The sequence below is a fragment of the Siphateles boraxobius genome, unplaced genomic scaffold (assembly GCF_051911475.1).
Source record: "Siphateles boraxobius isolate OS27281-9 unplaced genomic scaffold, OSU_SipBor_1 77, whole genome shotgun sequence".
NCBI lineage: Eukaryota > Metazoa > Chordata > Actinopteri > Cypriniformes > Leuciscidae > Siphateles > Siphateles boraxobius.
In genome coordinates, this window is record NW_027509205.1 from 23,047,389 (window position 1) to 23,119,036 (window position 71,648).

Genomic DNA, 71,648 nt, shown 5'->3' on the forward strand with positions numbered 1-71,648 from the left:
TTTAAATGGCCAATCAGCTTCCTTATTTCTTGTGCTCACAACCAATATGCTGCATTCATTTTGATCTCAAATCTCTTTTATCTTTCTTTATTTAACAATGATATACCCTATATCTTGAAATTGATTATATATATATATATATATATATATATAAAATCAATTTCAAGTTTAGCTTAACAGTAATTTTAGTTTATTAAGTTATAAATATGGATGTTTATCTTACAAAAAAACATTGCTTTGCTTCAGAAGGCCTGAATGTGATTAACTGTTTTTTATTAAATTTTTGGGTGAACTAACCCTTTATGCTCAGATCTGTTCTTAACATGTTCTCAACATGGTAATACCATGAAACGTTTCAGTCAGTGCTGTCTTGTGAAAGTCACAGGATTCTTGACTCAATGCGTGTAAATGTTTGACAGGTAATTGATCTGATTTGACAGTATTTGCTGAGATGCCGCAGAAGTCATTGAACTCACACCTGTGCACGCGCACACAACCCACTGCGCCCCCGAACTCTGAAAACTTCAGCATCATCATCATCATTTACACTGCAAGATTGTCATTGCATGATTTTTTTTCCCTCAGTATTTTTGTCATTTTCCAGTACAAATATTAAAAAATGTATTAAATCAAGATTATTTGCTTAAGCAAAATGATTTAAGATATTAATTATTGTTTTATGAAAGAAAAAACAACAACAATATTGAGCGAGGTTATGATTAAAATAAATCGGTCAGTCAGCTTAGAAAAATAAAATTGCTTTTAAAATTAAAATTTATTTTTCAGACTCCACTGGCAGAATTTGTCATTGTGTTCAGCATAAAGTCAATATGATGATTTTTCAGACAATGAAACTTAATATCTAAAGTCATCTTGATTCTCAACTAAATGTATCTTGATTTAAGAATGTTTAGATACTCAGGAAGAATTTTTTTTGTTTGTTTGTTTTTTGCAGTGTGATATTCATGACAAAAAACTTTGATTTGTGTACTGCTTAAAGAAAAGTGATCTGGTAAAAGTAGCAACAGTACTATCTTGACTACATTTTTTTTAATAAGTAGCTTTTCCAGTAATTAGCTAAATAATAAGTTAAATGCTGTGATCATTTTCTATGTTTGACTCTTTTGACACTTTCCCCCTTTATTTGTTTGTTCTGATGTTGTCACTTTAATTCAACTTTGTTTTATGTCTGATAAATGGTTTGGTTTAATAGAAAAAAATCTTATAATCTGATGTGCTTATAAAGATAAGGAAAGATAAATGTAGCAAATTACAATAGAGATTTTTCAACCAACCAATGAGTGCACGGGAATGTTAACGAGCAGTTTATCTGTCACTAATTTCACTCTAACAAGAAACCCAGGTGATGAAAATCTGTGTTATTTTAAAAGCTCTGGTGTGAAGACTGTTTTTAGAAAGCATAGATAGGATGATGATTGTTTAATCTGTAAACAACATGGCAATTTCAAACTTTATGCTTTTGGTCTTTTTGTGTCACCAACTGGTGCCCAATGGTAAAGCTGTTTTCACCTTAGTGTAATGTTTCAAATGTGTAAAATTAAACATTTCAAATTAGTTTAAAATTTCAAAGTTACATGTGTAGCTTTTTTCTTTTTTAACCTTACATCTTGTTTCCAGGATTTACTTCTCCAGTCGGGTGTCATTTATACCGGACTGATATTAAACAAGTACGCTTGGAGAGCAAAGGTTTGTAAGTCTTATATAGTGGTTAACATTATTTTTTACACTATGCAAAGTTATTTTAATACAAGAAGTCATCAGGCCTTGTAAAAGTTTAAAAAAAAATTGTTTTCCAGATGGTCCCTTGTCTATTCCTTGTGTGAACAAACCAAATCCAACATGGCCAGTGGTAGTGAAGTGTAAAATGGCTGTTGAGATGTCTTTGCAGAATGCATCTGGTCTAAATGTCCAAAAAGGTGACTTTTGTGCTGATGCTATGAGGTTGACACTGACCCTGATGAAGGGAAACTAATAATCTTTCCTTTTGTTGCACCAATATTCTTTAGACATTGATTGGAAGTTGGAGTCCAACCCTCTTCCAGCTGAAGTTGATGGGGATTTGATAGCATCCAACCATGACCCCGCTGAGGTTGATGGGAAGTTCACCATATCCAACAATGGGAAGTTGACAGAATCCAGCAATGTCCCAGCTGAGGTTGATGGGAAGTTGAACGTATCCAACAATGTCCCCCCTGAGGTTGATGGGAAGTTGACAGCATCCAGCAATGTCCCAGCTGAGGTTGATGGGAAGTTAACAGCATCTAGCCATGTCCCTGCTAAAGAGTCTAGCCATGTCCCCCCTGAGGTTGATGGGAAGTTGAACGTATCCAACAATGTCCCCCCTGAGGTTGATGGGAAGTTGACCGTATCCAACAATGTCCCCCCTGAGGTTGATGGGAAGTTGACAGCATCCAGCAATGTCCCAGCTGAGGTTGATGGGAAGTTAACAGCATCCAGCAATGTCCCAGCTAAAGAGACTAGCCATGACCCCGATGAGGTTGATGGGAAGCTGACCATATCCAATGTTGTCCCAGTTGAGGTTGATGGGAAGTTGACAGCATCCAGCCATGTCCCAGCTGAGGTTGATGGGAAGTTGACCGCATCCAGCAATGTCCCAGCTGAGGTTGATGGGAAGTTGACAGCATCCAGCCATCTCCCAGCTGAGGTTGATGGGAAGTTGACCGTATCCAACAGTGTCCCCACTGAGGTTGATGGGAGGTTGACAGCATCCAGCAATGTCCCAGCTGAGGTTGATGGGAAGTTGACAGCATCCAGCAATGTCCCAGCTGAGGTTGATGGGAAGTTGACAGCATCCAGCAATGTCCCAGCTGAGGTTGATGGGAAGTTGACAGCATCCAGCAATGTCCCAGCTGAGGTTGATGGGAAGTTGACAGCATCCAGCAATGTCCCAGCTGAGGTTGATGGGAAGTTGACAGCATCCAGCAATGTCCCAGCTGAGGTTGATGGGAAGTTGACAGCATCCAGCAATGTCCCAGCTGAGGTTGATGGGAAGTTGACAGCATCCAGCAATATCCCAGCTGAGGTTGATGAAGTTGACAGAATCCAGCAATGTCCCAGCTGAGGTTGATGGGAAGTTGACAGCATCCAGCAATGTCCCAGCTGAGGTTGATGGGAAGTTGACCGTATCCAACAATGTCCCCCCTGAGGTTGATGGGAAGTTAACAGCATCCAGCAATTTCCCAGCTAAAGAGACTAGCCATGACCCCGCTGAGGTTGATGGGAAGTTGACCGTATCCAATGTTGTCCCTGCTGAGGTTGATGGGGAAGTTGACCGTATCCAATGTTGTCCCTGCTGAGGTTGATGGGAAGTTGACAGAATCCAGCCATGTCCCTGCTTTAGAGTGTAGCAATGTTCCAGCTAAAGAGTCTAGCCATGTCCCTGCTGAGGTTGATGGGAAGTTGACCGTATCCAATGTTGTCCCTGCTGAGGTTGATGGGAAGTTGACATCCAGCCATGTCCCCCCTGAGGTTGATTGGAAGTTGACTGTATCCAACGTTGTCCCAGCTGAGGTTGATTGGAAGTTGACCGCATCCAGCCATGTCCCAGCTGAGGTTGACGGTATCCAACAATGTCCCAGTTGAGGTTGATGGGAAGTTGACAGCATCCAGCTATGTCCCCGCTGAGGTTGATGGGAAGCTGACAGAATCCAGCAATGTCCAAGCTGAGGTTGAGGGGAAGGTAACTGATGCTAGCCATGTCTCCGCTGAGGTTGATGGGAAGTTGACAGCATCCAGCCAAGTCCCTGCTGAGGTTGATGGCAAGTTGACAGCATCCAGCCATTTCCCAACTGAGGTTGATGGCAAGTTGACCGCATCCAGCAATGTCCCAGCTGAGGTTGATGGCACGTTGACAGAATCCAATGTTGTCCCTGCTGAGGTTGATGGGAAGTTGACATGCAGCAATGTCCCTGCTGAAGAGTCTAGCCATATCCCTGCCGAGGTTGATGGGAAGTTGACCGTATCCAAGGTCCCCCCTGAGGTTGATGGGAAGTTGACCGTATCCAATGTCCCCCCTGAGGTTGATGGGAAGTTGACTGTATCCAACAATGTCCCCCCTGAGGTTGATGGGAAGTTGACCGTATCCAATGTCCCCCCTGAGGTTGATGGGAAGTTGACCGCATCCAGCAATGTCCCAGCTAAAGAGACTAGCCATGTCCCCCCTGAGGTTGATGGGAAGTTGACCGCATCCAGCCATGTCTCTGCTGAAGAGTGTAGCCATGTCCCAGCTGAGGTTGATGGGAAGTTGACCACATCCAGCCATGTCCCTGCTGAAGAGTGTAGCCATGGCCCTGCTAAAGAGTCTAGCCATGTCCCCCCTGAGGTTGATGGGAAGTTGACAGCATCCAGCAATGACCCAGCTGAGGTTGATGGGAAGTTAACAGCATCCAGCAATGTCCCAGCTAAAGAGACTAGCCATGACCCCGATGAGGTTGATGGGAAGTTGACCATATCCAATGTTGTCCCAGTTGAGGTTGATGGGAAGTTGACAGCATCCAGCCATGTCCCACATGAGGTTGATGGGAAGTTGACAGCATCCAGCAATGTCCCAGCTGAGGTTGATGGGAGGTTGACAGCATCCAGCCATCTCCCAGCTGAGGTTGATGGGAAGTTGACAGCATCCAGCAATGTCCCCCCTGAGGTTGATGGGAAGTTGTCCGTATCCAACAATGTCCCCCCTGAGGTTGATGGGAAGTTGTCCGTATCCAACAATGTCCCCCCTGAGGTTGATGGGAAGTTGACCGTATCCAATGTTGTCCCCGCTGAGGTTGATGGGAAGTTGACAGCATCCAGCAATGTCCCTGCTGAGCTTTATGGGAAGTTGACAGCATCCAGCCATGTCCCTGCTGAAGAGTGTAGCCATGTTCCAGCTAAAGAGTCTAGCCATGTCCCTGCTGAGGTTGATGGGAAGTTGACCGTATCCAACAATGTCCCCCCTGAGGTTGATGGGAAGTTGACCGTATCCAATGTCCCCCCTGCGGTTGATGGGAAGTTGTCCTTATCCAACAATGTCCCCCCTGAGGTTGATGGGAAGTTGACTGTATCCAACAATGTCCCCCCTGAGGTTGATGGGAAGTTAACCGCATCCAGCAATGTCCCAGCTAAAGAGACTAGCCGTGTCCCCGCTGAGGTTGAGGGGAAGTTGACAGAATCCAGCCATGTCCCCCCTGAGGTTGATGGGAAGTTAACTGTAGCCAACAATGTCCCCACTGAGGATGATGGGAAGTTGACTGTATCCAACGTTGTCCCAGCTGAGGTTGATGGGAAGTTGACATCCAGCCATGTCCCTGCTGAGGTTGATGGGAAGTTGACCGTATCCAGCAATGTCCCAACTGAGGTTGATGGGAAGTTGACAGAATCCAGCAATGTCCCAGCTGAGGTTGATGGGAAGTTGACAGCATCCAGCCACGTCCCTGCTGAGGTTGATGGGAAGTTAACAGCATCAAGCAATGTCCCAGCTAAAGAGACTAGCCATGACCCCGCTGAGGCTGATGGGAAGTTGACCGTATCCAAACTTGTCCCAGCTGAGGTTGATGGGAAGTTGACCGTATCCAATGTTGTCCCTGCTGAGGTTGATGGGAAGTTGACATCCAGCCATGTCCCTGCTGAGGTTGATGGGAAGTTGACTATATCCAACGTTGTCCCAGCTGAGGTTGATGGGAAGTTGACAGCATCCAGCCATGTCCCAGCTGAGGTTGATGGGAAGTTGGAAGCATCCAGCCATGTCCCTGCTGAGGTTTATGGGAAGTTGACAGAATCCAGCTATGTCCCAGCTGAGGTTGATGGGAAGTTGACAGTATCCAACAATGTCCCCCCTGAGGTTGATGGGAAGTTGTCAGTATCCAACAATGTCCCCCCTGAGGTTGATTGGAAGTTAACAGCATCAAGCAATGTCCCAGCTAAAGAGACTAGCCATGTCCCAGCTGAGGTTGATGGGAAGTTGACAGCATCCAGTCATGTCCCTGCTGAGGTTGATGGGAAGTTGACCGTATCCAACAATGTCCCTGCTGAGGTTGATGGGAAGTTGACCGTATCCAACAATGTCCCCCCTGAGGTTGATGGGAAGTTGACAGCATCCAGCAATGTCCCAGCTGAGGTTGATGGGAAGTTGGCCGTATCCAACAATGTCCCCCCTGAGGTTGATGGGAAGTTGACAGCATCCAAACTTGTCCCAGCTGAGGTTGATGGGAAGTTGACCGTATCCAACATTGTCCCAGCTGAGGTTGACGGGAAGTTGACAGCATCAAGCCATGTCCCAGCTGAGGTTGATGGGAAGTTGACCGCATCCAGCCAAGTCCCTGTTGAGGTTGATGGGAAGTTGACATCCAGCCATGTCGCGGCTGAGGATGATGGGAGGTTGACCGCATCAAGCCAAGTCCCTGCTGAGGTTGATGGGAAGTTGACATCCAGCCATGTCCCAGCTGAAGTGTGTAGCCATGTCCCAGCTAAAGAGTCTAGCTATGTCCCCGCTGAGGTTGATGGGAAGTTGACCATATCCAACAATGTCCCAGCTGAAGTTGACAGGAAATTTGCAGCATCAAGCAATGTCCATGCTGAACAGTCCAGCCATGTCCCAGCTGAGGTTGAAGGGAAGCTCACTGAGTCCGGCTATGCCCCTGCTGAACAGTCCAGCCACATACCTGCTGAGGTTGATGGGAAGTTGGCCGTATCCAACAATGTCCCCCCTGAGGTTGATGGGAAGTTGACAGCATCCAAACTTGTCCCAGCTGAGGTTGATGGGAAGTTGACCGTATCCAACATTGTCCCAGCTGAGGTTGACGGGAAGTTGACAGCATCAAGCCATGTCCCAGCTGAGGTTGATGGGAAGTTGACCGCATCCAGCCAAGTCCCTGTTGAGGTTGATGGGAAGTTGACATCCAGCCATGTCGCGGCTGAGGATGATGGGAGGTTGACCGCATCAAGCCAAGTCCCTGCTGAGGTTGATGGGAAGTTGACATCCAGCCATGTCCCAGCTGAAGTGTGTAGCCATGTCCCAGCTAGAGAGTCTAGCTATGTCCCCGCTGAGGTTGATGGGAAGTTGACCATATCCAACAATGTCCCAGCTGAAGTTGACAGGAAATTTGCAGCATCAAGCAATGTCCATGCTGAACAGTCCAGCCATGTCCCAGCTGAGGTTGAAGGGAAGCTCACTGAGTCCGGCTATGCCCCTGCTGAACAGTCCAGCCACATACCTACTGAGGTTGATTGGAAATTGGCAGCATCCGGCAGCATCCGGCAATGTCAATGCTGAACAGTCCAGCCAAGTCCCTGCTGAGGTTGATGGGAACGTCACTGATGCTAGCCATCTCCCAGCTGAGGTTGAGGGGAAGTTGACCTTATCCAGCCATGTCCCAGCTAAGGTTGATGTGCTAAAAAGTCTGACAAATTTACTCAACTTCCCAAGCACTCAACGTAAATAGATCTTTCAGATCTCTATTTTACTCAGCAGAAATTCCAGAAAAATAACTGGTTTTATTGTTTGATTCATCTTATTTTGCATTAGATGTTCATCAGGACATGTCTTCAAATCCAACAAGGTTATTGCATTGCATTGTAAATGTAAATATCCCTTTAGAATAGAGATTAGAAGAAATACAAAAGTAGTCTTGGACATTTATAAGGAGTTTATCGAACGCAAGAGAACTTGAGTATCTTGGCTGTCTTTCTATTTTACTTGTCAACTCTGTTTTGGGGCCTGAAAATGGGTTTTAAAGTGCAAGTTTAAAAGAAATCAAAAGCGTAGATTTACTGCACTACTACGGAGATGTATTTAAATGGTGGTGGTGATGGCGCAATGGATAAGACACATGCCTTTGGTGTGAGAGACCCAGTTTTGAATCCACTGAGACACCAATGTGTCCCTGAGCAAGACACTTAACCCCTATTTGCTCTGGAGGCGTGCGACCTCTGACATATAAAGCAATTGTAAGTCGCTTTGGATAAAAGTGTCAGCTAAATGAATAAATGTGTAGAATGCTTGTGTGCAGGCATGTAAAAGGGATATAGCCAACTACTGGCCAGGCAGCAGAATACAGTGATTTTGGTTGCTTTTGAGGATCCATGTGAATGGGGATGTCTTTGACCATAATGTCATCTGTATGTGAAACCTCCCATTTTTAGTACACTGTTGTTGATAAAATGCACCCTAAAACTGCATTTAAGAATTGGCACAATGTGCTTTTGTGGTGTATTGCGTGTCCCTGTGCAGAATGTGAAGTCTTTATGAAGCACTTCACACTGCGTCAAAAGGGGTGTATACGGGAGAATTCAGACAATGAATACGCCCGTTAAATGTGCTGTTTGGCAGGGATCTTTGGAACTTTGTTATGCGTACCTGCAAAGGCCCGAAAACAGGAACTTGTCTGACCACATGCTGTTAGTTGATGGCTTGCTTTGTAAATGCTAATTTATTTTGGGACTTGCAGCTCAAGATTGCCCCTATTCCCCTGCCCCCCTCATTAGTATTCAAGAAAGGTGGGCTGATAAGTGCTTTACATTGTATCAATCTACACCAAAGACTGTAGACCCTGAAAAGCAGTTTGTATCTAGGTGTCCTCTGCTCTTCAAGATGTCTTGCAAAAGATCGCTGGAGTGTTACGGAGAGCAGAGTAGAGATATAACTCCTTTACGTCGGGACAATGTGGCTATTCAAACTCCGAGTCCGAACGAAAACAGACTGGTGTATATGGTAAATGCAAGTTTGAAGAGGATATTTGAAAAGCTGGAGACGATGGACAAGAGGTTGGATAAGATGGAGGCTGACATCAATGAGCTCAAAGAGGCAAAAGAGGAGCCTGCTTCAAAGAAATTAAAGAGAGCTGGGAATAATTCTGTTGCGGTAAGTTATTTTCTGACCGTCACAAACATTTGACGGTGTCCGCTTAACTTTGTGTGCTTTATTTATTAATGTATTTGAATTGAGCCCTCATACTATGTTGGATGTTTACAGAAAGCTGTACGGGGATTGCACAATGGGGAAAACAACATACACAAATATGACCCACAGACAAGGTATATCTTTAAAACTATTGTTTCATAACAGTCCTTTCTTATAAATTATATTTTTAATCAACCTCCTTTAATTACTGCTCCACAGTCTATCCTCCCCCCACAACCTCGAGGTCACAACCTATCTTTATAATGGCGTCTCCATGGCTGTACTGGACGTAGATCCTGCTGTTTTTAAAGGTAAGTCACAAGAGAATGTCCCAAGGCTACAACTATTTATCTGTATAGATTAGTTAGTGTGGGGGGAGAATGTGTTTATTTATAACTATCTTCCTCTCTCTCGCATCCTGCAAGACGTATTTTGAAACTGTTAGAAGGGGTTACAGGATGGCCCAGAATGAGAACAAAGACAAGATGGAGGACAGCAGGATCATTGTGCGCATGAGACAAAGAAAAAGAAGAGTAAGTGTAAATAAATATAAATCTCAGTAAAAGACTCAGCCTGGGAGAGGCTCCCATCCCAACCAATTTGATTATTTTCAGTGGTTTAATTACTTTTTTCCCTCCTATTTTGCAGCTGCTGAGCAGCAGGACTGGCGTTCTCCAGACAAGAGGAAGAGGCAGCTATCTGGAAGACTACAACAGTTGACCACATGTCTGAAGAGGAGGATGCTATCTTGGATGGAAACTCAGTGTGGGTTGTTCGGCCTCCAACCCGCAGTACAGTTTTGTCTGCGCTGTGTGGGGTGCTTCAAAAAAGACTGGAAGCAGACCAGAAGTACTTGGGAACTCATCATGCACGACTTGGTGCAGATCGAGTCGCGGTGGAGACCACAGAAGCTGGCCTGTGAATTATTTTAGTATTACGCATCTAAATATTATTCTATAGTATAATTTGAATATTCTGTTGTTTTTTTATATATAGTATTATTTATATTATAAATTATTATTTATAGATTGTATTATATATATAATTATATATAGTTTTCTATATATATATACTGCATTTATATATTCTATACAATTCCATATTGTTATCTATTTATAAATTGTATTTATATATTGTACTATTTATATATTCTAAAGTATTTGTATATGATATTGTTTTCTATATATTATACACAGACCTTATATATTATATGGGGTTATATATTGAATGACTAATAGTAAAGTGTATTCTGTGCTAATGTATTTTTATTTATAGAATTTTGAATGTGTGTATATATGTCATGTGCCCAGTGTCATTTACAAATAATAAAAATAACAAACTCAACTTTGTCTCTGACTGTCTTGACATTATAACCATGAACACCAATGATAATAAATATTAATAATAAACCCAAATGAGGCCATAAACTGGACCAATAGTGTGGGGGTTTAGAGGAGGGACAAAGCATTGAGCAGCCAATCCTATGTAAGACCTCTGACCAATTGAAGGAGGCCACTGCCTTGTGTCCCAAAGGTGTGAAATGCTAATATTCCCTTGCATTGACCGCGACCGGGGGATTATTCACCATGGTAACTGATGGCCCTTAGTGGCTCCCTGCTGTGCCCCAAACTTGGTACATATCCAGGAGTATTCGGGATTGTGTGACGGGACAGCAAACTCCCGTACACACACGTTTATTTGTGGAGTACACAGGAGTACTCAGGAGTTTTACATGCCCGATTACAGCTCTTTTCACGCAGTGTCATACAATACAAATTGTTTCAAAGCAGCTTTACAGTGATAACAGGAAAATTATGCATTTCAGCTGAAGTCAGTTCAATGTTCAGTTTCAATGTAGATATCAATTATTGAATTAGTTAATTTCATATGTAAAGCTGTTCTACAAAAAGTCATCCAGCTCAGTTTTCATTCAGCATGGTGCGTACAGTCAGAATAATATTGTTGAATATTAAGTGTCCCCAACTAGGCAAGCCAGATGCGACCGTGGCAAGCAGCATGGTGGATTATGATTCAGGCTGCATCACAAGTCAGAGTTCAGATCGGAGCAGAACATTCAAATATTTATCTAGTTCCTTTTACTTGAAGATCGATTCATCACGCCTGTATGGAGCCCAAAGCTGCCCATAGAGTCTGTTTTGAGGACTTGTCTGGTTCTTGAGGTCTCTGCTGATGATCAGTGCCAATGGCTATCATGTCGACAAGGCCTTCACAGGAATTGTCTAGTAGACACGGTCTCTTGACTGAATGTCAGCAGTCACCTTTTATATAGCGCTTTTAACAATATAGATTTTTTTAAAAACAGCTTTACAGAGATAATAGGAAATTAAAGTAACAGAGATTATTTTGGCTTTACAGCAGCTCTAGAATAAAGTTATTGTCCAGCTAAAGTTAGTTTTGATTGATTCACTTCCTTTGCAAAGATCATTAGTTATTAACATAGGGACCGCTTACACGACACCGTTCTAAAAGATACCCTTAAAGGTAGGGTAGGCAATGTGTTTCTAAAACACTTTTTGTCAAATTTGTTTAAACTGTCTTTATATACCAATGCATATCTAAAATGTAAGTACTCTGAAAAGGAGTTTATAAAAATAGTGTACGGAGTGTATAATAATAGTGTATAAAAAAAATAGTGTATAAAAATTCATACGGAGTTTGGAAATATTTCGGAGATGAAAGAATGCAGTCTTACAGATTATTTGGAAGGGGTGTTAAATGATAGGTGGGGGTCGAATCGAACCCCCAGGTTTTTTATAGAGGATGTCAGAGAAATGTCATGGCCAGCAAATGAGTAAACGGTCAAGGGGAGGGATCGAAGTTGGTGTGGGGTCCCAATGAGGAGACCTTCGGTTTTGGAGCTGTTTAGCTGAAGGAAGTTATCAGTCATCCATGCCCTCGTCTCCTCCAGGCAGACATTTAAAGTGGAGAGTGATGATGAATATGATGTGGGGTCCAACCTGACATAGAGCTGAGTATCGTCAGCATAGCAGTGGAAAGCAACTCCATGCCCGCTGATGATGTAGCCCAAGGGGAGCATATAAATGGAGAAAAGAGTAGGGCCGAGAACCGAACCCTGAGGCACTCCACATGTAACTGTATGTGGCCTCGACCTGGCTCCCCCCAGGGCCACATACTCAACTCTATCAGTCAGGTAGGACCGGAACAACTCGAGTGCTGTGTGTGAGATACCGGTGAAGTGTTGCAGACGATGAAGTAGGATGGCGTGATCAACTGTGTCGAAAGCGGCTGAGAGGTCCAATAGCATGAGGAGAGATGGAGAGCCCTGGTCAGCAGCCACAAGCAGATCGTTTGTGACCCTGACCAGGGCTGTCTCTGCACTATGGCCGGAGCGAAAGCCAGACTGAAATTTTTCATAAAGACTGTGTGAATGAAGGTGATTGTGAATTTGGGTGACAATGACTTTTTCAATGACTTTAGAGAGAAATGGGAGGTTAGAAATGGGCCGGTAATTTGATAAAATATCGGGATCGAGGGAGGGTTTCTTAAGCCGAGGGTTGATAAGTGCAGTTTTCAGAGAGATTGGAAAATGGCCAGATTGCAGGGAAGAGTTTATGATGGTGGAAATGAGAGGGCTTAAGAAGATCGTATTTGATTTGATCAGGGTAGTGGGAAAAGGGTCCAGAAAGCACATTGAGAGTCTCATACTGTGTATGAGAGTCTCAACCTGTCCAAGTGTAGGGAGAATGAAATGAGAGAAAATTGGTGCTGAGGTTTGGGGGATGGATGGAATGACATTGCAGGGTGTAAGATTAGAACGGATGGTAGTTATTTTTGTGGTGAATGAATCAAGAAATTTATTGCACTGGTCATCAGTATTGTTTTTTGCCTCAGGGCAGGTGGACTGAGAAGATAATTTATTGTTTTAAAGAGCTGTTTTGAGTTTCCCGGATTATTATTAATGATATTGGAATAGTATTGTGACCGTGCCTGACTGAGTAATTTTGAATATGATCTTTGGTGCTCTCTGTAAGCAATTTTATGGACAGTCAATCCAGAGGCAACATAGCGCCTCTCAAGGACCCTCCCAGCCGCCTTCTGTCTACGCAGAAGTGTACCCATCAGTGTACCACGGGGCAGAGCGTGTAAATGTTACGGTCCGAGTCCTGAGGGGCGCATGGGCATCCAGTATTTCTTGCAATCCAGTATTGTAATGATCAACGAGCATATCAGTATCAGTGTGGTGGCGGATGTGACCAGTTTTTGTAGGTCATAAGCCAGATGTTCAGGGTTAATTTCTTTTGTTTTCCGAAAACAGATTTTGTGTTTAGGCTTATTAAGTGAAGTCAAGAGTGAAAAATCTAGTGATATGGCATTGTGATCAGATATGCCTAAATCGTGTACATGAACATTGTTGACTGGAAAGTTTGTTATGATAAGGTCCAATATATGCCCTTTTGTATGGGTGGGGACTGTCACGAGTTGTCTGAGGTTAAGTGTATCAAAAAGTTGGAATAGTTCTGCTGTGTATAGACTTGTAGGAGAATCAACATGAATGTTAAAATCTCCAAGAATTTCCACATTGTTAGATGTGGTGCAAACTGACAATAGTAACTCAGTTAGTTCTGAAATAAAACATGGATGTGGTTTAGGTGGCCTGTATATGAGAATGGTTGTAAGAGGATTGGGTAACTCACACGTGAGAGCCAGACATTCAAAAGATGACAGCTTTGGTAAGGTCACAGAAGATAGATGGAAGTCAGAGCGATGAATGACCGCCAACCTGCCCCCACGTCCATTCCCCTAGCTTTTTCCAGATATGTATAGCCAGGGGGGCACGCTTCATTAAGTACAGAATACACTTCTGGTTTGTCCCAGGTCTCAGTGAGGCACATAAAATCAACCTTCTGATCAAATATAAATTGTGGATAAAAGATGCCTTATTGGTAAGTGATTGACAGTTAAACAGTTCCATTTTAATTATTGAAGCTGGAGTCCACTTTACCAGAGAGCGCAGCACGGTAGGATCCACTTTGAGTTTCTCAGGGCATGCAGAAGTTAGTTCCTCCAGCAGGGGGCCTGGGTGTGATCGATTGTAGTTTTTGAAGCCTGACCAAAGGGCGCTCTGATGACGCATCCGATGATGTCGTTTATGCGCGCCGGTGCTAGCAACTGTCCACATGCTTGGAATAGAGCTCTCGGTGATGCTCTCAGAGTAAGCAAGACGCCGCCGTGACCCTCTATGGGTCAATGTGTTCGATGCAATGAAGCCAGTCAGATCGACAAGATCCCCATATCCCCGGGCAACGAGACAGCTCCAGACCACTGACCACTCCAACAGCAAGGGCGGCTCCAGGTAGGAAATATCCGAGCCTAGATATTTTAATATCCAACGAAACTGGACAGAGTGCTCAATACCTGTCATCAGTTGAACAGATCAATAAAACAGATACAATAAGTAATTATAACAGTTTTAGCAGGTGGAGAAGCGGCGAACACACAGCGCCAGCGTCCTCTCCCAAGCCCACCATATATAATATCATCAAATGGTGAAGGACCTGCATCTGGACACGCATCATACACTCTATATAGCACAAACAGGGCTACCATAATATGTGAGCAACATGTATGTACATGTTTGTATTTTATCTGATTTGACAGCATTTGCTGAGATGCCGCAGAAGTCATTGAACTCACACCTGTGCACGCGCACACAACCCACGGCGCCCCCGAACTCTGAAAACTTCAGCATCATCATCATCATTTACACTGCAAGATTGTCATTGCATGAGTTTTTTTCCCTCGGTATTTTTGTCATTTTCCAGTACAAATATAAAAAAATGTATTAAATCAACATTATTTGCTTAAGCAAAATGATTTAAGATATTAATTATTGTTTTATGAAAGAAAAAACAACAACAATATTAAGCGAGGTTATGATTAAAATAAATCTGTCAGTCAGCTTAGAAAAATAAAATTACTTTTAAAATTAAAATTTATTTTTCAGACTCCACTGGCAGAATTTGTCATTGTGTTCACCATAAACTCATTATGATGATTTTTCAGACAATGAAACTTAATATCTAAAGTCATCTTGATTCTCAACTAAATGTATCTTGATTTAAGAATGTTTAGATACTCAGGAAGAATTTTTTTTGTTTGTTTGTTTTTTGCAGTGTGATATTCATGACAAAAAACTTTGTGCAATGCTTAAAGAATAGTCATCTGGTAAAAGTAGCAACAGTGCTATCTTGACTACATTTTTTTAAACAAGTAGCTTTTCCAGTAATTAGCTAAATAATAAGTTAAATGCTGTGATCATTTACTATGTTTGACTCTTTTGACACTTTCCCCCTGTATTTATCTGTTCAGATGTCAATTTAATTCAACTTTGTTTTATGTCTGATAAATGGTTTGGTTTAATAGAAAAAAATCTTATAATCTGATGTGCTTATAAAGATAAGGAAAGATAAATGTAGCAAATTACAATAGAGATTTTTCAACCAACCAATGAGTGCACGGGAATGTTAACGAGCAGATCATCTGTCACTAGTTTCACTCTTACAAGAAACCCAGGTGATGAAAATCTGTGTTATTTTAAAAGCTCTGGTGTGAAGACTGTTTTTAGAAAGCATAGATAGGATGATGATTGTTTAATCTGTAAACAACATGGCAATTTCAAACTTTATGCTTTTGGTCTTTTTGTGTCACCAACTGGTGCCCAATGGTAAAGCTGTTTTCACCTTAGTGTAATGTTTCAAATTTGTAAAATTAAACATTTCAAATTAGTGTAAAATTTCAAAGCTACATGTGTAGCTTTTTTCTTTTTTAACCTTACATCTTGTTTCCAGGATTTACTTCTCCAGTCGGGCGTCATTTATACCGGACTGATATTGAACAAGTACGCTTGGAGAGCAAAGGTTTGTAAGTCTTATATAGTGGTTAACATTATTTTTTTACACAATGCAAAGTTTATTTTAATACAAGAAGTCATCAGGCATTGTAAAAGTTAAAAAATAGTTTTTGTTTTCCAGATGGTCCCTTGTCTATTCCTTGTGTGAACAAACCAAATCCAACATGGCCAGTGGTAGTGAAGTGTAAAATGGCTGTTGAGATGTCTTTGCAGAATGCATCTGGACTAACTGTCCAAAAAGGTGACTTTTGTGCTGATGCTATGAGGTTGACACTGACCCTGAGGAAGGAAAACTAATAATCTTTCCTTTTGTTGCACCAATATTCTTTAGACATTGATTGGAGGTTGGAGTCCAACTCTCTTCCAGCTGAAGTTGATGGGGATTTGATAGCATCCAACCATGACCCCGCTGAGGTTGATGGGAAGTTGACCGTATCCAACAATGCCCCCCCTGAGGTTGATGGGAAGTTGACAGAATCCAGCAATGCCCCAGCTGAGGTTGATGGGAAGTTGACAGCATCCAGCCATGTCCCCCCTGAGGTTGATGGGAAGTTGACTGCATCCAGCCATGTCTCTGCTGAAGAGTGTAGCCATGTCCCAGCTAAAGAGTCTAGCCATGTCCCAGCTGAGGTTGATGGGAAGTTGATCGCATCCAGCCATGTCCCTGCTGAAGAGTGTAGCCATGTCCCTGCTAAAGAGTCTAGCCATGTCCCCCCTGAGGTTGATGGGAAGTTGACCGTATCCAACAGTGTCCCCACTGAGGTTGATGGGAAGTTGACTGTATCCAACAATGTCCCCCCTGAGGTTGATGGGAAGTTGACAGCATCCAGCAATGTCCCAGCTGAGGTTGATGGGAAGTTGACAGCATCCAGCAATGTCCCAGCTGAGGTTGATGGGAAGTTGACAGCATCCAGCAATGTCCCAGCTGAGGTTGATGGGAAGTTGACAGCATCCAGCCATGTCCCAGCTGAGGTTGATGGGAAGTTGACAGCATCCAGCCATGTCCCAGCTGAGGTTGATGGGAAGTTGACAGCATCCAGCCATGTCCCAGCTGAGGTTGATGGGAAGTTGACAGCATCCAGCCATGTCCCAGCTGAGGTTGATGGGAAGTTGACAGCATCCAGCCATCTCCCAGCTGAGGTTGATGGGAAGTTGACCGTATCCAACAATATCCCCCCTGAGGTTGATGGGAAGTTAACAGCATCCAGCAATGTCCCAGCTAAAGAGACTAGCCATGACCCCTCTGAGGTTGATGGGAAGTTGACCGTATCCAATGTTGTCCCTGCTGAGGTTGATGGGAAGTTGACCGCATCCAGCCATGTCCCTGCTGAAGAGTGTAGCCATGTTTCAGCTAAAGAGTCTAGCCATGTCCCAGCTGAGGTTGATGGGAAGTTGACAGCATCCAGCAATGTCCCAGCTGAGGTTGATGGGAAGTTGACAGAATCCAGCAATGTCCCAGCTGAGGTTGATGGGAAGTTGACAGCATCCAGCCATGTCCCAGCTGAGGTTGATGGGAAGTTGACCGTATCCAATGTTGTCCCTGCTGAGGTTGATGGGAAGTTGACCGTATCCAATGTTGTCCCTGCTGAGGTTGATGGGAAGTTGACCGTATCCAATGTTGTCCCTGCTGAGGTTGATGGGAAGTTGACGGTATCCAATGTTGTCCCTGCTGAGGTTGATGGGAAGTTGACCGTATCCAATGTTGTCCCTGCTGAGGTTGATGGGAAGTTGACCGCATCCAGCAATGTCCCTGCTGAAGAGTGTAGCCATGTTTCAGCTAAAGAGTCTAGCCATGTCCCAGCTGAGGTTGATGGGAAGTTGACAGCATCCAGCAATGTCCCAGCTGAGGTTGATGGGAAGTTAACCGTATCCAACAATGTCCCCCCTGAGGTTGATGGGAAGTTGACCGTATCCAACAGTGTCCCCACTGAGGTAGATGGGAAGTTGACCGTATCCAACAATGTCCCCCCTGAGGTTGATGGGAAGTTAACAGCATCCAGCAATGTCCCCCCTGAGGTTAATGGGAAGTTGACCGTATCCAACAGTGTCCCCACTGAGGTTGATGGGAAGTTGACAGCATCCAACAATGTTCCCCCTGAGGTTGATGGGAAGTTAACAGCATCCAGCAATGACCTAGCTAAAGAGACTAGCCATGACCCCGCTCAGGTTGATGGGAAGTTAACAGCATCCAGCAATGACCCAGCTAAAGAGACTAGCCATGACCCCGATGAGGTTGATGGGAAGTTGACCATATCCAATGTTGTCCCAGTTGAGGTTGATGGGAAGTTGACCGTATCCAATGTTGTCCCTGCTGAGGTTGATGGGAAGTTGACAGAATCCAGCAATGTCCCAGCTGAGGTTGATGGGAAGTTGACAGAATCCAGCAATGTCCCTGCTGAGGTTGATGGGAAGTTGACCGTATCCAACAATGTCCCCCCTGAAGTTGATGGGAAGTTGACTGTATCCAACAGTGTCCCCACTGAGTTTGATGGGAAGTTGACTGTATCCAGCAATGTCCCAGCTGAGGTTGATGGGAAGTTGACAGAATCCAGCAATGTCCCAGCTGAGGTTGATGGGAAGTTGACAGCATCCAGCCATGTCCCCCCTGAGGTTGATGGGAAGTTGACCGTATCCAACAATGTCCCCCCTGAGGTTGATGGGAAGTTGACCGTATCCAATGTTGTCCCTGCTGAGGTTGATGGGAAGTTGACAGAATCCAGCAATGTCCCTGCTGAGGTTGATGGGAAGTTGACCGTATCCAACAATGTCCCCCCTGAGGTAGATGGGAAGTTGACCGTATCCAACAATGTCCCCCCTGAGGTTGATGGGAAGTTAACAGCATCCAGCAATGTCCCAGCTAAAGAGACTAGCCATGACCCCGCTGAGGTTGATGGGAAGTTGACCGTATCCAATGTTGTCCCAGCTGAGGTTGATGGGAAGTTAACAGCATCCAGCAATGTCCCTGCTGAAGAGTGTAGCCATGTTCCAGCTAAAGAGTCTAGCCATGTCCCTGCTGAGGTTGATGGGAAGTTGACAGCATCCAGCAATGTCCCTGCTGAAGAGTGTAGCAATGTTCCAGCTAAAGAGTCTAGCCATGTCCCTGCTGAGGTTGATGGGAAGTTGACCGTATCCAACAATTTCCCCCCTGAGGTTGATGGGAAGTTGACCGTATCCAACAGTGCCCCCACTGAGGTTGATGGGAAGTTGACAGCATCCAGCAATGTCCCAGCTGAGGTTGATGGGAAGTTGACAGCATCCAGCAATGTCCCAGCTGAGGTTGATGGGAAGTTGACAGAATCCAGCAATGTCCCAAATGAGGTTGATGGGAAGTTGACAGCATCCAGCAATGTCCCAGCTGAGGTTGATGGGAAGTTGACAGAATCCAGCAATGTCCCAGCTGAGGTTGATGGGAAGTTGACAGCATCCAGCCATGTCCCAGCTGAGGTTGATGGGAAGTTGACAGCATCCAGCCATGTCCCAGCTGAGGTTGATGGGAAGTTGACCGTATCCAACAATGTCCCCCCTGAGGTTGATGGGAAGTTGACCGTATCCAACAATGTCCCCCCTGAGGTTGATGGGAAGTTAACAGCATCCAGCAATGTCCCAGCTAAAGAGACTAGCCATGACCCCGCTGAGGTTGATGGGAAGTTGACGGTATCCAATGTTGTCCCTGCTAAGGTTGATGGGAAGTTGACCATATCCAATGTTGTCCCTGCTGAGGTTGATGGGAAGTTGACCGCATCCAGCAATGTCCCTGATGAAGAGTGTAGCCATGTTCCGGCTAAAGAGTCTAGCCATGTCCCTGCTGAGGTTGATGGGAAGTTGACCGTATCCAACAATGTCCCCCCTGAGGTTGATGGGAAGTTGACAGCATCCAGCAATGTCCCAGCTGAGGTTGATGGGAAGTTGAACGTATCCAACAATGTCCCCCCTGAGGTTGATGGGAAGTTGACCGTATCCAACAATGTCCCCCCTGAGGTTGATGGGAAGTTGACCGTATCCAACAATGTCCCCCCTGAGGTTGATGGGAAGTTGACAGCATCCAACAATGTCCCCCCTGAGGTTGATGGGAAGTTGACAGCATCCAGCAATGTCCCAGCTGAGGTTGATGGGAAGTTGAACGTATCCAACAATGTCCCCCCTGAGGTTGATGGGAAGTTAACCGTATCCAACAATGTCCCCCCTGAGGTTGATGGGAAGTTGACTGTATCGAACAGTGTCCCCACTGAGGTTGATGGGAAGTTGACTGTATCCAACAATGTCCCCCCTGAGGTTGATGGGAAGTTGACAGCATCCAGCAATGTCCCAGCTGAGGTTGATGGGAAGTTGACCGTATCCAGCAGTGTCCCCACTGAGGTTGATGGGAAGTTGACAGCATCCAACAATGTTCCCCCTGAGGTTGATGGGAAGTTAACAGCATCCAGCAATGACCTAGCTAAAGAGACTAGCCATGACCCCGCTCAGGTTGATGGGAAGTTAACAGCATCCAGCAATGACCCAGCTAAAGAGACTAGCCATGACCCCGATGAGGTTGATGGGAAGTTGACCGTATCCAATGTTGTCCCTGCTGAAGTTGATGGGAAGTTGACTGTATCCAGCAATGTCCCAGCTGAGGTTGATGGGAAGTTGACAGAATCCAGCAATGTCCCAGCTGAGGTTGATGTGAAGTTGACCGTATCCAACAATGTCCCCCCTGAGGTTGATGGGAAGTTGACCGTATCCAACAATGTCCCCCCTGAGGTTGATGGGAAGTTGACAGCATCCAACAATGTCCCCCCTGAGGTTGATGGGAAGTTGACAGAATCCAGCAATGTCCCAGCTGAGGTTGATGGGAAGTTGACAGCATCCAGCCATGTCCCAGCTGAGGTTGATGGGAAGTTGACAGCATCCAGCCATGACCCAGCTGAGGTTGATGGGAAGTTGACCGTATCCAACAATGTCCCCCCTGAGGTTGATGGGAAGTTGACCGTATCCAACAATGTCCCCCCTGAGGTTGATGGGAAGTTAACAGCATCCAGCAATGTCCCAGCTAAAGAGACTAGCCATGACCCCGCTGAGGTTGATGGAAAGTTGACGGTATCCAATGTTGTCCCTGCTGAGGTTGATGGGAAGTTGACCGTATCCAATGTTGTCCCTGCTGAGGTTGATGGGAAGTTGACCGCATCCAGCAATGTCCCTGATGAAGAGTGTAGCCATGTTCCGGCTAAAGAGTCTAGCCATGTCCCTGCTGAGGTTGATGGGAAGTTAACAGCATCCAGCAATGTCCCAGCTAAAGAGACCAGCCATGACCCCGCTGAGGTTGATGGGAAGTTGACCGTATCCAATGTTGTCCCAGCTGAGGTTGATGGGAAGTTGACCGTATCCAATGTTGTCCCTGCTGAGGTTGATGGGAAGTTGACCGTATCCAGTAATGTCCCTTCTGAAGTTGATGGGAAGTTGACGGCATCCAGCAATGTCCCTGCTGAAGAGTGTAGCCATGTTCCAGCTAAAGAATCTAGCCATGTCCCTGCTGAGGTTGATGGGAAGTTAACAGCATCCAGCAATGTCCCAGCTAAAGAGTGTAGCCATGTTCCAGCTAAAGAGTCTAGCCATGTCCCTGCTGAGGTTGATGGGAAGTTGACAGCATCCAGCAATGTCCCTGCTGAAGAGTGTAGCCATGTTCCAGCTAAAGAGTCTAGCCATGTCCCTGCTGAGGTTGATGGGAAGTTGACCGTATCCAACAATTTCCCCCCTGAGGTTGATGGGAAGTTGACCGTATCCAACAGTGCCCCCACTGAGGTTGATGGGGAGTTGACTGTATCCAACAATGTCCCCCCTGAGGTTGATGGGAAGTTGACAGCATCCAGCAATGTCCCAGCTGAGGTTGATGGGAAGTTGACAGCATCCAGCAATGTCCCAGCTGAGGTTGATGGGAAGTTGACAGCATCCAGCAATGTCCCAGCTGAGGTTGATGGGAAGTTGACAGCATCCAGCAATGTCCCAGCTGAGGTTGATGGGAAGTTGACAGCATCCAGCCATGTCCCTGCTGAAGAGTCTAGCCATGTCCCTGCTGAGGTTGATGGGAAGTTGACCGTATCCAACAGTGCCCCCACTGAGGTTGATGGGGAGTTGACTGTATCCAAAAATGTCCCCCCTGAGGTTGATGGGAAGTTGACAGCATCCAGCAATGTCCCAGCTGAGGTTGATGGGAAGTTGACAGCATCCAGCAATGTCCCAGCTGAGGTTGATGGGAAGTTGACAGCATCCAGCCATGTCCCAGCTGAGGTTGATGGGAAGTTGACAGCATCCAGCCATGTCCCTGCTGAGGTTGATGGGAAGTTGACAGCATCCAGCCATGTCCCTCCTGAGGTTGATGGGAAGTTGACCGTATCCAACAATGTCCCCCCTGAGGTTGATGGGAAGTTAACAGCATCCAGCAATGTCCCCCCTGAGGTTAATGGGAAGTTGACCGTATCCAACAGTGTCCCCCCTGAGGTTGATGGGAAGTTAACAGCATCCAGCAATGACCCAGCTAAAGAGACTAGCCATGACCCCGCTCAGGTTGATGGGAAGTTAACAGCATCCAGCAATGACCCAGCTAAAGAGACTAGCCATGACCCCGATGAGGTTGATGGGAAGTTGACCATATCCAATGTTGTCCCAGTTGAGGTTGATGGGAAGTTGACAGCATCCAGCCATGTCCCTGCTGAGGTTGATGGGAAGTTGACCATATCCAATGTTGTCCCAGTTGAGGTTGATGGGAAGTTGACAGCATCCAGCAATGTCCCAGCTGAGGTTGATGGGAAGTTGACAGAATCCAGCAATGTCCCAGCTGAGGTTGATGGGAAGTTGACCGTATCCAACAGTGTCCCCACTGAGTTTGATGGGAAGTTGACTGTATCCAGCAATGTCCCCCCTGAAGTTGATGGGAAGTTGACCGTATCCAACAGTGTCCCCCCTGAGGTTGATGGGAAGTTGACAGCATCCAGCAATGTCCCAGCTGAGGTTGATGGGAAGTTGACAGCATCCAGCAATGTCCCAGCTGAGGTTGATGGGAAGTTGACAGAATCCAGCAATGTCCCAGCTGAGGTTGATGGGAAGTTGACAGCATCCAGCCATGTCCCCCCTGAGGTTGATGGGAAGTTGACCGTATCCAACAATGTCCCCCCTGAGGTTGATGGGAAGTTGACCGTATCCAACAATGTCCCCCCTGAGGTTGATGGGAAGGTAACAGCATCCAGCAATGTCCCAGCTAAAGAGACTAGCCATGACCCAGCTGAGCTTGATGGGAAGTTGACCGTATCCAATGTTGTCCCTGCTGAGGTTGATGGGAAGTTGACCGTATCCAATGCTGTCCCCCCTGAGGTTGATGGGAAGTTGACTGTATCCAACAGTGTCCCCACTGAGGTTGATGGGAAGTTGACTGTATCCAACAATGTCCCCCCTGAGGTTGATGGGAAGTTAACAGCATCCAGCAATGACCCAGCTAAAGAGACTAGCCATGACCCCGCTCAGGTTGATGGGAAGTTAACAGCATCCAGCAATGACCCAGCTAAAGAGACTAGCCATGACCCCGCTGAGGTTGATGGGAAGTTGACCGTATCCTATGTTGTCCCAGCTGAGGTTGATGGGAAGTTGACAGAATCCAGCAATGTCCCAGCTGAGGTTGATGGGAAGTTGACAGCATTCAGCCATGTCCCCCCTGAGGTTGATGGGAAGTTAAACGTATCCAACAATGTCCCCCCTGAGGTTGATGGAAAATTGACAGCATCCAGCCATGTCCCAGCTGAGGTTGATGGGAAGTTGACAGCATCCAGCCATGTCCCTGCTGAAGAGTGTAGCCATGTTCCAGCTAAAGAGTCTAGCCATGTCCCTGCTGAGGTTGATGGGAAGTTGACCGTATCCAACAATGTCCCCCCTGAGGTTGATGGGAAGTTGACCGTATCCAACAATGTCCCCCCTGAGGTTGATGGGAAGTTGACCGTATCCAACAATGTACCCCCTGAGGTTGATGGGAAGTTGACAGCATCCAGCCATTTTCCAGCTGAGGTTGATGGGAAGTTGACAGCATCCAGCCATGTCCCAGCTGAGGTTGATGGGGAGTTGACAGAATCCAGCAATGTCCCAGCTAAAGAGTCTAGCCATGTCCCAGCTGAGGTTGAGGGGAAGGTAACTGATGCTAGCCATGTCTCCGCTGAAGTTGATGGGAAGTTGACTGTATCCAATGTTGTCCCAGCTGAGGTTAATGGGCAATTAACAGCATCCAGCCAAGTCCCTGCTGAGGTTGATGGGAAGTTGACATCCAGCCATGTCCCAGCTGAAGTGTGTAGCCATGTCCCCGCTGAGGTTGATGGGAAGTTGACATCCAGCCATGTCCCAGCTGAAGTGTGTAGCCATGTCCCCCCTGAGGTTGATGGGAAGTTGACCATATCCAACAATGTCCCAGCTGAGGTTGAGAGGAAATTTGCAGCATCCAGCAATGTCCATGCTGAACAGTCCAGCCATGTCCCAGCTGAGGTTGAAGGGAAGCTCACTGAGTCCAGCTATGCCCCTGCTGAACAGTCCAGCCACATACCTACTGAGGTTGATTGGAAATTGGCAGCATCCGGCAATGTCAATGCTGAACAGTCCAGCCAAGTCCCTGCTGAGGTTGATGGGAACGTCACTGATGCTAGCCATGTCCCAGCTGAGGTTGAGGGGAAGTTGACCGCATCCAGCCATGTCCAAGCTGAACAGTCCAGCCATGTCCCAGCTAAGGTTGATGTGCTAAAAAGTCTGACAAATTTACTCAACTTCCCAAGCACTCAACGTAAATAGATCTTTCAGATCTCTATTTTACTCAATAAAACCAGTTATTATTCTGGAATTTCAGCTGTTTGATTCATCTTATTTTGCATTAGATGTTCATCAGGACATGTCTTCAAATCCAACAAGGTTATTTTATTGCATTGTAAATGTAAATATCCCTTTAGAAAGAGATTAGAAGAAATACAAAAGTAGTCTTGGACATTTATAAGGAGTTTATCGAACGCAAGCGAACTTGAGAATCTTGGCTGTATGTTCATTTTACTTGTCAACTCTGTTTTGGGGCCTGAAAATGGGTTTTAAATGGTGGTGGTGATGGCGCAATGGATAAGGCACATGCCTTTGGTGTGAGAGACCCAGGTTTGAATCCACTGAGACACCAATGTGTCCCTGAGCAAGACACTTAACCCCTAGTTGCTCTGGAGGCGTGCGACCTCTGACATATAGCAATTGTAAGTCGCTTTGGATAAAAGTGTCAGCTAAATGAATAAATGTGTAGAATGCTTGTGTGCAGGCATGTAAAAGGGATATAGCCAACTACTGGCCAGGCAGCAGAATACAGTGATTTTTAGTTGCTTTTGAGGATCCATGTGAATGGGGATGTCTTTGACCATAATGTCATCTGTATGTGAAACCTCCCATTTTTAGTACACTGTTGTTGATAAAATGCACCCTAAAACTGCATTTAAGAATTGGCACAATGTAATTTTGTGGTGTATTGCGTGTCCCTGTGCAGAATGTAAGTCTTTATGAAGCACTTCATACAATACAAATTGTTTCAAAGCAGCTTTACAGTGATAACAGGAAAATTATGCATTTCAGCTGAAGTCAGTTCAATGTTCAGTTTCAATGAAGATATCAATTATTGAATTAGTTAATTTCATATGTAAAGCTGTTCTACAAAGTCATCCAGCTCAGTTTTCATTCAGCATGGTGCGTACAGTCAGAATAATATTGTTGAATATTAAGTGTCCCCAACTAGGCAAGCCAGATGCGACCGTGGCAAGCAGCATGGTGGATTATGATTCAGGCTGCATCACAAGTCAGAGTTCAGATCGGAGCAGAACATTCAAATAGTTATCTAGTTCCTTTTACTTGAAGATCGATTCATCACGCCTGTATGGAGCCCGAAGCTGCCCATAGAGTCTGTTTTGAGGACTTGTCTGGTTCTTGAGGTCTCTGCTGATGATCAGTGCCAATGGCTGTCATGTCGACAAGGCCTTCACAGGAATTGTCTAGTAGACACGGTCTCTTGACTGAATGTCAGCAGTCACCTTTTATATAGCGCTTTTAACAATATAGATTTTTTTTAAAACAGCTTTACAGAGATAATAGGAAATTAAAGTAACAGAGATTATTTTGGCTTTACAGTAGCTCTAGAATAAAGTTATTGTCCAGCTAAAGTTAGTTTTGATTGATTCACTTCCTTTGCAAAGATCATTAGTTATTAACGTAGAGACCGCTTACACGACACCGTTCTAAAAGAAACCCTTAAAGGTAGGGTAGGCAATGTGTTTCTAAAACACTTTTTGTCAAATTTGTTTAAACTGTCTTTATATACCAATGCATATCTATAATGTAAGTACTCTGAAAAGGAGTTTATAAAAATAGTGTCTGTAGTCCTCTCAGGGCTGCAATAAACAGCTCATTATTACATTCGGACGAGTGCTCTGATTGACTGGGTGATTGTCACTCTCCCTCGCTGCTATGGCTACCAACAGGAGCTGCCAACATGCGCGCACTCGGTTGACTCACTCATTTCGGAAGAGGAGTGGCGCGTACCGACTGCAATCCACAAAGTCTCACAATTATGGCAGAGAAAGAGCAGTCAAAAAGGTATTTTATTACCTGTGATTCTGACATGATGTCACTCAATCGCACTTCGCTCCTCTCCGCTCCGCTATGGTAAACGCGTCCTCCAGCTGAGCGGTTGGCATTGCGTGTTCAAGTGTTTTGGGGGCGTGGCTTTGGAATGAGCTCAGAAGGAAGGGGGTGGGAGTTTCTCTGTTGGATACTTTCAAAATCCAGCAGTTTTCTGCTAGTTTCTCAGACTTACCTACCCCGCCATTAACCCTCTGGGGTCTAAGGTGTTTTTGGGGTCCTTGAGATGTTCTGACATGCCCTGACATTTATGCTTTTTTCAGTTTCTTATAAACATATTAATGGCAAAGGTGTAACTACACTAATAATAATAATAATAATAATTTTTATTTGTAATGCACTTTACACGTGAAGAACACATCTCAAAGTGCTACAGGTGCACAGGTAAGAACACATAAAAACAATCAAAGACATAGGAAGATAAAAATTATGTTAAGAAAATGCAGTAACAAATAAATAGGTCTTTAATTTATTTTAAAAACCTCTATAGGCTGTGGCGCCCTCAGGTGGTTAGGGAGGGAATTCCACAATCGAGGTGCAACCACCTGGAAGGCCCTATCTCCCATGGTGCAAAGTTTTGACTTGGGGACCTGGAGTTTATGGCTATCAGAGGAACGGAGGTGACGGGTTGGGGTATGCCTATTAATAAGCTCTTTGAGGTACAATGGTGCGCTACCGTAAACACACTCATAGGTCAGGAGACAGATCTTATAGTCAATCCTGAAATCTAACAGGAAGCCAGTGAAGTTTACGAAGGATGGGTGTGATGTGCTCAGATTTGCGCACCCTCATCAGGACCCTGGCAGCGCAGTTCTGAATGTACTGCAGTCTCTGCAGGCTCCTGCCCGGGATCCCGATGAGGAGTGAATTGAAGTAATCGAGCCTGGAGGAGACGAAGGCATGAACCAGCTTCTCTGCATCAGGAAAAGAGAGGGAAGTACTGAGTTTGGAAATATTTCGGAGATGAAAGAATGCAGTCTTACAGATAATTTGGATATGGGTGTTAAATGATAGGTGGGGGTCGAATCGAACCCCCAGGTTTTTTATAGAGGATGTCAGAGAAATGTCATGGCCAGCAAATGAGTAAACGGTCAAGGGAAGGGATCGAAGTTGGTGTGGGGTCCCAATTAGGAGATGTTCGGTTTTGGAGCTGTTTAGCTGAAGGAAGTTATCAGTCATCCATGCCCTCGTCTCCAAAGGCAGACATTTAAAGTGGAGAGTGATCATGAATATGATGTGGGGTCCAACCTGACATAGAGCTGAGTATCGTCAGCATAGCAGTGGAAAGCAACTCCATGCCCACTGATGATGTAGCCCAAGGGGAGCATATAAATGGAGAAAAGAGTAGGGCCGAGAACCGAACCCTGAGGCACTCCACATGTAACTGTATGTGGCCTCGACCTGGCTCCCCCCAGGGCCACATACTCAACTCTATCAGTCAGGTAGGACCGGAACCACTCGAGTGCTGTGTGTGAGATACCGGTGAAGTGTTGCAGACGATGAAGTAGGATGGCGTGATCAAAAGTGTCGAAAGCGGCTGAGAGGTCCAATAGCATGAGGAGAGATGGAGAGCCCTGGTCAGCAGCCACAAGCAGATCGTTTGTGACCCTGACCAGGACTGTCTCTGCACTATGGCCGGAGCGAAAGCCAGACTGAAATTTTTCATAAAGACTGTGTGAATGAAGGTGATTGTGAATTTGGGTGACAATGACTTTTTCAATGACTTTAGAGAGAAATGGGAGGTTAGAAATGGGCCGGTAATTTGATAAAATATCGGGATCGAGGGAGGGTTTCTTAAGCCGAGGGTTGATAAGTGCAGTTTTCAGAGAGATTGGAAAATGGCCAGATTGCAAGGAAGAGTTTATGATGGTGGAAATGAGAGGGCTTAAGAAGATCGTATTTGATTTGATCAGGGTAGTGGGAAAAGGGTCCAGAAAGCACATTGAGAGTCTCATACTGTGTATGAGAGTCTCAACCTGTCCAAGTGTAGGGAGAATGAAATGAGAGAAAATTGGTGCTGAGGTTTGGGGGATGGATGGAATGACATTGCAGGGTGTAAGATTAGAACGCATGGTAGTTATTTTTGTGGTGAATGAATCAAGAAATCTATTGCACTGGTCATCAGTATTGTTTTTTTGCCTCAGGGCAGGTGGACTGAGAAGATAATTTATTGTTTTAAAGAGCTGTTTTGAGTTTCCCGGATTATTATTAATGATATAGGAATAGTATTGTGACCGTGCCTGACTTAGTAATTTTGAATATGATCTTTGGTGCTCTCTGTAAGCAATTTTATGGACAGTCAATCCAGAGGCAACATAGCGCCTCTCAAGGACCCTCCCAGCCGCCTTCTGTCTACGCAGCGCATCAGTGTACCACGGGGCAGAGCGTGTAAATGTTACGGTCCGAGTCCTGAGGGGCGCATGGGCATCCAGTATTTCTTGCAATCCAGTATTGTAATAATCAACGAGCATATCAGTATCAGTGTGGTGGGCGGATGTGACCAGTTTTTGTAGGTCATAAGCCAGATGTTCAGGGTTAATTTCTTTTGTTTTGTGAAAACAGATTTTGTGTTTAGGCTTATTAAGTGAAGTCAAGAGTGAAAAATCTAATGATATGGCATTGTGATCAGATATGCCTAAATCGTTTCCATGAACATTGTTGACTGGAAAGTTTATTATGATAAGGTCCAATATATGCCCTTTTGTATGGGTGGGGACTGTCACGAGTTGTCTGAGGTTAGGTGTATCAAAAAGTTGGAATAGTTCTGCTGTGTATAGACTTGTAGGAGAATCAACATGAATGTTAAAATCTTCAAGAATTTCCACATTGTTAGATGTGGTGCAAACTGACAAAAGTAACTCAGTTAGTTCTGAAATAAAACATGGATGTGGTTTAGGTGGCCTGTATATGAGAATGGTTGTAAGAGGATTGGGTAATTCACAAGTGAAAGCCAGACATTCAAAAGATGACAGCTTTGGTAAGGTCACAGGAGATAAATGGAAGTCAGAGCGATGAATGACCGACAACCCCCCGCCACGTCCATTTCCCCTAGCTTTTTCCAGATATGTATAGCCAGGGGGGCACGCTTCATTAAGTACAGAATACACTTCTGGTTTGTGCCAGGTCTCAGTGAGGCACATAAAATCAACCTTCTGATCAAATATAAATTGTGGATAAAAGATGCCTTATTGGTAAGTGATTGACAGTTAAACAGTTCCATTTTAATTATTGAAGCTGGAGTCCACTTTACCAGAGAGCGCAGCAGGTTAGGATCCACTCTGCGTTTCTCAGGGCATGCAGAAGTTAGTTCCTCCAGCAGGGGGCCTGGGTGTGATCGATTGTAATTTTTGAAGCCTGACCAATGGGCGCTCTGATGACGCATCCGATGATGTCGTTTATGCGCGCCGGTGCTAGCAACTGTCCACATGCTTGGAATAGAGCTCTCGGTGATGCTCTCAGAGTAAGCAAGACGCCACCGTGACCCTCTATGGACATAGCGGGGTCGGCGAAAAATCCCCAATTCTTTGAGAGCAGAGATGTTTGATGGGACGAGGCGAGTGTTAAGTTCCAAGAGTTGGTTCGGCAGGTACCGGAGCATGGTGGGTGTAGGAGTCATTGTGATGCTACAGTTAGCAGCTATCCATGGATCCGGCAAACGTGGATAAATGATGACCATGTACACCAGAACAAAAGGCAGTGCCCGTGGTGACTCAGGGGACAAGTGTGACACACACTGAGGGTGAGGGAAGCCCGAATGGACTACAGAACCCATGTGATTTCAGGACAGTATCTAGTGGTAGCAGTCGATTTAGCCTAGCCACAGACCGATGCAGCTCGACGAGCAAGAAAGCTTCAGATAAACCACAACACTACAACTTTCTGAGGGTTCGCACCATCAATGTGTTCGATGCAATGAAGCCAGTCAGATCGACAAGATCCCCATATCCCCGGGCAACGAGACAGCTCCAGACCACTGACCACTCCAACAGCAAGGGCGGCTCCAGGTAGGAAATATCCGAGCCTAGATATTTTAATATCCAACGAAACTGGACAGAGTGCTCAATATCTGTCATCAGTTGAACAGATCAATAAAACAGGTACAATAAGTAATTATAACAGTTTTAGCAGGTGGAGAAGCGGCGAACACACAGCGCCAGCGTCCTCTCCCAGGCACACAGTATATAATAACACCAAATGGTGAAGGACCTGCATCTGGACACGCATCATACACTCTATATAGCACAAATAGGGCTACCATAATATGTGAGCAACATGTATGTACATGTTTGTATTTTTGAGGGAATATTGTTTATGCATGGTTATTGAAAAAAATAAAAAATAAAGTTTCTGAAATAAGGCAACAAAACACATACTAAATATGTGTCCACAAGACTTTTGACTAATGGATGTCGTTGCCTAGATTTTTTTCTTCAAAATGATGTGAAAATCATCCTGCCTAATCATTCACATAAAACAATACATTTATTTAAATTTTGTAAGACACTTTTTGTTTGGAAAGGCAATATGCGCAAGGGGCGTCAACGATTTCAACACCATCATGCATATTTAGTGGTTCACACCTGAGGAGACAATGGGGCCCGCATACTTAATGAGCCATTCATTCAGGTGTGTCACTGAGCCACAAGAAAGAATGCAAGAGCAATATATATGTGTGTGTGTTTATATATATATATATATATATATATATATATATATATATATATATTCTACCAAATTGGTTCACAGTTGGAAGCATCTCTTTTTTTATATATATTTTTCCATGTCTAGGAATTGTGCAGTTAATTCTCATACTGTATTTTCAGTTTTGGAATATGTATCCTCTCCCCACATTTGTCACTAATAAAACTCAATAAAAAATATTTAAAGAAAAGGCTTATATTTACCTTTTAATAGATTGTTTACATCTACCTTCTAGATGGACCTCTTTGGATATAGCCTACATTGGAACAAACACATAATAACGTATTATTTTAATTCTTTATTTTTGACAAAACATACTATAGGCTATTTAACATATGAGCAAAAATTGGCAAACAAAAGCTTATTTGAGGTGGCAAATATTTTGCAGTAAAAATTTATAATCTATCCAAAACTAGACAACGAAATTTTGTCTTTCATATGTCTGTAACATAGGTCTTTCGTTTATATAAGAAATATAAATGTTAATTTGCAGTTTAATACGTTGCTTATACAAATACATTTTATTTCAACATATTTCAGTCGATTTTTACTCATCTCAGTATAGCAATATAGTTTGCTAAAAGCGGATCATTCATTCACACATAGAAACGCGATTCAAATTTAAACTGTCTTTTTGTGAGTTGGGGAAAACAGCGCATCTCTGCCGTTCATTCATTCACAGACAGAAACACGATTCACTTGAGAAGGAAAAAAACTTACTATAGTATTCCTCAGTATTATCCTACAGTATTATCATACATATTTTAATGGGCTCTGACCTGCTCATCTGCACAACAACAGTGCCTAGTGGCTCGAGAATTCAAACCATGAAATGAAATTTTTAAAAGCGTTATCATCTCCGAGTGAACTTCAAAAACTCGTGAATCCGTGAAAATGCTGACGGCGTGCACATGCGTACTGGGTGTCTAGTCCCAGCATCCAGCCATGTGTATCCATATAGCCATATGTGTAGCCTATAGAGGTATTATATGTGCGCAGGCGTGATTTTTTATTTGATTTAATTTGATTTATTTTGGATTTGATAGACAACATAATCCAAAAGATAACATGTAAAATGTAAACACTTATTTCCAACATGGTCCTTGGTGTTATAACATTTAACCGAAAACGAATACCTATTGCAAGACAAAGACAAAAACATTAAGCACAAAATCATCCAAAGTTCAAAAACATTCTAAAATCATAAATCACATAAAATAATCAGTCTACTCTAATTAAAAAGATTAGCTACTCTATTCCATAAAAAAGCCTTAACCTGGTGTCTAAAAGCCCCTTTACATTTTTGAGGGAAAGCGGTAAATTATTCCACAATATTATACCTGTATAAAAAAAGTACTTCTTGCTGCATTATTAACTCTGGGCACTTTACAAGAACAGACGCTGGCCCTAGTATTATGATTGTGCTGTGAATTGACCATTTTTATCTGGGAGTATAAATATTTGGGAGCAGAGCCATTAATGACATTATACATATGATTCAACTTTAACTGCTCCACTCTAACATGTACTGGCAGCAGCCCTACACTTTTAAAAGCATCTCTACCAATATGGGTCCGGGGGGGGGGGGGGGGGGGGTTCAGCAATGGATTTACATTGTCAGCAATGGATTTACAAGTTAATGACTGCTCTAATGTTAACCCCAAGTATGTAACACTTTTCTGAGACAGTATTTCAGTGCCCTTGCATGTGACCTTAAGTATATTTGTTTTAGACAACTTCCTTTTTGTTCCAAATAAAATTGACTCAGTTTTTCCCAGATGTATTGAAAGCCTGTTGTCAATAAGCCACTTGCTAACACTATTTAATGCATTACCGAGAGTCTTCTCAATCTCGCTGATATCATCCCCAGAGACCAACAATGCAGAGTCATCAGCATATAAAAGCAGCTTACATTTCACTGCAGCTGGCATATCATTGATATAAACTAAAAATAGAATGGGGCCAAGGATTGAACCTTCGGGCACCCCACAAGTAATATCCTGAGGATCTGATATGGTCCCCTCAACATCACAAACTTGAGTTCTTCCAGTGAGGTAAGAGGTGAACCGTTTCACAGCAGTATTTCTGAAGCCTACTTTGTAGCTTTGATAGTAATATTGCATGGTTTACCGTATCAAAGGGTTTTTGCAAATCAAGAAGTATCATGCCCACATACTTTCCTTCATCAAAGTTTTGTCGAATATAATCACATAAACGAATAAGACAGGTTTCAGTAGAGTATGCTGCTCTAAATCCCGACTGAAGTTCATACAGTAGATTTTGTTTGACAAGATACTCTTCCATCTGCTCATACACCAGACGCTCAAACACCTTCGATATGGCTGACAGAATTGATACAGGCCTATAATTACCAACATCTGATCTACTATTTTTCTTAAAAAGGGGGACTACCCTAGCCCTTTTCATATCACTTGGAAAGATACCCTGACTTAAAGACAAATTTATTATATGGGTGAGTACCCTAGAAATTACATTGGCACTATCGCTCAAAAATCTGGACGGAATAAGGGCCTGTCCAGTAGCTTTGTTAATTGACAATGTGGATAGGCACAATCTCACCCTCTCCTCTGAGACAGGGCCAATCTCAAAAGCATCAGGAGTAACAGTTTTGTTTTTATAAAAGGAATTTACAAACGATGGGCCATATCTACCTGACACACTCGGAAACTTATCAACCAGACTGGCAGCAACTGTTGTAAAAAAAGGTATAAAAAAAACACAAGCAGTCTGCTGTTTGTCAGAAATCATTTTATCCTCAATAACTAAACTAATATTACCAGACTTAAATTTAAATTTTCCTTTAACGCCCTTATCACTAAGAACTTTCCATAGCTTTTTAGGCTGATGTGAGTTTGCCGTAATAGCATCGGCATAAAATTCAGACTTTGTTTTCTGTACCTTGTAACTAGTCTGATTACGAAAATATATATATTTATCGTAATCACAAGACAAAGTTGACCTCTTAAACTTTCTGAACCATTTATCACGTTGTCTAATGAGATCCAGAATGTCAGAAGTCATCCAAATTGCACTTCTCTGTTTAATTCTAGTCTCCTTCCTTGGTGCAACATTATCAAGAGCAGCTAAAAAGTGCTTTTTAAACAAAGACCAAGCCCCATCAACATCATTGCTTCCTAAAAAATCTGACCAATCCCTTCTGGAAAGCCTTTCTTTAAAATCCTCAGTTGTATAACGTTTTGTGCATCTGTACCTAATTGAACTATGGTTACCAGTCTTCAATAGTGATTTAGATATTTTGTGAGTGCAAAAAGTGACGTTATGATCACTCAAAGCAATATCAAGGACGCCTGATTGAGAAATATTTTCACGTTCTGAAACTAATATTAAGTCCAATAGGGTTTGACTGTTGACAGACACTCTAGTAGGTTCAGTGATTAACTGTTGTAGGCCAGACACCTTACAAAAAGTTGAAAGAGATTCTTTCAAACTACTAGTACGAGGCTGTAGTATATTTGTGTTAAAATCACCCATAATGATACATTCATTCTCCATACATACATTACTCCTACAAAAAAAACATTTCAAAGTGCTCATAAAAATCTGTTTGTTTGGAGGTCTATAACAAACGCAAATAATTGTAGTGTGTCGTCATTGGGCGATCACGTGACTGCTGTGATGGCATTCACCTGTGGACGGACACAAAGGGGACTTTAAAAGAGATGTGTGGGGCAAGCGAGAGACTCTCTGAGGTGGTGACCTGTGGAGAGCGTCTTGGCTGTCTCTCTGGGACAATAGGTCCTCCGGAGATGAAGATAGTTCGGTAGTTAGCTGCCTTGGGGTCGAGAGAGGATAGTTAGAGGGGGGAAAATTATTAGAGTGTCACCAATTACCTCGGAAGATTACTTGACTGTCACCCACATTCCACTGAGACTCAGCAAAGTAGCCTGCTATGACGCGAACATCAAACGGACTCGAAGGAACTTGAGCTGTAAACACCGCCCGGCGTGCAGTTTGGTGGCGGCTGTAAATACGGAGGTTGCCTGCACTAACTACCCTATATGGATGGGTCTTCTTCACCCTGAGGGAGGGAAGTGCTTTTCATTTATTCCTGTATGTATGAACTGTTGTGAGTGTGTAACGAATAGCGGGCCAGGGAGGGAGGTCAGGGAATTGAGACCGAAGAGTTCCACCCTATACTTGTGTTCACCGTGTGCCTATGGATTGGGGTGTCCCGTTGGGTTTAAAGCACTGTGTGACGTGTTAAGCGTGAAACTTACTGTGTGTAGATGACTTGTGCCTTGCGGGTCTTTTTGTGTGTCTGTTCTCTCATTCGTCTCTCTACTGGTATCCGTGATCAAGAGTCTTATCTATTTGAAATAAAGTGTAAACCCTTTCTGATTCAACTGACTGGCTATTGAGTTTTTGATCACCGTAGGGCTGTTCATTAGGTTTGTTACACTGGTGGCAGCGGTGAGATCAGCGTTGAGTGTGGTGATTTATATTAAATCTCATTGAACTGTTTTTGATAGCCTACGGTTTGTCAAAATGTTAGAGCCACAGGAGGCGGCCGGCGGTAATGCCGTGCCGGCGGCAGGCGCTGGAGCTCCCGGGGAGATAAATGCTGCGCCTCATCCTGTTTTTATGCCCGAAACATTTACGTGTATGGGGCGCGAGTGGTCTGATTGGGCAGAGCAGTTTGAAATGGCTGCGGAGATTAATGGTTGGGATGATGGATTAAAGCTAAAATTTATGTCTTTGTTATTGTCAGGTCGTGCGAGGGATATTTATTGTGGCTTGCCAGATGAGGCTCTGGGAAATTTTGGTCAATTAAAGGCAGCCATGGGTAGATGTTTAGAACCTTGTGAAAGCACCGATTGGAATCGGGTGAGTTTTTCCTCGCGCAAGAGGCAGCCAAACGAAACCGTGCGAGAGTTTGGAAATGCTTTGAGGCGCTTAATATCAAAGGCATATCCGTCAGTAGATAATACCACGAGGGATTTACTGGCTCGAGATCTTTTCGGATGCCACTTTGGAGGGGGCTATTAATTTGGCGTCCGAGCTGGAAGTAATTAGGAGTTTGGAGTGTAATAGTGCTCTTCCAAATGCAAAAGTTTGTGGGGTGGTTAGTGATAGTGTTGGGCCAGCTGGAGATGGGCAAATGCAAGCTTTAATGGGCATGATGGAAGGGCTTCGGCAAGAAATAAAGACTTTGCAGAGTACTGTAAAAAAATTACAAGATCAAGTGACAATGAATTCGTTTTCTCTGCCTAGTTATCAGGCTGACTATGCTATAAATAGACGAGATACAAGGACTTTAAAAACTGATAGTGTGCGAATGGACCCGCGAAACCGAGAGAATACTGAAGCTTGTTGGGAATGTGGGTGTACTCGTCCTTTTAAGAGAGATTGCCCATATGTGTCGGGAAACGGGAGGGGGCGGGCCCGGTAGACCAGGAGCCCGCCCCTCTCTCTGTTGCGTCTATGTCTGGGGGAGCATGTCAGTTTCAGCCGGAAACAGGTGGAGTTTATGTGCTTGGTAAAGTTGGGGGGGTGGAGACCCGCTTATTGGTAGATACAGGAGCACAAGTATCGATTGTACCCAAACAGTTTTGGCTGGAGGCAACCGGTGGAGGGGATGATTTGGTAGAGTATAAGGGTAGATTGAAGGTTGCTAATGGAGATCGAATGGAAGTTTTGGGCCAATGGAAAACCACTTGCCAATTTGATTCTCTGACAGTAGTGGTTGATTTTGTAGTGGCAGATATTAGCCCCGGGGAAGTGTTATTGGGGAGTGATTTTCTAGTCAAATTTGGTGCAAAACTAGATTTGAAGGAACTATGCTGCTACTTGATGGGAAAAAAAATTTCTGTACAATTGCAAACTGATTTTGTAGCCCCTTCCATGCCAGTTGTAGTTCACGGTGATACCAGGATACCACCACGCAGTGAAGTGATAATTTTGGGGTCAGTGGAGGGAGCGCCCCCAGGAAAAATAATAGGTATGCTAGAGCCTGGTTCTTCTCTGTCTCGCTATTGTGATGTTTTAGTGGCACGTGTGGTGTGTGCAGTCACAGCTGGCGTTATGCCAGTTTGTGTTATTAATGTAACTACCGAAGCTCATACTTTACGTGGTGGAATGAAAATTGAGGTGTTGTTTACAAATGTAGAGGTGGGGGAAGGGGCAGAGTAAGTAGATGAGGGGTGCGATGGTAAGATCATGTGGTCTGGTGATACTCTGATTTCTTATTTTGGGTTAGACTCTAGAGGGTTTAAAGTAGAGCAAATGCAGGCTGTTCGTCGAGTGTTAGAGCGTCACAGCCAACTTTTCAGTACGGGGGACAGCGATTTGGGTAGGACGCATCTTTTTCGCCATCAGATTGATACAGGAACTGCTAAACCTATTAAAATGGCACCTCGTCGGGTTCCGCTTCATTTAAAACTAGAAGTGACCGATCATATAAAGCAAATGTTGGACAACGGTATTATTCAGCCTTCTTGTAGTCCTTGGGCAGCTCGACTACAAGACAGTAGTCTTGTAGTCTTTCTCACAGTAGTACCAGTGAGAAAAAAAGATGGCAGTTTGCGTTTCTGTATCGATTATAGGAAACTAAATAAGGTGACACAGAAAGATGCCTATCCGCTTCCAAGGATAGACGATGCGTTGGATAGTCTGGCAAACGCTTGTTGGTTTTCGACCCTCGACCTGGCCAGTGGTTACTAGCAGGTTGAGGTGGACCCGAAAGATAAACCCAAAACTGCTTTCACTACACGTCAAGGCCTTTTTGAATTTAATTTTCTCAGTTATGGCCTGTGTAATTCCCCTTCCACTTTCCAAAGACTGATGGATTTGGTTCTGGCCGACCTTCAGTGGACTACGTGCTTAGTATACCTTGATGATATCATTGTTTTTGGTAAAACATTTCAGGAACACCTGGGTCGCTTGGAGCAAGTCTTTACGAACCTGAATGAGAGTAATTTGAAGGTGAACCCCTCCAAGTGCAATTTATTTTCAAAACAGGTATCCTATTTGGGGCATATAATTTCAGCAGAGGGCGTTAAGGCTGACCCTTCTAAAGTTGAGGCGGTGAGGGGGTGGCCGGTTCCTAGGAATCAGACAGAGGTTTGTAGTTTTTTGGGACTGGCCTCTTACTACCGTCGCTTTATGAAGAGTTTTGCTGAGATTGCTAGGCCTTTACACCAATTGACGGAAAAGGGTAAGAAATTTCACTGGGGAGAAGATTGTGAAAAAGCTTTTTTAACACTCAAGTCTGGTCTTATATCAGCTCCAGTTTTGGCTTATCCGGACCCCTTGAAACAATTTATCTTGGATACTGATGCTTCAGATGTTGGGATAAGGGCGGTACTATCCCAGGTGGAGGGGGGGATGGAACGGGTGGTGGCCTATGCAAGTCGATCCCTTACAAAACAAGAACGCAAGTATGCCACCACCAAAAAGGAATTGTTGAGTATGGTGACATTTATGAAACATTTCAAGCATTACCTTTTAGGGGCAGAGTTTGTGTTGCGTACAGATCACAGTTCCCTGCGGTGGTTGCATAATTTTCAAGGGATTGAAGGACAGTTGGCCCGCTGGCTAGAACAGTTAGCAAGTTTCCAATATAAGATTGTGCATAGGTCAGGGAAACAACATACTAACGCGGATGCTTTATCGAGATTGCCGGGCCTCAGTGCAATTTCGGGGTCAGGTGTCAGACCAGGTTGGGGGGGTGGTGACTGAGGAAACCTGTCCTGTGAGGGTGGTACAGGTGGCTAAGACGAGTGTAGGGCCACCGTCTAGAGAAAAGCTGGAAGATGATATGGCTAGGTTGCAGAGGGAGGATGTGAGTTGGGGCAAATGTTTCAGTTGCTAACTAAGCCACTAGAGGAGCGTGGGGAGGTAAAAAACTACCCTGAACTGCAGAAATTTGTAAGAGTATGGGATCAGCTTCAGATACAGGACCAGTTATTGGTGCGACTGCCTCCACGAAATTCTGATGCAGCTGATAAAGTACAGGTGGTACTTCCAAAGTGTTTGGTTCCGAAAGTGTTAGCCATGTTACATAATGTGGTTACAGGTGGCCATCTGGGGGGTGCAAAAGCTACAAGGAAAAGTTAAAGATCGGTTCTATTCGCCGGGGTGGTTTGCCGATGTGAGGAGGTGGTGTAGGGAGCAGAGTCCTGCACGGGTCCATTTTTGGAGACCCGCCCCCGCCCGTACCCGCAAAGTTCAGCACCAGATCCGACCCGTCACCCGTGATAATATCAAAATTAAATCCGCACCCGCCCAGACCCGTTAATATTTGGCCCCTTACCCGACCCGTGCCCGCGATAAATCACACACGCTGAAATCATTCCAATTAAAGTGCTTTATTTTTTATCTCGCACCTCTCTTAACATCACAATAGCCTCATGAATGAGCTAATGAAACAGGCTAAAGTGCGCTTTGTTTTGCGCCATTCAAGTAGCCTACATCGGCACCTAAATAGGCTATGGAACCTGATAACGCAAATAGACCTATTAATGTGGGGGGGAAAAGAAAAAGAAAAAATAAAACCTATAGAGCCTGTCGCTCACAAACAATAGCCTATAGGCCAATGCCTATGCATTTACTTTCCCTTAAGGTTACTGTGCAGGAAAAGGATATCGTCCACAGTCCCAGGTTTAAGTTGCGTTCTCCGTTCTTGAATTACAAATCCAGCTGTGGAAAAGTCTCTCTCACTCGCAGCGCTCGATGCTGGGATGGAGAGAACATTCCGCGCAATCAATGCCAGGTTGGGAAATGTTTTCGCATGCTCCTTCCACCACAACAAAACATCGAAAGGATCCCCCTTGGGTGGCTTGAACTCGATGTATGCAGAGACCTCATCCTCGGGCAGCATAGTGTCATCGCTGGAGTCCTCTACGTCTGACAAACAATCAACTGTTGAAACCAAACGAACTCTCTTCTCAGCTGGGCCCGCCGAGATGCTGCGGCCTGGTAGCAGATCTTCGCGTTTCTCCTCGAGTTCTATTTAAAATAAATAGACAAATGGATGTATATATTTCACTAAATTATTAATTTGCCCATTGACAATAATTGTTAATTAATAAAGACAAGTAGCGGTAACACTTTATATTACGACCCGCAAACAACTGCGTAAGTAAACCTAAATTACGGTGTACGTTACTGTAATTATAGTGTACCTCCATGTAGGTATAAGGGAACGATATGTTAAGTTTTGGATAATAAAGAAAATAAGCTGCTACCTATATATATATATATATATATATATAAATATATATATATATATATATACACACACACGTTTAATTTACAACCCACAGATGTCAAAATTACCCTGTAACTACATTGCACAAGAACATATTTTGCCAGAAATGTGTTGATAACTTTTATATACAACAATCGTACAATTTTTGCCTGGAATATATTAACAGAATAGGTACCTGTTAGTTTTAAAATAATTACATTATAAATAATTTGCTTGTATATCTGGTTGTACCCCTTTATTACCCAAAACTTAACATATTGTTCCCCTATACCTACAGAAACGTACACCGTAATTTAGGTTTACTTACGCAGTTGTTTGTGGGTCGTAATATAAAGTGTTACCCAAGTAGCATATATTAGTTTGTGATTGAATAGCTTACCTTTCACAAGACGCCGTGCTTCGCTATGAACTCCCATAATTTCACCATGGTCTGCCAGCAGCTTCAGGCTTTTCAACTTTGGATGCAAGAACATCGCCAGCTTGTGCAAGAGATGCAGCTCAAATTTCTCAGTTAAAATCTTGAGGCATTTTTCTTTAAGCGATGACAATGTCAGACTGTCGGTAGAAGACGGCTGAAGGTGACGTTTGAGGCGCTCCAACCACACAGCTGTCAAAGTGAATGGTCGGAGTTTTGGATGCTTCCAGGGCTTTGGTGGCTTCTTTGAATCGTGCCAAAAAATTCACAATGTCATGCAAAGTCTCCTTGCTTATGCAGTTTAAACGGTGTTCTTCATCACGTTCCTCCAGAAGAGCACGGATGGCCTCGTACTGGCTGCTAATGGAGTCCAGCGTCGTGTGAAGCGAGTTCCATCGCGTCTCCACGGATGCTTTCAGTGTTTTTTGCAGGCGATTCTGGAGATGTGACTGCTTAAAGTAAGTCACAAGCGACTTAGCGGACTCAATGACACCAGATACCTCTTCGCCAAACAAATCGTCCCCAGCAGGTTTCCCAAGTGTGGTATGCAATACTGTGTTCAGGATATGTGCTGCGCAACTCAATCTAATGGCTGTGCGGAGGGCCGCAACAATGTTTGCACCTCTGTCAGTTACGTACCTTAGTTTTGGAAAGAACTCATCCAGTCCAAATTTGCGAGGTGCTTGGACGATGGCTGGCCTGAGGTTGTCCGCTGTTTTACGTAAATTGCTGTCCCATTCAGCTGTGCAGAGCACTCGCTCCTGCAGTTCCCAATTGCTTTTAATGTAATGTATTGTCACACAGAGATATCAAATTTTTCGGAAATCATCCGTCCACAAATCCAGCGTCACAGCCCCGTTGCTCTAGGTTAATTGTTCCCTCAGCTCCGGAATTATGCCTTGTCTTTTATCCTCGGCATACTTAGTAATCCTACGGGAGACAGTAGTTGGATCAGGCAGAAGTTGACGCGCGTCCACAAGGCCAGCTCGTGCCCCAGTGTCAATTAAGCCCTGTGCCAGTTCCAAAAATCCATTGCCGCACACAGTCTCAAATGATCTAATGTCTCGGCACACAAATTGCACAGCCAATTGTGTTATCGCCTCCTTGTCTTCCCCTCTTGGAGGTTTGTAGCCTTTGGCAAAGTACCTGTCAATTGTCGCACTGGCAACTCCTGCTGTGCTCCTGCAAGTCTCTACATGCTTCCTAAGAGAAGACGTGCCCAGCTTCCGGCTATCAAACGGCAAAACTTTATGGCATGTTTTGCAAGCCGCAAAGCCGCTTATGATGTTATTTTCCTGATCACGCCACATACACTTATATACACCACACTCTCTCCACACATCCGATTTTGCCTTTAAAGACTTGTTGTCAACAATTTTATATACTCCACTCGCCAACTTTAATTTTACTTCATCCATAGCTAACTTACTCCTGCAACGCTCCAACTAGGCTACGAGAAGCATCAACGAAAGTCGCACTGTCGCAGTGGTGACGTGATGGGTCCAAAGGTCATATCGTTGTTGCGTATGTGTAATGGCAATTTAGACACAAATATTGCACATATTTTTCATCTGCTACCTGCCCGCAAGGAGTTCATTATTCGCCCGCATGCCCGCCCGTGAATTTTAGGAATGTCAAACAATCCACCCGTTTTAGCCACTTTTATGCGGGCACCCGGGGGTACCCGCGGGTACCCGACCCGTTGCAGGACTCTGGTAGGGAGTGCGCGGACTGCGGCTCACGGAAGCTACCAGCTCGAACTCCACAGGCCCTGATGTGTCCTTCGGTCACGTCTCGCCCTTACGAGCGGGTGGCTTTGGATATTTTGGGTCCACTTCCTGAAACCATTGATAAAAATCTTTATATTTTGGTTGTGGGAGACTATTTTTCTAAGTGGACAGAAGCTTTTGCTTTGCCAAATCAGGAAGCACGATCAGTTGCTAAAGTGGTAGTGGAGGAGTGGGTTTGCCGTTATGGTGTCCCTTGCAGCCTTCATTCCGATCAAGGCAGGAATTTTGAATCTACTTTGTTTCAGGAACTTTGCAGATTATTGGAGATTAACAAAACGCGTACGTCCCCCTATCATCCTCAGTCGGATGGGCTCATTGAGCGTTTTAATAGGACCTTGCTTTCTATGCTATCAATTTTTGTGGATAAGAATCAACAGAATTGGGATTCTTTATTACCATATGTGATGATGGCGTATCGTAGTAGCGTCCATGCCACTACTGGCTTTACCCCCCATAAAGTCGTGTTTGGGAGGGAGATGGTATTACCGGTGGATCTTATGTTGAATGTGAACTTGGAAGAGGCTTTTGAGTCTCCAAGTGAATATGTGCAACGTATATCAGGAATTTTGTCCACTGTTGTTGGGGCAGTAAAGCAACATCAGTTACAGGCTTCTTCCCAGCAGAAAAAGTACTTTGATTTTCGGGCTCAGGTACAGTATTACTCAGTGGGGGAAGTGGTCTGGGTTCGAAATAAGGCTCGGAAAAAAGGGGTTTGCTTCAAATTGCAGAGAAGTTACATGGGCCCCTTTAAAGTAATGGAGCTAGTGTCGGATGAGTTGTACCAGTTACAGTCAGTTGATGGGGGGGCTACTAGAGTTGTTCATTACAATCGTTTAAAACCATATGTTTCCCGATCTGTTTCAGAGAGTCTGGAGGGAAACGATGAGGCTGTACAACCACCATTGCAGCGACTGACCGAACTATCGACCCTTCAATGTGTGCCTCCGGTCGTGGCTGAGTGACTACCATCTGTAGAGGGAAAATCCTGCTCGGTGGGAACAAAGGAGGGAAATTTTCAACATAGCTCATCAATGTCTTCAGCGCGGTCAAAGTTGGAGTATAGCCCGGGGCTAGCGGTGGAGCCCCTGCATGATGGGGGGGGGCTCTGTGCAGAACATCATGACTCCTGCAGAGATGGTTCGACCTCCACGACAGAGGAAGTTACCGGTTTGGACTAGGGATTATCACCTTGACTCGAGGACGAGTCCTTCTGGATTAGAGGGGGTAGAGAGTGTAGTGTGTCGTCATTGGGCGATCACGTGACTGCTGTGATGGCATTCACCTGTGGACGGACACAAAGGGGACTATAAAAGAGAGGTGTGGGGCAAGCGAGAGACTCTCTGAGGTGGTGACCTGTGGAGAGCGTTTTGGCTGTCTCTCGGGGACAATAGGTCCTCCGGAGATGAAGATAGTTAGGTAGTTAGCTGCCTTGGGGGCGAGAGAGGATAGTTAGAGGGGAGGGAAATTATTAGAGTGTCACCAATTACCTCGGAAGATTACTTGACTGTCACCCACATTCCACTGAGACTCAGCAAAGTAGCCTGCTATGACGCGAACATCAAATGGACTCGAAGGAACTTGAGCTGTAAACACCGCCCGGCGTGCAGTTTGGTGGCGGCTGTAAATACGGAGGTTGCCTGCACTCACTACCCTATATGGATGGGTCTTCTTCACCCTGAGGGAGGGAAGTGCTTTTAATTTATTCCTGTATGAATGAACTGTTGTGAGTTTGTAACGAATAGCGGGCCAGGGAGGGAGGTCGGGGAATTGAGACTGAAGAGTTCCGCCCTATACTTGTGTTCACCGTGTGCCTATGGATTGGGGTGTCCTGTTGAGTTTAAAGCACTGTGTGACGTGTTAAGCGTGAAACTTACTGTGTGTAGATGACTTGTGCCTTTGGGGTCTTTTTGTGTGTCTGTTCTCTCATTCGTCTCTCTACTGGTATCCGTGATCAAGAGTCTTATCTATTTGAAATAAAGTGTAAACTCTTTCTGATTCAACTGACTGGCTATTGAGTTTTTGATCACCGTAGGGCTGTTCATGAGGTTTATTACATAATAATGGACTTAGTTTTAGGAAGCAACAGTTCAATCCATGCAGACTCCAAACCCTCCACATGGAGATCAGTCCGCGGGTTATATGTCAAATCATTCCTTATAAATAGGCAAACTCCTCCTCCGTTTCTGCTCCGATCGTGCCTGTAGATGGAGTAACCCGTAAGCTCAACTTCAACATCCTGTATTGATCCATCAAGCCAGGTTTCCGACACGGCAATCACCGCAGCCTTAGAGGTACTAGCAAGTTGACTGACCTCCTCAAGTTTAGGCAGCAAGCTCCTTGCATTAATATAAATAAAATGAAGCCCATTCCGACTAAAAATAGCCTCACAGTCATTCCTTGCATCAACCAAACTGTCCCCAGAACAATGCATTGTCTCCTCCAGACAATCAGTGACGTTCGCGTGACACATTTCATTCATACAACACCTGTTGCATGCTGATGGAATGTGAGAATTACTCTTTACGGCCAGTTCATAGATTTTAGATGCAATATTTCCACATTTTATGCCAACAAAAGCATCACAAAAGTCACATATGAGAGCTTTAGCCTTTATCCTCACAGCCTTACCGCAGTTAGGACAGTCACTGCAACGTCTCATCTTTGGCCGGTGTTTCATTTGCAAGTGGTTTGGTCCCGGACACTGATGAATATCTCCGGCAAGCAGCAGACAAATGGATATTGTGCCGAAAGCGGCAGCCTGTTGCCTTCCACGAGCTCCGTTCCTGACAGCGACATTGGTCTGCGTGGTGATTAAAGCAGCACTACCATATCCAAAAGTTTATTATCTGTGTTCACAGAAGATCCGAAGTCTTTGTCAAAGGTATCCCGTAAATATGCGCTATTTCCATTATACTTGCAACGATGTTCAAATCTAAATCCTAAAGCATTCAAAAACAACATATAAACTAAAATTGCGACCAGAGTTCCACAAGCACCTGACGCCATCTTGGCGTGTAGTCTTTCTTTACAAATTGACCTCACCAAATGACTTGACTGGCCTTAAGGGGTAACTGAACCCCTGGGCCCATATTCATAAAGAATCTTAATGCAAGGAGTAGCTCCTAGTGACAAAATTCTAAGAAAATTCTTAGAAATGTGGGCGTTTACTCTTAAAATTAAAGCAAAAATTCTAGTAAAGACAAAAGTAATTCAGAAAGCATCTTAACCCTTAAAAGAGGTCTTAAGGTCAAAATTGTTAGGAGCATGGATGAGGACTTTTAAGAGGCTTAAGAGTATCTTTAGCAGAGGAGAAAATGGCAGAAAGACGAAGAGGGAGAAGAAATAAGGAAAATAAGGAAAATAAGACACTATAAATTAGATCGTGCAGGGATCATGTTTGTGACCGATTTTATTAGAGACACAATGACATCTCCAACACGGCGCAGGAATGGCGTAGTGGCAGAAATAAAATCACTGCTGTACATTAAGATATTTGGCAGCTGGGAAAATGCATCAATGCAGCCGTGATGATTTGGGTCTGTCACAACCTTCTGTAAGCAGAGTGATCACAAACAATTACAGCATTCCAGAACCTCTTATTGTGTCGCAGTTCATTTTGTTTACACTGGACATACCCACCTTGCAGGCTAAAAAAAATGCAGTTATGAATATAACAGGCTTCCGCACAAGCAGGGGGAACGAACCATAAATAATTTATTATTAACCGCTATAAGCTCCTACGTCTGCTTCTGTGCTGTGACACCCGGCCTGAATTTTCCTTTAAGGATGGCCTTGTGTTCATCCACTAACTGGGCTCACAGTAAACACTGTTCCTCTGTCCAGTTGAGCTTTCTTGTCCTTCCTGTTTTTTTATTTGTTTATATGTTTGCTACATTCAAACCAACATTCAAACCACCACTTAAATAGACAGTGGAACAATTTTTATCATTCTAATCCAATCAAATACCTTATAGGAAATGAACATCATGGTAAATAAAAAAAGGATTTATATACACATATATAATATGTGTGTGTGTGTGTGTGTGTGTGTATGAGAATGGTCAAATAGGAAAATTTACGCATGTAATTTCAAAGTGAAGGTTTAGAATAGACCCTATACTTAAAATCACTCTTTTTTTCCTTCTTGGACAACCAACCAATCACAGTCTTCAAAAGATACATATATAAACTCCTTCAGTATTGTCGTGTATGCATGTTATGTATGTACAGTTTTTGCTGTGTTATCTGCTGTTATTTATGGGGCTAATTGACTTCTAGAGTGGCTGTGTCTATTGGACTGACTATGGACACCTGTAGAGGACTGGGGTTGTAATAGACAATGATTATGTGCATCTGTGAAGAGGGAGGTGTTCGCCACATTGGTAGATTAACCACTTGTTTTCACCTGGCCTCGGGTTTCATATGAGCGTACGAGGTGACCGGGGGCGCGAAGGCTATGAGAGGGAGATGCGAGATGCAAGCTAAGTACCCTGTTGAGGGAAGTTATATTTCTGTAGCCTGACTTGCTATGTGTTAGTGAGTGGGAAGACGAAGTGGCGGGTGGCTCATGAATGTTTGTATTCCGTTGCAGCGCAGGATTACATCAGCCGGCAACAACGTGATCGGGAAGAATGCTGGAAGCGTTAATCAACTCCTCCGGATGCAGCGTTGAAAGCGGTGTCCGCTGAACCTCCTAAGTACATTCCAGGGAAGGATCCGCCCTGATCTGGACTTGTTGCGGATTACCCAGCGCCGACGGTGCAGTTACCGGCTACATCGAAGGGCATCCTCTGGATTATTCTTTTTCAATTCTGGTCGGCTTGCGGGAAGCCGACCAGCGGACTTATTTCTTTGTCTTTTATTTGTGTTGTCTGCGTGACTCGTCGGCCCAGCTGTAAACGCAGAGTGGACAGGAACGTTGTGTGAGCTGAACTGAATATAATGTGTAGTGTAATCTGATCATTGTGTGTGGGTTTAATTATGAATTGCTGTGCTGTTTAATCATGAATTGCTGTGCTCTTTCGGTATTTGAATGTATCATTGTGTGACGTGCCGTGGACACATATATTTATAGCGTTTCACCTAGATAACTTATTTACCTGCATTTATTAATCTAGTTCTGCTTGCCAGTTGGGGATGCTTGTGATGGGACTGCATGTTTATGGTTGGGCTGCCGTGAGTCTTCTATGTAAATTTTAGTAAACTGTCTATCTTCTATCTCTTTTTCACCTTGTTTATGGTCAAAGGAGTTAAGCTAAACTGTATTTTTTGTTTTCTTGAGGTCATTTAGTTACTAAAAGAAGATTGTTTTGTTTGTTATTTTGGCCTCGTCTGCCCTTGACGCTAACCCTTCATGGTAAATAAAGCTCATGTTATTTGTCATCTCTCTGGTAGTTTGACTCTCTTCCTTTTTCCTGTTGCGGCTGACCCCTAGCGGTCATAACAGAAATTGGGGCTCGTCTTAAAAATAAATAAATTGCAAAAACCAAAAAAAAAAAAAAACAACCCCTCCTTGAACTGCCACCTTAACGTGGTGGAGGGGTTTGAGTACCCGAATTACCCTAGGAGCTATGTTGTCTGGGGCTATATGCCCCTGGTAGGGTCTCCCAAGGCAAACAGGTCCTAGGCGACGAGTCTGATTAGGAGCGGTTCAATCCCCCCTTATGATGGACAAACATTCAAGGGCCGTGACGTCGCCCGGTATGGCGCAAGCGGGGGCCCCACCCTGGAGCCAGGCCCGGGGTTGGGGCTCGTATGCGAGCGCCTGGTGGCCGGGCCCTTCCCCATGGGGTCCGGCCGGCCTCGGCCCGAAGAAGTGACGTGGGACCGCCTTCCCGTGGGCTCACCACCTGCAGGAAGAGACGTAAGGGGCCGGTGCAGAGAGGATCGGGTGGCAGTCGAAGGCGGGGACCTCGACGACCCGATTCCTGGAGACGGAAACTAGCCAAAGGGACGTGGAACATCACCTCGCTGGTGGGGAAGGAGCCTGAGATGGTGCGTGAGGTTGAGAGGTTCCGACTAGAGATAGTCGGGATCACCTCTACGCATGGCTTGGGCTCTGGAACCACACTCCTTGAGAGAAGATGGACTCTTCACCACTCTGGAGTTGCCCATGGTGAGAGGCGGCGGGCTGGTGTGGGTTTGCTTATAGCCCCCCAGCTCAGCCGCCATGTGTTGGAGTTTACCCCGGTGAACGAGAGGGTCTTTTCCCTGCGCCTACGGGTCGGGGATAGGTCTCTCACTGTCGTGTGTGCCTACGGGCCAAATGGCAGTGCAGAGTACCCGGCCTTCTTGGGGTCTCTGGGAGTGCTGGAAAGTGCTCCGACTGGGGACTCCGTCGTTCTACTGGGGGACTTCAACCCTCACTTGGGCAGCGACAGTGACACCTGGAGGGGCGTGATTGGGAGGAACGGCCCCCCCGACCTGAACCCGAGCGGTGTTCAGTTATTGGACTTCTGTGCTAGTTACAGTTTGTCCATAACGAACACCATGTTCAAGCATAAGGGTGTCCACCAGTGCACGTGGCACCAGGACACCCTAGGTCGCAGGTACATGATCGACTTTGTGGTCGTTTCATCTGACCTGCGCCCGTATGTCTTGGACACTCGGGTGAAGAGAGGAGCGGAGCTGTCAACTGATCACCACCTGGTGGTGAGTTGGATACGATGGCGGGGGAGGAGGCTGGACAGACTCGGCACACCCAAGCGTACTGTAAGGGTTTGCTGGGAACGTTTGACCGAGTCTCCTGTCAGAGAGATCTTCAACTCCCACCTCCGGCAGAGCCACGACCGGATCCCGAGGGAGGCTGGAGATATTGAGTCTGAGTGGACCATGTTCTCCACCTCCATTGTCGAAGCGGCTGCTCGGAGCTGTGGCCGTAAGGTCTCCGGTGCCTGTCGAGGCTACAATCCCCGAACCCGGTGGTGGACACCGGAAGTAAAGGATGCCGTCAAGCTGAAGAAGGAGTCCTATCAGGCCTGGTTGGCTTGTGGGACTCCTGAGGCAGCTGACAGGTACCGGCAGGCCAAGCGGACTGCAGCCCGGGTGGTTGTGGAGGCAAAAACTCGGGCCTGGGAGGAGTTCGGTGAGGCCATGGAGAAGGACTATCGGCTGGCCTCGAAGAGATTCTGGCAAACTGTCCGGCGCCTCAGGAGAGGGAAACAATGCCCTACCAACGCTGTTTACAGTGGAGGTGGGCAGCTGTTGACCTCAACTTGGGATGCCGTTGGACGGTGGAAGGAATACTTCGAGGATCTCCTCAATCCCGCCGTCACGTCTTCTATTGAGGAAGCAGAGGCTGAGGGCTCAGAGGTGGACTCGTCCATCACCCTAGCTGAGGTCACCGAGGTAGTCAAGAAACTCCTCTGTGGCAAGGCACCGGGGGTGGATGAGATCCACCCTGAGTACCTCAAGTCTCTGGATGTTGTGGGGCTGTCTTGGCTGACACGCCTCTGCAGCATCGCGTGGCGGTCGGGGACAGTGCCTCTGGGATGGCAGACCGGGGTGGTGGTCCCTCTTTTTAAGAAGGGGGACCGGAGGGTGTGTTCCAACTACAGGGGGATCACACTTCTCAGCCTCCCTGGGAAAGTCTATGCCAGGGTACTGGAGAGGAGAATACGGCCGATAGTGGAACCTCGGATTCGGGAGGAACAGTGCGGTTTTCCTCCAGGCCGTGGAACACTGGACCAGCTCTATACTCTCTACAGGGTGCTGGAGGGTTCATGGGAGTTTGCCCAACCAGTCCACATGTGCTTTGTGGATTTGGAGAAGGCATTCGACTGTGTCCCTCGCGGCAGCCTGTGGAGGGTGCTCCGGGAGTATGGGGTCCGGGGTCCTTTGCTAAGGGCTGTCCGGTCCCTGTATGACCGAAGCAGGAGCTTGGTTCGCATTGCCGGTAGTAAGTCAGACTTCTTCCCGGTGCATGTTGGACTCCGGCAGGGCTGCCCTTTGTCGCCGGTTCTGTTCATAGTTTTTATGGACAGAATTTCTAGGCGCAGCCAGGGGCCGGAGGGTGTCAGGTTTGGGGACCACGCGATTTTGTCTCTGCTTTTTGCGGATGATGTTGTCGTGTTGGCCCCTTCACACCAGGACCTTCAGCATGCACTGGGACGGTTTGCAGCCGAGTGTGAAGCGGCTGGGATGAAAATCAGCACCTCCAAATCCGAGGCCATGGTCCTCAGTCGGAAAAGGGTGGCTTGCTCACTTCAGGTTGGTGGAGAGATCCTTCCTCAAGTGGAGTTAAAGTATCTTGGGGTTTTGTTCACAAGTGAGGGAAGGATGGAACGGGAGATTGACAGACGGATCGGTGCAGCTTCTGCAGTAATGCGGTCGATGTACCGGTCTGTTGTGGTGAAGAAGGAGCTGAGCCGTAAGGCAAAGCTCTCGATTTACCGGTCAATCTACGTTCCTACTCTCATGGTCATGTGAGGTTGGGTCATGACCGAAAGGACAAGATCCCGGATACAGGCGACCGAAATGAGCTTGTTCCGCAGGGTGGCTGGCCGATCCCTTTGAGATAGGGTGAGAAGCTTGGTCACTCGGGAGGAGCTCAGAGTAGAGCCGCTGCTCCTCTACATCGAGAGGGGTCAGCTGAGGTGGCTCGGGCATCTGTTCCGGATGCCTCCTGGACGCCTTCCCGGGGAGGTGTTCCGGGCACGTCCCACTGGAAGGAGACCCCGGGGAAGACCTAGGACACGTTGGAGAGACTATGTCTCCCGGCTGGCCTGGGAACGCCTCGGTGTCCCCCCGGAAGAGCTGGAGGAAGTGTCCAGGGAGAGGGAAGTCTGGGCTTCTCTGCTCAGACTGCTGCCCCCGCGACCCGGCCTCGGATAAGCGGAGGAAGATGAATGAATGAATGCAAAAACCAATTGGAGTTTCGTCGTTGTGTGTTAGAGAAAAAGAAGATAAATAAAAACCCATGAAATTTGCTTTGTATGTTGTTGCTTGGCTAGTGGTTTTCACTTAAAGGGGGAGGGAATTCGGAATCTCTTCGAAGTTTGAACTAGAAAAGTTTGCGATTCAGCCTACGTCTGAACAGTTTGACATCTGCCGCAAATATGATCTGTTTATGATAGCAGATTTATATTAAATCACAGTTCCTCGTGGTACAGTGAAACGGGAGATTAAGGAGGTGATTTATAAACACCTGGTGGAGCACAGAGTTTTGCCAGAGAAGAGTGAGTCGGCGGGTGTTGCATTTCGGTGGCCGGTTTCCGCAGGTGAGGGTGAGAACCCCAAATCTGAGGAGCTGGTCAGCATATATCCTGTCGATCTACATTCTCTGCAAGATGCTTTACTGGCAATCAAATTGAAAGAGTTAAAGGTGGAGCTGGACAGGCAACCTGTTACCAGAGTCAGCTGTTGCATGTATGCACAGTTGAGCTTGAAATCAAGCCCAAGGAGCTGGAGCTGGAGCTTAAAACTAAATCACCTGTTCACCCCTCAGCTGTTGATCCACCTGGCGTGAGCATGCCTGTGTCATCACCCATCGCTGCTTCTACCCAGAGTCCTATTCCTGCACCTCATTGCAAACCACAAATAAGTCAACCTAAATTTGATATTAGTTGTCAAATTTCACTAGTCCCACTATTTCAAGAGAGCGAGGTTGACACTAATTTCACTGTGTTTGAGTGAATCGCCAGCACACTAATACGGCCGCGGAATGTTTGGCCACTTCTGTTACAATGTAAACTCGTTAGTAAAGCCCAAGAAGTCTTAGACTATGATGACAAATGATAGAATGATAGAAAATTGCAGTTTTGCGTGCTTATGAATGAGTTCCCGAAGCGTATTGTAGTAGAAATTTTAATAGTCATTGATCCCAAACAGGTATCATAAGAGAAAGAATCTATTCAATGTATAAAAGTATATGTGTGTATGTGCTTGTGCATGACGTTTCAGGAATATATGGGACAGGACCTCTGACCTTAGGGATGGTCAGTTTTGGCCAGCTTATTTCAGTACCAGTCTGTGTCTTTAAGTAGAAACTGAACAGCAGTGAGGACCTTATCTGGGTGGGTGAAAGGTACAGCGGCTGAGGAGGAACCTTGTAAAGAGTATATTTACATTACATGTATTCATTTAGCTGACACTTTTATCCAAAGCGACTTACAATTGCTATATTTCAGAGGTCGCACGCCTCTGGAGCAACTAGGGGTTAACTGTCTTGCTCAGGGACATATTGGTGTCTCACTGTGGATTCGAACCCGGGTCTCTCACACAAAAGGCATGTGTCTTATCCACTGCACCATCACCACCCCAAGGCTGTCTCATATCTTCCTGTTGTGTGTCACTCTCTTGCACAGCGTAACGTCTGTGTACTAAACTGAACATATTCTTGCAAGAATAAATACTTTTCTTTTTTATTAATTTGACTCTGAGTGTCTCTTACGCAATAATGATGTTTAACAGGATTTTTGCCACAACAATTTGGTGTCAGAACAGTGGGATTCCTTGGAAATGCCTTCTGGACTTGAGAGCGGACGGTGATTAATCATCCTGGACTGAGCAGTTACAGCTCTACCTCGTAAGCTTTAGAGAGAGGGGCCGACCGCTATCAGGGCCAGGAGAAACTCCACTGGAATTGAATGAAAGCGAACCCGTGGCAACTCAAATCATCTCTGGTAAGAGATGGCTAAAACATTTTCTTTTGGGGTAAAATATTTTTCTTTTGGTATAAGAGTGAGTAAACTATACTGGCTGAGACTGTTTTCTATGGTGCGAGATCAAGAGATTTAAGGCATAACCTGAGCCAAGAGGTCCTCGACCAAGAAATTGAGACCCTTAAACAGGTCAAGAGATTTTCTAAACTGAGGCTGAGTCAAGAAGTTTTGACCGAGGATTGATCTCTCGCAAAAGTGGGAGATTGAGACCTTTAAACAGGTCAAGAGGTTTTGCCACACCAAAAGTGGGAAATTGAGACCTACGAACAGGGTAAGAGGTTTTGCCACACCAAAGATTAATTAAGGCTAACTGAAATACTGATTTTGGGTGAACCATAATTAACGACCCCTGTCCGATTTTAGGTTAAAAATCGGATCTGTTGGAGACGTCTGACAGATTACTAGACGAGCGTCAAACAAAATCCAAGGAGAACAGAAAACAGCCAGTATGGGGAAATCTCAAAATAAGCCTGCCAAAATTTGATATACCGGTTTTCTGTCAAATGCTGAAAGAGTTACGGGGAGACAATGCATGCAGGGTATTGAAAAGTTTAACCTAATATCATGATTTTCCAAGGTGAGGGAACATTGAGCGCTACGACATTAAAAGTAGTGCGGGAATCAGTTGAACAGGGCAGTGAGAAACAAAAAGGTTATGGCTGCGTTCAACATGTGTGAATAGGCAGATAAAAAAAATCGAACTGCCAGGAGAAAAAAAGTTTTTATTTCTTCATCCAGTAAATGGAGGCATGACATTAGATGTCTGAGAACTTAAATTTACATGATAAGGATTGAAGTAGCAAGCAGCAATAAGGTTGTCTGTGTGAAATAGAGGGAACTGTAAGTGAGAGGGAGACTTGATGGAAGAGGGAAGTGAAAAACAAAAAGGTTGGTGTGTGAGATATGTGTGTGGCTGTGGGGATTGTAGGCAAACAATCATGTACTGGTTAGATAATGAAGGAACTGGCATGTAGAGAAAAGAAAGAATTAGCATGTAGAACAGAGGATGCAGAAGGAAAAGGCATGTAGGGAAAGATGGAAGAAATATAGTAGAAAACTATATGTGATGAAAATAAAATGTCTGACAGAATTTATGGAAGTCGAATTAACTGTTTAAATGGTATGAAAAATTAGTTTCAGAATAAAAATAAGGCATTGAGTATGATTAACGGGGATTAATGTGATTTAAAGATAAGGAATGTTTCATTAAGCAAAATGGGGAACAATTCTATATTTTAATGGTAAAATAATGATTGAAATTATGTTTAGTTTTAGTTTGACAACCATTGTGTTTTGAACCTAAAGGGTCCAGCTATGCTGGGGGTACAGCAACAGGGTTTGCTTATTCAGCCCGGTTTCCGGATGTTAGATATGTACTTGTTCTGTAATTAGGGTTGTTGATGATAATACCAAATTAGTAAAATGTAAAGACTACTTTGACCAAAAATTTTGGAAATCAATAATGTATAATGTCGGATATTTGTTGATATTGACAAAGATATTGTCTGTTTTATAAATGAATTTATGGGTTGGGGATAAAGTTAAACGAAAACTTTGTGAAAACAACTTAGAATATTTTGAGCATTTCGATTCAGCTTATGAAAATTAATGTTCTGCCAATAATAATGATAATGATTATGATTTGGCTATTGTAATTGAATCCGCCACTGGTGGACTGTAAAAGAATACAGAGAACTGCTTATCAGCTCTGGTTGCATTTCTGATTTGGACACACTGCTTCAAGGGTTTTCAGTAAGTTAGAGTCGTTTGCAAGCTTACCGTGATCAAACTATAGGCAAGGTGTCGGATGCTGTAAGTTGAGGCTGACAAAAATCCATCAGATGACAGAGAGTGTTTTTCATTGTGGTGAGCAGGACCATTTAACACGTAACTGTAAATGCCCACAGAGAAGGTTTTTGAAAATGTGATAGTGACACATTTCTGGTAATAATGTGGGTTTGCTGATCGATTGCTCCTGTCTGCCTAGCTGCCTGCTGTGTTTTGTTTGCTTCGAGGCTGTAAGCTCCGTCTAAGCCTCGTATTAGCTTTGTATTTTTTTCTGTTTTGAACCATCATTCACTACCATTTCTAGTTGTTTATACTACTAAATACAGCTTAGACAACATCTCAGATTAACCTGACATCTCTAGCTTCCTTTACTGTTAGCACAACACGCTAGTAACTCGCTAGCCTGTTAACGCGCCACCCGTGCGCTCAGTTATTTATTTATTTTTCTCTCGCGCGCCCGCGCCTCTGAGTTCATAAAAAGCCCAGGTGAGTACGAATCAGTCAACAAATACGGTGAGTAATGTCTTGTCCTGTTATTGTCACCTGCACTTCATGTTACATGTTTAGCATAGCCTTCCCCGTCGGCAATATAGGGTTTATATGTGATAAATGCAAGTAGACAGTCAGGCTGACGGAGAAGATTTTAGAATTAGAAACACGCATCCAAACTTTAATTGAGGATAGTAAGTGTGCTAGAGCTTTAGATACTATTTTGGATGCGCCTAGCATAGTGAACTCTTTACATGATTCGGTTCCGGCTGAATTATTGCCTGTGCAGCCAGGCAGATGGGTGACAGTGAGGGATCGTTCTAGTCGCGGATCAAAAAACCACTCTTCCGTTCCGATTACCACAACAAATCGATTTGCCCCACTCAGTGAAACACCCACTGAGAATTCTGTTGATTGTGCCCAGGTAATTGGTGATTCTATTACACGGAACGTGAAAATAGGGACACCAGCCACATGTTTGCCGGGAGCCAGAGCGCCTGACATCAAAGCAAATTTAAAAGTGCTGGCTAATGCTAATCGTACATTCTCTAAGATTTTTATTCACGTCAGCACAAATGATGTTCGACTTCGCCAGTCGGAGATCACCAAAATGAATATTAAAGAGGTGTTTGAACTCGCAAGTACGATGTCAGGCACTGTAATTTGCTCTGGCCCCCTTCCTGTTCGAAGGAGTGATGAGATAGTTAGTAGATTGTCATCACTCAATGGCTGGCTGTCTAAGTGGTGTCCGCAAAATAATATAGAATTCATAGACAATTGGAAAAGTTTTTGGGGCAAACCTGGCCTGTTGAAAAGAGATGGTATTCATCCCTCCTGGGATGGTGCTGCTCTTCTCTTTAGTAATTTGGCTCATAGTCTTAGAGACAAAACATGACAATCTGGGGCTCAGGTCAGGAAGCAGACAAACTGGCTAAACCGACCGTCTGCTAGCGGCCTCGCGTCACCAAGGTCAGATAAATCCCATCACATAGAGCCTCTTTCACCTAGATATCATCATATAGAGACTGTGTCTGTTCCCCGAATTTGGAAATCCAAAAAACTTCCAAACCAATCTAAGGTTAAAAATGTAATTGATATTAAACAAATTAAAAATAGATATAATACAGATGAACAAACGATAAAGCTTGGGTTACTGAATATCCGATCCATTACTTCAAAGGCGCTCATAGTTAATGAAGTGATTTCAGATTATAACCTAGATGTGCTGTGTATGACAGAAACCTGGCTAAAACCAGACGATTACATGACTTTAAATGAGTGCACCCCCCATGATTACTGTTATAAACACGAACCTCGCCTGAAAGGCAAAGGGGGAGGTGTTGCTGTAATTTATAGTAGCATTTTCAAAACCACTAAAAAATCTAATTTTAAATATACTTCTTTTGAAGTGTTGGTGCTTAATGTAAAAACATATAATGTAAACGATAAATCAAGTTTGAGAATTCTGCTGGCAACTGGATACAGGCCACCAGGGCACCATAAAGATTTTATCAAAGAATTTGCTGACTTTCTATCAGAATTAGTATTGACTGCAGATAAAGTCCTAATTGTTGGTGATTTTAATATACATGTAGATAATGAAAAAGATGCATTGGGATTGGCATTTAAAGACATTCTTAACTATTGGAGTTAGACAACACGTGTCAGGACCTACTCATTATCGTAATCATACTCTAGATCTAATATTATCACATGGAATCAATGTTGATGCTGTTGAAATTCTGCAGCAGGGCGACGACATCTCAGATAATTATCTAGTCTCATGTACATTACATTTAGCCAAGGCTGCAAAGCCAACTCCGTGTCACAAGTATGTTAGACCTATCACTTCTGCCACTAAAGATTGCTTAATCAATAATCTTCCTAATCAGTTTCATCATCTCAGCATCCCAGATAGCTTAGAAGAACTTGATATTGCAACAGAAACTTTTAACTCTCTCCTTTCCAGCACTTTAGACACAGTTGCTCTGTTGCGCTTAAAGAAGATTAAAGAAAATAGTCCAACGCCGAGGTACAACGAGCACACCCGGGCCCTTAAGAGAGCAGCCAGAAAAATGGAGCGCAACTGGAAGAAAACAAAACTAGAGGTATTTCGGAAGGAGAGCTCGATTGCTTACAGAGAGGCTTTAAAAGCTGCTAGATCTGCTTATTTTTCAACCCTATTAGAAGAAAATAAACATAATCCTATTTATTTATTTGAAAAAGTGGCTACACTAACGAAAAAGAAAGCTTCAAGCCCAGAAGTTTCCAAGTAACACAGCAGTAATGACTTTATGAACTTCTTCACTTATAAGATTGATAATATTAGGGACAAAATTATAACTATGCAACCGTCTACTACAGCATCGCATCAGGGAGTGCATTATAGTCTCCCTGAGGTAAAATTTGATTCATTCATTGCCATAGGAGAGGAAGAATTTTGCAAACTCGTTAATTCATCTAAATCGACAACATGTATGTTAGACCCTATAACGACTAAACTATTGAAAGAGATGCTTCCAGAAGTCATAGATCCTCTTCTTAACATCATTAATTCGTCTTTGTCTCTAGGATACGTACCAAAAAACTTTTAGCTGGCTATGATTAAACCACTTGTTAAAAAAATGCAACTTGATCCTACAGAATTAGTCAATTACAGGCCGATCTCAAATCTACCTTTTCTATCAAAGATATTAGAAAAAGCAGTATCCTCACAACTGTGTTCCTTTCTTGAAGGAAATGATATCTGCAAGGATTTCCAGTCAGGATTTAGACCGCACCATAGCACTGAGTCAGCTCTCATTAGAGTCACAAATGATTTGCTCTTATCATCCGATCGTGGTTGTATCTCTCTATTAGTGCTACTCGATCTTAGTGCTGCATTTGACACCATTGACCACAACATTCTCTTAAATAGACTAGAAAACTATGTTGGCATTAGTGGAATTGCACTAGCATGGTTTAAATCATATTTAACTGACCGCTATCAGTTTGTAGCAGTAAATGAAGATATGTCTTATCGATCACAAGTTCAGTATGGCGTACCACAAGGCTCAGTTATCGGACCGCTGCTTTTTACTCTGTACATGCTACCTTTAGGAGATATCATTAGGAAACATGGATTCATTGTTATGCTGATGATACTCAGCTCTATATTTCTTCCAAACCTAACGGAACTCACCAATTCACAAGATTATCGGAATGCATAGTTGATATAAAAAATTGGATGACTAGTAATTTCCTACTACTAAATTCTGAGAAAACAGAGATTCTAATTATTGGACAAAAAACTTCCACACGAAATAACCTAGAATACCGTCTAACACTTGATGGCTGCTCTGTTAAGTCTTCGTCGTCAGTTAGGAACCTGGGTGTGCTCTTTGATACCAATCTTTCATTTGAAAGTCACGTGTCTAGTATCTGTAAAACCGCATTTCCCTTTCGTTGTCACTCCGAGTTACGTCGGATGACGACGAATGGGGTTTCGCTTAGAACACCTATCGACTTCGAGTATTACAAAACGAGCCAATGGCAAGGAAATGCCATGGGTCTGCGGAATTTGCATGGCGTAACTCCGCCCCACCTCGTGGGTATAAAAGGAGGACGCCGGCAACAGGCAGATATGTTTTCGCTTCGGAGCCAAGAGCATTTCTTCACTCCACAGTCATCTCTGACTTCGCTCTACGAGACGAGCTTCTCTCTCCGGTGTTGGTGTGACGGCGATCTGCAGCGAGCTCACAGTGCCTGCTGATCTGTGCAGTAATCTGCCAGTGTGTGTGTGTCTCCCTGTGCGCTTCAACATCGCGGAGTTTTTTCTCTCCTCTCATAAAAGAGCTCGCACGCGGCACGTCTTTTTTAAAGACGGCTCGCCCGTGCATTTCTGGTTGCAGCGGACTGGTATCGGACTCTGATGGGCACGAGCGCTGTCTAGTGTGTTTGATCATGCTTGAACAGCGCTCGTGGGTGACTCATGTTCTCGCAAGGGAACGTGATCATCGCGTCATAAATAGGTCGAGACTCGGTGAACTCGCAAGAGTGAGAGTCCCCTCATCCACCCCCCGATCTTCGGCGGGTGGCCAGGGTGACCTGAGGGTTACGGTCTGGAACAAGGCGCCGACTATGTGTCCGTGACCCCAGCCCCCCTCTTCAATGACGGTGCCCGCTAGTGAACTGCTGATTCCCGCGAGTCTACCCTCTGGTGGCCCGCGTGTTTCAGTTGAAGCTACAGAGGAAGATGCCATGTCTGTTGCAGCATCACTAGGTGGGCTTGAGTCTTCTGGAAGTGAGGGCTCGTCACAGCTGCCACCTTCCGGTGTGCATACGGCTGTGCCTGAGTCTGATCCGGAGATGACGGCCATGCTTTCCTGGGACGACTGGTTTTGGGTAAGGCCGCCGACCCTCGTCCGTGGCAAACCCCAATACCTCTCTTCCCGGACGTGCATGATGAGATCTCGAAGTCCTAGAAGACCCCCTTGTCTTCTCAGGACCGCTCGCTGATCTCATCCGCCTTTCCTCCCCTCGATGGGGCCGCTGCCCTTGGGTACACTGGGGTTCCCCCGGCTGAACGCTCTGTTGCGATGCTATGTGTCCTCAGAGTGCTTCTTCTCGGCGCAATCCTAAGCACCCGCCCGTGGCCTGTAGTTTTTCGTCTACGCTTGTGGCGAGATCCTATAGCGCCACGGGACTGGCAGCCGCCTCACTGCATGCCATGGTCATTCTGCTGGTCCACCTGACCCAGATGCTCATGGACCTGCACGAGGGCGGGACTGACCCAGGGCTCTTCACTGAGCTGCGCGCCGCCACTGACCTTGCTTTCTGAGCGACGAAAGTGGCCGTACGCTCCCTGGGTCAGGTGATGCTCACCAGTCTGTGGCTGAACCTGTCTGATGTGCTGGATGTCGCGCGGACCCGTCTGTCCGACATTCCCATATCCCAGGTCGGCCTCTTCGGCGGTGCGGTTGAGGGCTTGCCCAACAGCTCTCAGCCGCCCATGAGCAGAGTGAGGTTGATTCTGTCCCGACGGCCCCGCCGTCCGCTCAGATCCCTCGTCTGCCCACCGCCGAAGGCGCCCTCCCGCGGCTCCCACCCCGCCCGTTCACGGGCCGGCTCTGGGGGCCGCGGGCGGACGCCACAGCCCTCTCCAGCCCCGCCCCCCGCTACACGCCGGGTTAAGCGGCGCTCGTGAGACGGGCACCTCGGCGATGGAGCAGACTGAGGTTGATCCTGTCCCGACGGCCCCGCCGTCCGCTCAGATCCCTCGGTCTGCCCACTGCCGAGGGCGCCCCCCCGCGGCTCCCACCCCGCCCGTTCACCCGGGTCGGCTCTGGAGGCCGCGGCCGGACGCCACAGTCCTCTCCAGCCCCGCACCCCGCTACACGCCGGGTTAAGCGGCGCTCTTGAGTTGGGCTCCTCAGAGATGGGACTCAGTTCTTTCCAGGAGTTGGTAGCAGGACCACTCCTTTCCCCGGGGAGGGCCGGGGAAGAATCCTTATTCTCCAAAGAGCTGATTCTCCCGTCTCTGAGCACAGAGTTCTCGGACGTCACAGAGCGCCGCCCACAAGCCGTGCTCTCCTCGTCCCCCTCTGTCCCAGAGGTGGTTGACATGGCGTGCCGTCCACGGACCGCTTCGCCCCTGTCCCCCTCTGTCGCCAGACCCCTGGCAGAGCAGGCCCCCGCGGGACGACCAGCCTGGTCCTCCCCTGGCCCCTCTGCCAGGGCGCGGTTGCTAACTGTGCCCCCACATCGGGCCGCTATGCCGTCCACGTCTGGGCCAGTTACTCCGCTTCGCTGCCCCTCCGGGGGGACGCCTGTGGTTCGCATGATCCCGCTGGTTCAGTTCCTGGGAGCCTGGTTAGAGCTTCCCCGTCTGGCCCGCTGGGTCGCGCGGACCATCAGGCTCGGCTATGCGATTCAGTTCGCACGGTCTCCTCCCCACTTGGGGAGTCCGCTCCACTTTTGTCGGTGGCTATGCCCCCATCAGGAGAGCAGAGATTGCCACCCTGCTGGCGAAGGGCGCAATCGAGACTGTCCCTCCAGCCGAGATGAGGTCCAGCCGGCTTCTCAGCCCCTACTTCATTGTCCCCAATAAAACCGGTGGGTTACGGCCAATCCTGGACTTGCGCGTGCTGAACCGCTCCCTTCACAGGATGCCGTTCAAGATGCTCAAACGCGTTTTCGAATGCATACGGCCCAGGATTGGTTTGCAGCGATCGACCTGAAGGACGCCTACTTCATGTCTCTATTCTCCTTGACACAGACCATTCCTTCGGTTTTCTTTCAGGGGCAGGCATCCAGTACGCGGTTTTCCCTTTCGGGCTAGCCCTGTCTCCTCGCATCTTCACGAAGGTCGTCGAGGCTGCCCTTGTTCCCCTTCGGGAACACGGGGTTCGCATCCTGAGTTATATCGACGACTGGCTGATCATAGCTCACTCTCGAGTTCAGGTTGCGAACACAGGGACCTAGTGCTTCGGCACCTAGCTCGTCTGGGCCTTCGGGTCAACTGGGAGAAGAGCAAACTTTGCCCCGTGCAGAGGATCTCTTTTCTCGGTATGGATATCGACTCGGTCGCCATGTCCGCGCAGCTTACGAGCTAGTGCGCGCGCAGTCACTGCTGACTTGCCTGAGACAGTTCGAGGGCAAGAGTGCGGTTCCACTGAAACTTTTTCAGAGGCTCCTGGGCATATGGCTTCTGCAGCCGCGGCAACGCCGCTCGGATTGCTTCATATGAGACCGCTTCAGCTTTGGCTTCGCGACCGAGTCCCGAGGTGGGCATGGCAACACGGCACCCTCCGAGTAACAGTTACTCCGACCTGCCGTCAGACCTTCACCCCGTGGTCGAACCTCAGTTTTCTACGGGCCGGAATGCCCCTGGAACGAGCTTCGCGGCATGTTGTTGTATCGACAGATGCCTCCTCCACGGGCTGGGGTGCCATGTGCAATGGACGTGCTGCCGCGGGCTCCTGGACAGGACCCCGCCGCCTCTGGCACATCAATTGCCTCGAGTTGCTGGCCGTACGTCTTGCTCTGCGCCGCTTCCGGGCCGTGCTCAAGAACCAACACGTACTAGTCCGTTCAGACAATACCGCCACTGTAGCGTACATCAACCATCAAGGTGGTCTACGCTCCCGCCGTATGTCGCAACTCGCCCGTGTTGAAGATTTTATTAGTTAGAAAATAAGTAATTTAGCTATATATTTATACACAATTATTTCCTCTCTGTGTGACTTTGAATTTCCTTTACTCTCTGTGTGACTTTGAATTACCTCTGTGAGTGATTTTTGAGAGGCCTGGAATGTTGTTTGCTGCAGAAAATTCTATTCTAAGAAGTCACGTGGGAAAAGACCTTCACCACAAATAATCTATAGGTTTGTGACCATCTTGGTCGAAAGGCTTGGTATATAAGGTAGAATGAGAAAGACCTCGGGAGCGTGTCTTCTGCAGAGAACGTTAGGCTTTATTTGTTGGAAAATAAAGTCTGTTATTTCTGAAATCCAAGATCTCTGAAGTTATTTCTACAAAGACTGAAAACCACAACATTTGGCGACCCCGGCAGGACATCCGTAGGGGCTGGTGACGAACCGTGGTGGGCTTCGCTGGACGAGCGACACAAACAAAAAGTGGCCACAAGGTAAGCAATTTTTGCTTATAGTTTGTGTGGTTCGCCCGGATATTTGCCCTTTACGGTGAGACACTTAAAAAAAGCTTCTCCAAAATTAAAGAACTACATATTTTAAACAGAGGTCTCTGATTTCGAAATAATTGCATGCAGTGTGATGTCTAATAAGAAGGCCTTGGGGATATAAGATAAATTGTAAAAACGGAACTCTCGTTTGCCAGTGTTTATATAATCTGATGCAGGTTGTATGAATATTGGTATCAATTTGGCGCTAAAGGTTTTATTATACGTACGTAAAAGATTAAGTATACTGGTAAAGGTTATCAGGTTTTTGTAAATTTGAATTAATGATAAGGGCTATCATTAGGTATACTGGTAAAGGTTATCAGGTTTTTGTACATTTGAATTAATGATAAGGGCTATCATTAAGTATACTGGTAAAGGTTATCAGGTTTTTGTACATTTTAATTAATGATAATTGGTATCGTTAAGTATACTGGTAAAGGTTACCATAGCTCTGTGTTACTTATTAAGAGGGCCTTGAGGATAATAAGTTAATTGCATGTGCACAGATTAAGTTTGGATTATTGTTACCGCCTTGTTATAGGTTAACTAGGGACTGGGTAAGTTTTCTGTGGATTTTTGCCAAGAGGGCCTTGAAGGATGGTGAATATTGCAGAAAAAGTTTAGCTTATAGTTACCACCTTGTTATAGGTTAACAAGGACTAGTATATGACTCTGTTGTGTTGGAGGAAGTGAATCTCAGAGGTCAATGATAGTTTTGAAGTTGTTTTTCACTTGTCTTGGGAAGTGTATCAGCAAATCTTATAGTTTAAAGTGTTTTTTTTTTCAGTGAGTAGAACTGACAGGGAGTGGAGAAAAGACTAACTTGTGTGTATGTGTGTGTGTGAGGATGAGCTCTGGGTGTCAGTGGTTAAAAATAAGCTCTGCTCCTTGTGAACTTTGATCCCTTGCTGACCGTCACAGACTGCGGTCTGGTGGTGAGGTGAAATTGTTCACTTGAGAAGAGATAAGGAGTGTATGTATGAGTCCTGAGGATAAAGTAATAAGCCTCAGGAACAAGTGTGAAAGAATAAAAATTGTCCCCATTCAATAATAAAGGACTATTGTGAATGATTTGAATGTTGCAATACTGTGAATGTGAGAAACACCAATTTAGAAACCTAGCTTTGCAAAATGGAATAATATATGAGATATCCAGACGACTGGTGCTAAAATAATTATTTATTCTGCATATGCAAAGTATAAAAGACAATAATAGGAAAATACTATAATCTAAAATAAAGAAGTTGCTTTTATTGATGATTGGCAATATTCAAGTATAAAGTAATTAAAGAAATAGAGAAAAGCTGAATAAACATTCAAATACAAGCTATAGGAAAGAGAAAGGAAATTTCATTACATAATATTTTGAATGCCTTTGCAAAATAACATTTGAAACTAGAAATACAAAGAGTGTTTCAAACCAAAGGTAATTACTTTATAAAATAATAATTGATTAGAGGAGAATTATGGCCTCTCCAGTAGACATGCTGGGGCTAAAATACCCATTGTGTAAGGAATTAATTGATAAAATGTCAAATAAATGGCAAAAGAGAACTCAAGATATGATAACAAAATGGCCTAAGGAAGGAACATTTGATGTTTCATTATGCGAAGAAATGGAAACTTTGATAAAAAATTATAGAATAAAGAATAAGAACCTTAAAAGAAAAACTAGAGAAGAAAAACGGGAAAAAGAACAGGCAGTGCTGGCATTGTTCAAACAAGAGGGAGAAGAATTATTGAAAAATATTAAGCAGGCAAGGAAAATAATTAAAGAGACAGACAAGGAAACAAAGAAAAAAGAGGAAATCTTTCTCAAACCACCTTCAAATAAACTAGAAGGTCAGTTCCCAATGCTAAAGGGACTGGTAGAAGTTATAGGAGAAATGAAAATGAAGGGACAAGTGGAATTAGATAAAGACAAACAAACAGGACCAGATGTGAGACAAAAAATGACTCAAAATAAAACGTTTGAGAAAAGCTTGCCCTTAGATTGCTATAAAGAGGCGCGGAAAGCATTAGAAAAAATAAAAACACAATATGAGGAGAAAAAAATAGATAAAGTAGAAGAAGAGATTGAGATAATAGCACAAATGCTTGATGATAAGATAGATCAAACAATTCAAGAAACAGAAAAATTAATAGATGATACAGACAAATTAGTCAAAAATAGAAGTAGACTATTGGACAGTTTAAATATAGGAAGTGAACAGGAGTTGTCATTTGACGAGGAAAGGTGGACACAGGGAAGAGAAAAAGGAAGGCTGAGATCTCTGGCAAAACAACTCCCAATTCTAATTAAGGGTACAGAGGGTCAATATGTGCCCTGGGCCTCACAGGACCTTGAGGGCTTAGTCACTCGCCTCCCGAACATTCATGAGGGGGCTGGAAAGTGGATCAAAGTGTTTGAAGAAGAAACAATGGGCAAACAGTTATCTGTGGGGGACATTAAAGCACTTCTGGCAAAAATATTAGGTGGATCAAAAATGGAAGAAATCCTTCAAGCGTCTGATTTAAACAGAGCTGTTGATTCATATTACATGGATGGGACTGTTTTTGATGCATACCGTCCAGCAGTATGGCAAGCACTGCATGATGAGTATCCAACCAGAATAGACCCTAAAGCATTAAAAGGGGATCAACTGGGAGATACAGAAAGCCCAATTGCATATATACAGAGACAATTAAAAAGATGGAAACAAGAGACTGAGGGGAATCCAGAAGGAGACCCATTAATGGCTACATTGTTCAGAAATGCTGTGGTAGATGCTATGCCACAAACTGTAAAAAGCAAACTAGAAGATGTAGTCGGTTTGAACTCTAAAACACACAAAGAGTTTTGTGACCATGTGACCCATTCTGTAGAACAATACAGGAAAAATGAACAGAGAATAAAAATTCAAGAAAACGAGCTACAGAGAAAACTGACTCAGTTACAGATTGAACAGCTGACAAGCAATAATAAGAAAAAGATTCAAGCTACTGTAAAAAGAGAAGAGTCAGAACAAATGACAGTGATATGTCCTATGAGTGCTCCACAGTCAGCTATGCAGCAGCCCCCACCTCTACCAATACCTCAAAATACACACCAGATCCCTGTACCCACTGTCAATGTTTATGCTCAACAGCAGCGGCCAATGGGATGGAAAAGTGCTTCACCACAAGGGGGACAAAGAGGAAAAGGCAAGCCAAATAAAAATTCTCCAGGAGTGTGCTGGGGGTGTGGACAGCTTGGACATGATAAAGCCAACTGCCCCGTCAATCCATGGCAACAGTCACCGGGGAGTGGGAGGGGGGAGAGATGGCAACAGCCTTTTCGGGGTCCATGTCAAGGCCCAGTAAACCCTTGGGGAGGTCCAAATCAGGGATATTAGGGGTGCCCAGAGAATCCTATAGGGGAGAACCAGCTGCCAATTGTAACAACCAATGCTGATCAAGAGCCAATGCTAAAAATTAATATAGAAGGTAAAACAACACCCATGTTAATAGATACTGCAGCAGTTTATACATGTGTAAATTCAAATTATGCCTCACATCTCCCCTTGTCTGGAAAATTTGCCAAGACAATAGGATTCTCGTGACAAATGCAGCTAATTCCTATGACCGCTCCAGTTTGTTTACAAACTGAAAATAAAAGTGTGACACTACCTGTCCTTGTATCAAATCAGACTCCAGTTAATTTGCTAGGAAGAGATGCATTATGTAAATTAGGGCTTCAAATTTGGTGTTCTTCAGAAGGAGTATATATAGACCTGAAAGGAATAAAAACTCAAATGATGATCTCTGAACCAAAAGCAAACGTATACTGGATAGGACAAATAGAAAATGAGGTAAGACAAATAATTAACACATGGGGAAAGTTCATTGAAGCACAGATTTTTGAAGCACAAGTACCAAAATCTGAATTTCATTGTACTATGATATATGACCCAAAGAGAGATGAAAAATTAGAAAAACTATGGCAGGAAAAAACTAACAGTCAAAAAATTGAACTGAATGTGAAAGATATCATAATAGGAAAACAGGGAGCAGCAATGAGTATATTACAAACTGAATTTGTAAAAGATTGGTTTAATGTACCTAATTCTGTGCCACATATATCCTTATATGTAGGAAGTAATTGGGAGACAAAAGATTTAGGACCAATGATGAAAAAAGCAGAACAATGCCAGTGGGAGCCAACAATAAATCCGCTAATTTTTCATTCAGATGACAAAAATTTCATTAAAATTTTGTATACATCAAAATTAATGGGGTCTCCTCAAGAAATCATCATTAATCAAAAAATACAAAAACAAATGATAACAAAATCCAAATCAATAGAGACTATTGATAATGAACTATTTAAGGAAACTGAGCGACAAGTACCAACCGAGTTATGGTCTCAACATGACACTGATGTGGGATTGGTTAAATCAGCGACTCCAATAACAATACAACTTAAGCCAGGTGCACGCCTACCTCGTAAATTACAATACCCTTTAAGGCCTGAAGCAGAAGCGGGCATAAAAGACACAATTGAAGGACTGGTGAAAGCAGGAGTGTTAATAGAAACAAATAGTTACTGTAACACTCCAATTATACCTGTAATTAAAGCAAATAAATCTAAATGGCGCCTCGTACATGACTTACGAGCAATTAATGAAATAGCAGAAGATTGGCCGGCTGATGTTCCAAACCCACATACACTGTTAACAAATGTACCACCTGATGCTAAATATTTTACGGTAATTGATTTGTGTAATGCCTTTTTCAGTATACCAGTGGAAGAAAAAAGTAGATATTTATTTGCATTTTCATATGCTAATAAACAATATACTTATACAAGAATGCCGCAGGGATTTAAGCATTCTCCACATATATTCAATCAAGTTCTTAAGGCTGATTTAGAGGACCTTGTAATAGACAGCACTTTGCTGCAATATGTAGATGATTTGATGATTTGTTCAACAACACGAGAACAGTGTCACAAGGATTCTATAAAAGTGCTTACAAAATTAGCCCACGGAGGTCACAAAGCATCCAAAAATAAACTACAATATTGTCAGCCACAGGTTGAATATCTTGGAAGAATGATTTCATATGGGACAAAAGCAATAGCTCCAAATCACTTAGAAGGCATAAGTAAAGCACCATTGCCACAAACAGTAAAACAAATGATGACCTTTCTAGGAATGACTGGCTTCAGTGCAGATTGGATAGAAGATTATGCAATAAAAACAGCTCCACTGAGGGAAATCATGAAACAAGCAGGAGTACAAAATTTAAGTAATCCATTAAAATGGACTACTGATGCAATGATAGCATTTGAATCTGTTAAAAAGGAATTGCAAAGGGCACCTGTAATCGGAAACCCTGATTACACTAGACAATTTTACTTATATGTAGCAAATAGAACTGATGGCTATGCATCAGCTGTTCTGATGCAGGAAACTTGCAGTGGCAGAAAGAAACAGCCCATAGCTTATTATAGCACCAAGCTAGACAACGTAGCACAAGGCTACCCACCTTGCTACCAACAAGGTCTTGCAGCAGTATATTATGCTTATGATAAAGCATCTACAATAACTATGGGATACCCAATAACTATTTATGCGCACCATAAAATTGTGGAATTAATAGAACAAGGCAAATTTGTATTAACTCAAGCTCGTATTCTAGCATATTCATCATTGCTTACATACCCAGATGTTACCATTAAACGATGTGATACAGTGAATCCAGCTGAATTAATTCCTCTGGATTATGAAGGTGAACCACATGATTGTGTAGCCAATTCATTGGCATTCACCAGATTGAGACCAGATCTTGAATCAACACCAATACCTGAAGTAGAAATAATTTACTTTGTAGATGGTTCTAGTTTTAAAGATTATCTGGGGACTCATACAGGATATTCAGTGGTAAGAAAAGACAAGGATGAATTTGTACCCGTAATATCTCAACATTGTATCCAGCCTTGTTCTGCTCAATTAGCAGAATTAAAAGCTCTTACGACTGCATGTCAATTGGCAAAGGGACAAACCGCAAATATTTTTACGGATTCAGCATATGCTCATGGAGTGTGTCATCTGTTTGGAGCAGTATGGAAACAGAGAGGTTTCAAAAAGAGTGATGGAACTCCCATCCAGCATGCAGAACAAATAGGTCAATTAATTTCTGCTATGATGCTACCAACACGATTGGCAGTCATCAAGTGTCAAGCACATAAAAAAGGAAATGACTTTGTCATTAAAGGTAACAACATAGCAGATTTGGAAGCCAAAAAAGCATCAGGGTGTCAAGTAGCAATATTAAATCCGGTGGTTCTGATAGAACCACAGCCGACATTGGATGATATCGCTCGAATTCAAACAGAAGCAGGCCCTTATGAACACTCTATGTGGTATCAGAGAGGGGCCAAAAAAGATGCACAAGATATTTGGCGTTCACATGAGGGACAGATTGTTGCACCAACAGCGTTTTTAAATATTCTCATTGCAGATGCGCATGGATTTGATCACTGCGCGAGAGGGGAAGTAATTAGGAAAATTAAAAAACAGGGGTATTGGTCCCCATATTTGTATGCAATGGTTGACGATTTTCTGTCCACATGTGAAATTTGTGCCAAATATAATGTAAGGAAAGGAACAGCGACACCAATAGGCCACATACCAGTACCAGAAGGACCATTCAGACACTTGGTTATGGATTATGTGGATATGATAAAGCGAGTACAAGGCAAAAGGTACATGCTTGTGATAATAGATAGATTTAGTAGATGGGTAGAGGCGGTACCATCAGCAGATGAGGGGTCAGGAACAGTGATTAAATTTTTGACAAGAGAAGTAATCCCTAGATTTGGGATACCATCAGAAATAAGTTCTGATAATGGGTCAGCATTTGTTCAAAAGACTGTAAAACAAGTACTGCAGCAATTGAGAATAAAACAGAGATTAGGTTGTGTCTATAAACGATTGTCCAATCGCAAGGAATAGTTGAAAAGATTAACGGTACTCTCAAGGCCAAAATTAACAAAATATGTGAAAGTACTAAGCTTAATTGGGTTGATGCTTTACCAATTGCACTAATGAGCTATCGCATGCAAACCAATAGAATTACACATCTAACACCGCATGAGATGCTTACGGGTCGACCCATGCCTGTGCCGTATTGCAGAGGTCCCTATAAAGGACCTCCATTGGAACAATTGCAAATGGAATTACGATCATATATGAAGAAACTAACTGCAATACATAAAGCTATATATTTACAGGAATCGAGAAAGCAGCCCAGTGAGGAGACAGAGACACCTTGTCCAGTGGTTCCAGGTGATCTAGTGTATCTGAGGGTATTCAGGAGGAAGTGGAATGAGCCTAGGAGAGAAGGTCCCTACAAAGTAGTGACGGCTACTCCAACAGCAGTCCAGGTGGAAGGAAAGACCACCTGGTACCATCTGAACCACTGCACAAGAATTCCCAGACAAAGACAGGAAAGAGAAAATACAGCACGTGAAACGGAGGAACAGGACGAAAGGGTGCAAAATATTGAAAGCTCAGAACAACGAGTGGGTGAGCACAGCAGTAAAAAGCAACAAACTGAAAGGAATGAGTCCGATAATCTGCCTGATAATGATCCTCACATGCTTACTGTATCTGATACTGCAATCTCAAGCTACCAGCATCAGCACCCAAACCTCCTTTCAAGTTCAAATATTAGACAACACCACCCAGACTACCCTACAATTGACTTCTCAGCCCTCAAATAGACCTAGTGACAAAACAACAATAACCTCAGCAGAACAAGAATTGATTGAACACCAAAAGATATCAAAGCAACGTAGAAATGTTGAAGATGATAAAATTGAAGGGGCTAGTGAAGAAGATATATTATGGGAGACAGCACAAAATAATGATTGGTATAACTGGGCGTCGTATACAGCCAGAGAAATAGGTATGAGCAATTGCATAATGTGCTCCAAATCCCCCTTGAATAAGGTGATAGTAGTTCCAAATCCACATGACTACGTAAAATGTGCTGAGTTTAATAGTCACTTTTGTCATGTAAATGACTATTTTAGACCTTACTGCTCAGCTGAGTGCCTAGCCTTTTCAGGAAATTCTGTATTTTATGAACAATTTAGTAGACCACATTGGGGAACCTGGTGTCAATATTGGGACGTAAATGCAAATATTAAAATAGAAAAAGGAAAAGTAGAAATCCCAAAATGGTACAGTATAGACTACAGCCAAGAATATGAGTGTTTTAATAAATCTACAGGAACTCATAATTTAGGAGAATTTAAAGGAAAGTGCGATACAATATGGAACCTAGATAAAACAAATGCATGGGATTCAAAAATACCGGTAAGAGCTCCAGAATTTCAAGCACTAGGAACAAGGAAAGGAAAAAAAATAAAT

General features: G+C 44.4%; 3 protein-coding genes across 3 annotated transcripts; all 3 read left to right on the top strand.

Annotated features, from left to right (window-relative positions):
• Positions 1-1,436: 1,436 nt before the first annotated feature.
• LOC143725694 (uncharacterized) lies at positions 1,437-6,813 on the top strand. Its single transcript, XM_077218319.1, has 6 exons — positions 1,437-1,514; positions 1,639-1,707; positions 1,818-1,937; positions 2,028-2,110; positions 6,221-6,699; positions 6,810-6,813. Exons 1-6 carry the CDS (start codon positions 1,457-1,459, stop codon positions 6,811-6,813), a joined length of 813 nt encoding a protein of 270 aa, XP_077074434.1. The 5' UTR covers positions 1,437-1,456.
• An 8,708-nt stretch (positions 6,814-15,521) lies between these two features.
• Positions 15,522-19,803, top strand: LOC143725695 (uncharacterized). Its single transcript, XM_077218320.1, has 8 exons — positions 15,522-15,623; positions 15,748-15,816; positions 15,931-16,050; positions 16,141-16,907; positions 17,100-17,615; positions 17,700-18,335; positions 18,588-19,672; positions 19,788-19,803. Exons 1-8 carry the CDS (start codon positions 15,566-15,568, stop codon positions 19,801-19,803), a joined length of 3,267 nt encoding a protein of 1,088 aa, XP_077074435.1. The 5' UTR covers positions 15,522-15,565.
• A 366-nt stretch (positions 19,804-20,169) lies between these two features.
• On the top strand, positions 20,170-24,654 carry LOC143725696 (uncharacterized). The gene is made up of 6 exons (XM_077218322.1): positions 20,170-20,176; positions 20,227-20,801; positions 21,108-21,323; positions 22,242-22,751; positions 23,580-23,837; positions 24,480-24,654. Exons 1-6 carry the CDS (start codon positions 20,170-20,172, stop codon positions 24,603-24,605), a joined length of 1,692 nt encoding a protein of 563 aa, XP_077074437.1. The 3' UTR covers positions 24,606-24,654.
• Positions 24,655-71,648: the final 46,994 nt, after the last annotated feature.

Excerpts from the sequence above, each read along its gene's own strand:
- LOC143725694 (XM_077218319.1), top strand. The coding sequence starts at position 1,457 with ATGGCAATTTCAAACTTTATGCTTTTGGTCTTTTTGTGTCACCAACTG. Across the intron at positions 1,708-1,817 it reads AGTACGCTTGGAGAGCAAAG|ATGGTCCCTTGTCTATTCCT; the intron begins GTTTGTAAGTCT and ends ATTGTTTTCCAG. Across the intron at positions 1,938-2,027 it reads TGGTCTAAATGTCCAAAAAG|ACATTGATTGGAAGTTGGAG; the intron begins GTGACTTTTGTG and ends AATATTCTTTAG.
- LOC143725695 (XM_077218320.1), top strand. The coding sequence starts at position 15,566 with ATGGCAATTTCAAACTTTATGCTTTTGGTCTTTTTGTGTCACCAACTG. Across the intron at positions 15,624-15,747 it reads TCACCAACTGGTGCCCAATG|GATTTACTTCTCCAGTCGGG; the intron begins GTAAAGCTGTTT and ends TCTTGTTTCCAG. Across the intron at positions 18,336-18,587 it reads CCAGCAATGTCCCAGCTGAG|GTAGATGGGAAGTTGACCGT; the intron begins GTTGATGGGAAG and ends GTCCCCCCTGAG.
- LOC143725696 (XM_077218322.1), top strand. Across the intron at positions 22,752-23,579 it reads CCAACAGTGTCCCCCCTGAG|GTTGATGGGAAGTTGACAGC; the intron begins GTTGATGGGAAG and ends GTCCCAGCTGAG. Across the intron at positions 23,838-24,479 it reads CCAGCCATTTTCCAGCTGAG|GTTGAGGGGAAGTTGACCGC; the intron begins GTTGATGGGAAG and ends GTCCCAGCTGAG.